The sequence below is a fragment of the Accipiter gentilis genome, chromosome 16, assembly GCF_929443795.1.
Source record: "Accipiter gentilis chromosome 16, bAccGen1.1, whole genome shotgun sequence".
Taxonomy (NCBI): Eukaryota; Metazoa; Chordata; class Aves; order Accipitriformes; family Accipitridae; genus Astur; species Astur gentilis.
Window position 1 is genome coordinate 27,552,277 of NC_064895.1, and position 71,557 is coordinate 27,623,833.

Genomic DNA, 71,557 nt, shown 5'->3' on the forward strand with positions numbered 1-71,557 from the left:
TCTAATGTACGCTATTCAAATACCCAAATAAATCATTGAACAGTAATGATGAAGAAAAACTTATGCAAGTTTCTAATGAAAGCAAAAGAATCCAAAAATCCTACTCCATATTTGTCTTATCATAAAAATTGCCTGAGCAAGGAAAAACAAAGCACAAATTTCATTTCCAACTTGTTCCCTCCAGTAGAATAAATGCATCTCTTTTTACAGCAGAAGCACAACAGCCAAGCTCCACTTGACTCAAGTAGTTATTCTGATCAACAAAGTGGCAAAGCAACAGTGAAAAAATGACAAGAAAAATATTTAGCAAAAGGGAATAATACACAGAAGAAATCAATGTCTTGGCAAGATTTCAAAGCAGGAAGGCATTATCCAGAAGTTTCAAACTGCAACTTGTGCAGTTTAATACACTTATCTTTTACATTTTGGTAATTAGTCTATCAACATCGGAGGTAAAGTCAAGATTTTTTTTCCATATGCTTCCCCAGTCACTTACCACTATAAAAAACATTATCCGCAGGCTTTCTGATGTCAGACAAGATCACATTGTTCTTTCCAAAGCGTTTCCTGTGTAAAAATACCCACATGGTACAGTGAGTCCACAGTCTTTGAGATAATTCATAAGTTGCTATGCTGCTATTTTGTTTTACAGGAGCAATATCAGAAGAAGAAGAATTTCCGCAATGCAACCAGTTATTGCACTAACCCCCTCCCCCAATCCTTTACATGTCAACATAGCATCTTAGCAAATTAGTAAATGACTTCCAGTAGCAGTGAAAGACTGCATAAAGATAGAGAAATCTTTCAGAAAATAAAAATATGTCAAGAAGAAAAACCTTCCTACCCTCTTCTTGCTGAAAATTTTACCCCAAGATAATCTACTCCCCTGCAGACAACAAAAATCCACTAGGCATGCTGTAACTGCAGCTACCTTTATATCAACAAAGTAAACACAACTGAGTATTCTCTGCCTTGCACTTTTCTAATCAGCAGAAGGCGATCGCAGAGAGCAAGTCTGATGGCATTGGAATACAATCCAGCCTCCCATTATTTGGATGATTTTTAAATATATCATGGAAATGGTAGAAAACATTCAAACTGCAACACAGCGTTGAATGCAGTAAGTTTGCTCAGTTTTGGTCATAATCCACATCACCTACAACAAACACTGTCTCTACATGCAAACGATAGTCTGCAGCTGAGCAGGCGTGGATATGGACAATGATATGGGCCAGGGAGAGTTCTCAGAGCATTTTACATTTCTTGAATAGATACCATGGAAAAAATAAGATAACTGTGTATGTGAGGCAGGGGAACAGAAAGAGCCAGAAGAAATAAAAAAAAAAATTTTTTTTTTACTCCTTTTGCTACATCAGTTCATCTTTCACCAAATCATAAAAACTTCAATATCTTGTATCCTGATCTTTATTTTTGTTTGTACTTTACCAAAGAGGGCACTTTACTCCTGAAGTTACTTAACTGAAATTCTCAGAGAGATAAAAGTCAGCAGTTGCAAAGCCCAACAGCTGGGTAGTTAGCAAAGGACCATGTATGTTTTCAAGTGGATGTTTGTACTTTTTTTCACTCCTGTAGTACCTGCATAAAATCACAGCCTTTGTCTCTCTATTGAGCAATCAAATCCAGCCTTATTTGGCTAGACCAAAAAAGAAAAGGAAAACTGACCATCCTCTGGGGATTCAGGCTCTGAATACTTCCATTTAACTGGAAGCAAACTGAACTCAGCAGCCAGTCTCTTAGACAAAATTATGTTATTCTGGGAATCGTGACCAATGCACACGCAGAAAGTACGTCAGTGAACCTAAACCAAGCACAGGATTAAAAAATAAAAAGATGATGAAAATTTAAAGTTATTTACAAAACTCAGAGCCAAAAAAGAATCTGAAATTGTCACTAGGATTCTTTTATAAACTTTCCAGAAAATTATTGCTTCTAGAAATGATATCTAAAGCTTGAATTCCTCACTAATGCCAAGTCAGAGATTCACGACATACCTCAGAAGCTTAGCAAGTCCCACTCCAAGCTGGCCAAGACCACCTAAAAGGCAATGCACAAGAGACAAAAATCAGGGAAAAAGTGAAATCAAAATACAGAGTTCTATTATTATATGTATCACATCAGGAATGAGTACTATTTTTCTCAGTAAGTCAGAAAGCTTTTGTATTTTTCTCAAGGAAAACCCAATGAACTGGTTTTAGTAGATTTCTGGCACAAAAGTTCACATGGGACTCCAATCTTATCACCATAGGGGAAAGATCATCACAATTCCGGAATATTTTGTGTATTTTTTGCTTCCAGTATTCTGCTCACCAGGGAGGGAGGAAGGGAGTGGGGGACTCGACTGAGAAGCTGGAGCAGGAATACAGTTATGACAGGAATGCTGACCTGTAATTAGCACCCGAGGATGATCTGACTCGGAAAAAGAAACCGAGTGAAAGCTAGCATCAGAGGCCACCTGGCGAGGTGAGACTCCAATGCATCGAACAGGCACAATGGAAATCCCACATCCACAACCAGAGCTTTGTAGCAGCTGGCTGACAGCTCTGCTCACGTTTTTGACAATTGGCATCTTCCTTCTTCAAATATGCTGTGAGAACAAGAGAAAAGATTAGTCATGAACGACTCAACCATATTAAACATTTTAAACTCTCCCTTAAAAAACTGTGAAGGGTTTCAGAGAAGTTTGATGTAATCCAAGTCCTAGCTGACATGCCAACCGAAAGCCACGTCTACTAGAAGCAGCCTGTGAAGTAACATGAATAGAGGTAATGTATTCACCAGAGTGAGCTCAATAAAATATCCACAGCCCCAGCACAGAGTCCAGTATAATCAACAGTGAGAATATCATTCAAATTTAAGCCTTTTTAAAACAGTCACTAGAAACCACGATTTCAAGCACAAAAGACAACAAATACAGAACTCAATAAGTTAAGCTGCTATGATTACACAGCTTCACCGTAAGTATTTTTGAGTGAAAGTTTTGTAGACTGCCATGAAGCAAGCCCTCTTAGTATTGCATCAGCAAGATTCAGCTAAGCCAGAGGCAGCAGTAAATCTCTTTAAAGAGCACTGCTTTGCTCAAACTTAATACACATGATGGACAGTACCCAGGAAGCAAACAAAGGAAAAGCCTTATTTACCCAAGACTCATGAAAATGTCCTAATTATTCCACACAACCCCCCCCCCAAAAAAAACCCAAACAAAAAAAACCCAAAAAACGCCAAAGACACAATTCCTTCATAACAACACATTGCAAAAATATACCTGAGATACCCTGAACTACATTCAGGTTAGGTTTTCTTTCTCTCCAAATCTTTCATATTGGGGAAGGAAATGGAGAAGCATGTACCCCAAATAAATCGCACATGCATCCACAACTCATCTGAGTTTACTTTTTTGAAGACAATTCTTAAAGCACAAGCACTTAAGTTCTTCCTTATCCCCCTTCAAACAACTTCTAACTCTCTTTCCCAAAGTGCTAGAATAAGTAAATTCGCAGATGAAAACATATTTCAAACTAGCTTGCTTGAGATTGCCCTGTTAATTCCTTTCTCATACGTGTTCTTGTGGCATGTATTACAAAAAGGAGAGTTGGGGAGAAGGAAGGCCACAACAAAAAATTACAGCAGCTAATTGCTGCAGATGAATGCCAGCAATACCAATTCTAATATGCATAGAAAAGCAAACAAGTAATTAAAATGGGTGTTCCTTTCACTTACGGAAACACACAAGACCGAGAATTTTCTGATACTTTAGGGAGTCCTGCTACTTAAATACGGAAGACTTGATAAACTACCTATCAGATGCTTAATAAAATACCCCCCCCCCCCCCCAAAGTCCATTATTAAAAAGCGCATCTGCATATTTAAACTGATCAAAGAGACTTATTCTGAGAGGCATCTTTCCCCCCCCTTAGACTTGTTTGCTCACTTGTTCATTACCTTGAGAAGCATGGTCAATTAGTATTCTGATGAATTAGCCAAGCCTCTGCTGCACCTCACAGCCACAAATCCATTAGAGGGATCAGTCTCCCTGATTATAGGCTTGATCTATTAAAGCTGTACCTCTCCTGTCACAGTGCTACAGAAGCAATTGCTCTATTGTCTCTAGGCTTTGCAAAAGTCTCTTGCAATTCCTTGTTATGCAACAACCCTATATACCTACATCTCACTAAAAACTAGAGCAAACAAGCTATTCCTTGAGCACTGAAAGTGAAGCAGCCCCATTTCCTGAGAACTCAATCTCAGAGGTAACTAATTGCTATCTAAGAGGTTATGACATCTTTCTCCTATCTTGATTCTCTAGCGTTGAATAGTACAATTCAGCTTATATTGCTGATAGGCCATGAAGATGATGAAGGGACTGGAGCATCTCTCCTATGAGGAAAGGCTGGGAGTGCTGGGACTGTTTTGCCTGGAGAAGAGAAGGCTCTGAGGGGGATATCAATGTACATAAATACCTGACGGGAGGGTGCAAAGAGGACAGAGCCAGGTTCTTTTCAGCGGTCCTGGTGGACCAGAGGCCATGGGCACGCACTGAAATGCAGGAGGTTCCCTCTGAAGATCAGGAAACACTTTTTTACTGTGAAGGCAACTGAGTGCTGGCACAGGTTGCCCTGGGAAATTGTGGAGTCTCCATCCTTGTAGATCTTCAACAGCCATCTGGACACAGTCCTGGGCAACTGGCTCTGGGTGGCTCTACTTGAGCAGGGGGTTGGACCAGATGACCTCCAGGTCCCCTCCAACCACAACCATTCTCTGATGCTCAGCCAAGGCATGAATGACATTTCCCTCCCCTGCAAGCCCACCTTCACAAAACAGACATGTTCTTGCCAGTTTCGAGACTCAGCCCCTGTCCAGCTTACTTGAAATTAGCCAATAGGTGCAAAAATAGTTAGGTGTGCAGGGGAGGAAGGCATCAGGCAGACATATCCAGACAATTCAATCTCATAAGACACGTTTCTCCCTAGGAAACCAATGTAAGAGTGTTAAAGGGCAGTGTTACCCTTTAAAGAGCCGTGATAATCCCTTCTTGTTTCAGTGGGATAATAAACAATCATAGCACTGAGACTCGCTGCTCTCTGTTGCAGAAAATTTCTCCTTAAAGTACCTGAAAAGGCATTTTGCACTCTGCACACAAAGTACAAACTAAAGTTAGTTGCTACTAAAAATGCCACACTGGGATCAAATTGGTTTCCCACCTACTGGACTGGTTTCTCCGAACGCACCTGGAGTGAAACCACACAGGCTTAAGCTGAGAATTTACTTGCAAGTCTAGGCTCACTCGAAAGAACAGTAAACATATTTTATACCACACACTAAAAAAACCCCTGGCTCACCAAGCAGCACAGCCACATGCAAAAATCCCACCTATGACATGCATTTATTTCTATTTCAAATACAAAGGGGGGGGGGGGGGGAATGGTGTAACTAGCTATTAAATTCTAAAGTTGCCAACAAATGCACAGATGTACAAAGAAATTAATAGTACGCCTTAAAAACACTTCCCCAAACCAAGCATAAGATAAAGAAAGCCTCAACATGGTGATTAACTCGCAAAAGCAACTTGGACAGAAAAGCCCATTCTGCTAGATCAGAGTTTCTCATTTTAAATAACTTCAAAGAGTTATTAACAGCTCTGAACACAAAAAGTATTCATTTAACTGATGTAAAAACCCTTAAGTTTTTTGATAGGTTTCTCTTTCTTACTATCCCAAAGAGGAACACGCCTGTACTTTTAAGAACTGGAGAAAAAAAAAAATAAAATTTCAACACACCCTCCCCGTATTACCTTCTGACTGGTTTCTCAGTCACTGGTTTTACTCATTGACCCAAACCGGTATTAGAAACTAGCTCTTTTGTTTTCTAAATCAAGTAAAATGAGGAAGTTTTATCGTAAAACATGGAAGCTGAAAGTTTCCCCCACCCCACTAATTTAAATTAATAACCAACACTAATTTCAAGTATTAAGCAATACATGCTGGAATTTTTCCTCTTCTGTACTCACCTGTCCCTCAGCTGGTAATAGTGCAGAAGCAAAGTGGAGATGGCAATTTATAGGACACTGCCTCTTTTGAAAGCCAATCAAAACTTGACAGAAAGTAGGAGTTGTCCCACACCTTCCAAAAAAAAGGCAAGTGAAAAAAAAAAAGCGTGCGCGTGAGCAGCAGCAGCCAGGCATATCACTTCGTTCACATTGGCTTGATTTTGAAATGTCTGTAACTTTGTGATAGGCAGAGGACTCTGAAGCTACGTAACCATCTCCTTTAACTAACAGAACCATACAACCTAGGGTCATCTCTGAAGGACAGGTTTTAAACTAACTGGTTGCAATGCAAAGGATTAGTATAAGGCAAACACATGTTCAAAGGTAAAGCAATAATCTCCCTTGGATAGCAGGAAATTTCTGAGTTTTGTAAGAAGATTAAAGCACAGGGAGGGGGAAAAGAGGGAAAAAAAGAAACGGGTTCATAAAATGACATTTAGCAGGTTAACTGCCAGCTACTGTTTCTTTGCAAGATTTCCAAAGTGTTACATAAGCAGCAAGCACCTGTTGCTCATATAAAAGACAAAAACATGTTTATAGAAACTAGTAGTTTCTTATGTATTAGTTATTAATAGAACATTATGGTGATAAGAAAGATAAGAAACTCATGGGTTTGGTCTGGAAAATCCCACAACAGTAAGCTTCAAAGAAAATGGGAAAGAGGGAGGAGAGAGAGGTAGGTAAAGAACCAAACCCCAAATCTCCCACAGCATTTCCTGGGGCTGCGCAGCTGCTGAGATGCCACGGGATGCTGCTCCACAGAGTTAACCAAAGAAGTCCAAAACTCGCTTCTTTCAAAGAAAGTTAAGTTACTCCCTAGGGCACAGGAACTCGCAGATTCCCAGCCACCAGTACTTTCAAAACGGCCAACATCCTCAGGCATACGGTCCACACCAACGCACTAAACTCCAACCTACTGTTCTCAAATCATGTTTGTCTCCAAAACCACACGGTTTCTGCTTCAGACCTGAGAAAGGGCTTATGCACTGGCAAGCTCCTCTACTTTTTCCAACTGTACCAAGAAGAGCTCGAGTGGAAAGATACTGCCCGCATTGGGCATCCAGAAGATGAAGCACACGCCTCCTTGCCTGTCCCGTGGGAAAGCCTTACTCCCTGGTGCCCAAGTGCTGCCAGCTGGAAAGCCCATCGGATCACCGCATTTTGGAGCGCTCAACCTGCAACAACTAAGGGATCCTCTCAGCTCAACCAACAACTAATGCAGCCTGGATAGCTGGAAAGACCAAAAGCCATCACACGTCCCCTGTTGGCATTTCCTCCAGTTTGGAGGGACCCTGCATCCCTCCCTGCGTCCCCTGGCATGGTGGATGTACTAGGGCAGGGCAGGAGGGTGGCCGGGCTTGTGCTGTTCTCTCTGGCAGGCAGCCGTTGGCTAACCTCGGTGAAAATAACCTTGACGCACACGCAGAACCTCGCCGTCTCGCTTTACAGAGGTGACGCACGACGGCGGGATGACGCCGTACCCCTCGCAAAGCCCGCCAAGTAAACGTAGTCAGCCCGAAACGCCGCTAGAAATCTGACCTCAGCAACCCAAAGGAAAAAAAAAAAAAATAAAAAAAATCAGATTGTACCAGCTGCCGAGCAGCGTGATAAGGCAAGCTCTGCGTTACAGCGGTCTGCCACAGATGAAGCGAGGAGGCTGGTGCCATCGTGTCAGCCCACGCCAGGTCTCTGGCGGGAAGCAAAACGCCTTGAAGACCAACCAGCCGCCCCCACACACCCCCCGAGCCCCGGCCCCTGGGGAGAAGCCGTCTCCCCGGCCGGGCAGAGCCCGGTCCCGGCTCCTCACCGGCGGAGACGAAGGCGCCGAAGGGCGGGAAGCGGCGCCCGCCCGCCGCCCCTCAGGCGAGCGGCCCCTCAGGGAGCAGCGGCCCCTCAGGGAGCAGCGCCCGCCCTTCCCTCCCTCCCTCGCCTCAGTCGCTCGGTCACCGGCCGCGGAGCTCACCTCACCCGCGGTCCCCGCCGAGCTTCCTCCTTCTCCTCCTCCTCCTCCTCCTCCTCCGTTCGCCGGCTCCGGCTGCCGCTCCCCCAGAGGCCCCGAGGTGGAAGGGGGGGGGGAAGGCGGGGCTGAAAGCACGTCACCGCCTGCCGGGGAGGAGATTGGGGATGTGACGTCACATCGATGCCAGGCGGGCGTGATGTCACGGCCCGTGAGGACAGTCGGTGTCCGGCCCTCCCGCCGGCCCCGGGCCCAGCGGGGTCCAACGGACGGAGGGGACGGTGCCGCCGAGGGGACGGCGGGGAAGGGCAGCCCCTTCGCAAAATCCACCAAAAAAACCCCGATCGTTTCTGACCGCGGAGCGTCTGGGCTGCAAGGTGAGAACGTCGCGAAGCCTGTCTGGCTGTGAAAGGAGCAGGGCTAACTGAAGGTACGGCGGAGAAACTTCTCTCGGGGACTGGGTGGGCCGTTGCTCAACTCCTTCGGCAGGACGAGCGCTGGCGGTGATCCCGCCGGGTGAGAAGAAGGACCAGCAACCGGCCCGTTTTGCCAAAGACGAGCTTTGGATGAAACAGCTGTTGAAGACGGCGTGGCAAAATGGTGAGCTCTGCAGGATTACCTGGGAGTGAGACTGTTGAATGGTCAGCATACGGACGGAAAATTCTTCTACCTCCAAGAAGGCATTCATACAGAGGTTCAAGAGCAGGTTGATTTATCACAGTTAAAATGCCGGAAGGGCTTTTGACTATTCCCCAAAAACTAAAAATCAGGAGCTGCATCACGAAGAAGATAGAAGAGGAAAGTCCTCTAAGCCCATGGTAGCTCTCTTCTGTGATAGTTAATGGCAAGACTTCAGGAGTAAAGTATTAGACATTCGCCTTTCTACATGGAGGGAGACGAAAAAGCAAAAGCTGGAAGGTGTTTTATCTCCCCTCTTCCCCACTGTGAACAGTTTAAGACCTGTTTATGGGCAGAAGTTAGGCAAGATGGAAAGACTATAATCTGCAAAACACTGTGAAACACAACAAACTTCAGAAAAGATAGGTAACATTTCAAAAAGAGATGTTTAAATGTGAAATCTAGGTCAAAGGAGGAGGAGGTTGGTTTGCCTTCAGGAGCACTTTCAAACAGAAAGTTAAGTACTACTCAGAGTGTTTGAGGGTAAAAATGACTCAAGCGCTAATAATTTTTAAAACAGAAACTGATAAGCTCAACACCACACAAGAACAACTCCATTGTATGAGTAACAATCAAATGGGCCCAACCAACAGGAAGGACCCATACAGATGTAATTACTGCACTTAGCTTCCTTACGCCTCAATGTTCTGCTTATAATAAATGGCCCTGAAAAACAGCATATTTATAAAGAGTGGTTAGCTTGAAAAGCTCTGTGAGGTCCTCATCTGCTCCTTGCTGTGGTTAGGCAGGTATTGCTCATCAGTCAGCAAACTGAACTAAGAATGTAAAAGCAACTACAGCAAATCAAGCAAAGATCATCCTAGTCCATTTCTGTTGTCTCTAACAGCAGGTCTTTCCCCACAATACTCTCACAGACCTCTGTGATCTACAGCTGAAGGACCATCTGAACCAGACATGGTATCTTCACATTCCCTATATTTACAGTCACTTGTCACTAATGTTTTTCTCTTCCACAAACTCACCCATACGCTTTTCAAACTCAGGTAAGCTTGTAGTATCCACACTGGATAATATGCCTGCTTCATATATAATTTTGTGCCCTCTAATTACATGTAGCTAAGCTGTTACATAACAATCCCCAACCTGCCTGCCAAGGGGTGAAATTCATAAGCAGGAGGGAAGGGGAAAAAAAAGTCTTATAAACATCTCCCGCGCAAGCTAATCTTATCTCAAAGCCTTTGTTCTTCAAGATTGCGTGGGGCGTTAATGTTGTTTACAGTTGTGAAAGACAGTGTTTGGAATAAGGGGGGGGGGGGGGAAGTAGTAACATTGTTTGCTAGAAGTAGTTTAGCAGAAGAAAAAAGGAGAAGGGTCTGGAGCTGTGGAAGCTCTTTATACAAATGCTGCTGGCAATGAAAAGACTTGTGAGGATCGGCTCAGGGAAAGGAGGATTCAATCAACTTCTGCCTGAAAGTGGGCATTGCTGACTGCATCCCCTGTTTAGGACTTGCCGTGGTCCATCAAATCAATGATCCATCAAACACAGTGTCATGTTTGCCAGCAGCTTGCTTCCTTTTCCTTCAGAGGACATCCTACTGATACACATACTCACGATGTTCCCCTTCTCAGGAGAACAACGCACAAGCTTCCCCTGCTGGCAGCACCTTAAGCTGTCAGAAGTCACCTAATCCCTCAGCCAGAAACAGCAGGAGAACCTTGGTTTAGGAGTAGGATTCCCATATCGAGCAGCGCAAAAACCTACCACATCAGGAGGCTGCTAAGAGTTTTAGAAAGTGCAACACAGGATCAGATTTAAGTCCAAATACTTTGCACAAACAGCTCCAGGCTCTCTAATCCCTCCTGGTTGCTCATTAAGAACTTCCCGCTACATACAGCTTTACCAGTTGTCTAGGAAGTTGGGAGTGCCTGGACTGCATCGACCCATGTCATGTTAATGGGTTTTGTCACTTTTGGCCAAGTAAGGCACCTTTCTAGAAGGATGTTTGGCCGGTACCCCCCAAGAAATGTGCAACATTGTCCTTGCTGCCTCCATACAGCGTTACGGCATTATCACATCCCTATCAGCCCCAACAGACGGGATTGCCCTTCAGTGGGCTCTCTGCAAACAAGAACTGACAGTTCAGGACATTTGCTCTAAGTAAACCAGGCAGAGGCAGGCTGGGGAGGAGAAGTGCAACAGATGGGGGCAATAAATAGCATGTGATGGGCTGAGAAACAGAAGAGAAGGAGACTCATAGCTCTGAGGCAGGCAAAGGAGTGCAGAGAAGCTATGAAGAGACTAAGTGAAGGAGAGCATTGGAGAAAACGGGCAGAACTAGTGTACGGAGGTCCCAGATGGCTGTGTGAGCTGGCTGCTGTGTGCAGTCACTTCTCACTGGTGACTTAGCAGCCTTTCCAAGAGAGTTCACCGCAGGTTTCACTTCACGGCTTTCCTGTTAGGCTACCAGTCGAAGAGGCACCAGCAAGGATCCTGGTATCTCAGGTAATACACCTCCCTTGTGCAATCCCAGGCCAGCAGAAACTCACAGGAGGGCCTTCTGGGCCCTCCTTTTACCCCTAAGGGAGCCCTTTGCTCCAGCTACCTGTGCACCTCCCAGGCATGTGGAAAGAAGAAACACCAGTGCAAGAGTGCAAAGGAGATCAGCATTGCGTGATGCTGTAACCTGAAGATGAGGGAGACAGTCCAGAGGCCTCGCACACAGATGGCTATCTATGCAGGATCGACTTGGAAGGCATCTGACACCCCAGAGCCCACTTTACAGTGATGTATTTGGGGGTAAGAAAAGGATTTGTAGAAGTTGCTTTCTCTGTTGTTGATGTGAAAGACCTAGGCACGTGCTTCAAGTGAAGATCATTTCCCCAGAAAGGAAAATGAAGAGGCAGAATTTGTAAGCAAAAAGCACAGCTCCAAAACCTCAGCGTGAAGAGTGGAGGACATGCGAAGGGAAGACATAGGACTGCATTTTCTTCAGAAGGCTTGTCAGCTCACAGGACATATTCCTGTGGTGGAGATCCAAAAATGTTGAACCTAGGTTAATAACCCATGAAGCATTCAGTCTTGCAGTCTTGTCCTGCATAGAAATTTACCAGTCGTTCTCCAAAACAGCATAAAAAGAAAAGTCTCCAATGGAAAGTGCCATCCTATCCCAGCTCAATATACCTGACATCAAGTGAATTCCCTTTCTAAGACCATTTTAGTTTTTACTTTCAGGGTCTAATAGTATATGAGTGTTAGCCTTACCCCAGAGCCTAACACTCAGTGGGATCTTTGCTGTGGACTTGCAGCTCCACTAACTTTATTCTCTACCTGGCCTCCTACTTAGAAGAGTTAAGTATGTTGATAGGATGAGTTTTCTTCTTGGAATAGCTACGCCCATCTCCTGCACAGAATCAGCCAGCAGACTGTCTCATTATATGCTAGAAGCTGCACAGCAGTTTGCTGAACAGCTGTCAGCTGGGGCTGTAAATGTGTGTACTGATAAGGAGTGAGGCATGATGTCATAACTGTCTGGCTGTGCAGATAGCAAAAACGTGACTCCTATATGCCCTGTTCCAGTGAAGATCCTCTTAACTGAATAAAGTCCCCCCTACATTGGTTTCTGCACCGACAACCAACCAGGTGACTCATTCTGCTGCACCAAAACCTCAGTTAGCGAAGCCAGTTAGGACTTTGCATATACATGAGACGCTGGCCTTGACGGGGAAGGGGGAGCCGTCTCCTTATATTGCTCTTTTAGAAAGCACAACCTTGTTCAGAAACACTGTAGAAGCTAACGGGTCCTACCCTGGCACTGGGCTGGTGACCTTAGTAAGGGTGGGAACACCAGAAACTGCAGTCTAATGAAGGGAGAATAACTCTTAGCAGCTGTTCATGCAGAAGCACCACTGGAAGGATGCAAAGTCAGGAAAGGCAGCAGAGGAAGTCTGAAATGCAAAGTCTGAATTAATGACGATTAACAACTGAATGATCAGTTCGGTACTACAGCCCTCCACTGTCTGGGCAGTCAAGGACTTGGTGATATAGCCCAGGAGAGCCAATCGCATCTGTAATGAGCTGCAGTCCTGACCAGGAGTGTGGATGGTGCAGTTTGGCCCTTAAGCACATGGACTGAACCAGGCAAGGCTCCTGAGAAGTAGAGAGAACAAGCTATAGCTTTTCAGCAAGAACCTGGATCAAGGTCACACAACTAAGATGCTAGAAGATCCTTCCAGGACCAGATGACTCACTTGGGTAAACCAATAGAGCCATGCTGATCTACACTCAATGAGAACGGCAGGTGCTCCACCATATTTATTGATGAATATTGATTTGGACCCCATTTCTGCCAAGACAAGTATTTTTAATTCCCATAAGAGGCAGTGTATGCAGCAGTTTAGGACTATAACATGTATCTTTGGAAGACAAAAACCAGCTCAGATGTCAGGAGAGGGAAGTTATACTGTTTCCACACAAGGAAAAAGTGGTACAGCTTGATTATTTTATTTATCCTAAAAATTTTCTTTAAAAAATGTGTTTCGGGGGATATCACTGCATGGGACCATACGGATCTGAAAGTAGTGCTGGGAGGTTGGCTCAGAGGACCCACATGAACTGGAGGACATAGCATGACATGACATGATCACCAGAGGACGGAGGCATGTAGTACTGTAAGATCAAAGTGATACAGGTTGTATTCTTAAGTTTCTTTATACAAGCTTTTGCTACTGCCCACTCTCAAGAGACAGGTTAATAAGGAATTGGACTTTTGCCTTGATTTTATGTGGTCTTATTAGGCCAGCCAGCCCTAATGAGTAAATTGTAGGTACAAGTTCCTGTTGTGTCCAAATGTGCCACAGTAGCCACAAAGAGTCACCAAGGAGGGAGACTGAACTTCACTTTGATGACAGCTCAGCCACACAGAACGTGAAAAGAAGAAACATCTTCTCCCTGTGGCACTGCACTGTTTAACCCTGATGTTCATCATCCCCAACCGCTCTGACACAGGCTGTGCTTGTGCACAAGAAGGTGTCACATTGTGTTGGCAGGCAAAGGAGAACCTCATACCGATCAAAGTCAGTTGTAATCTTCCCTCTGTGAGTGACTGGCATTGCTTTTGCACCCAAACATGTGTGTCACACTGGATTGCCATTTCCTTGGAGGAGAATAGATGGGGAAGATTTTATTAAAAGTCATCCTTTTTAATTAAAAGAATGAGGTTGATGCTTTTTGGTTCAATTAGATTTACCTTGTCTTTTTTTCTTTGTTTTAAATTAGAGGTGGAGGACTGTGTGAACCATGGACGCCTTGTTTTTAAGATCATTCATGTGGCATCATTCCAGTTCTTGTGAGCTCCTGCAAAGTGAAAACACAGGTGTTAGCCCTTCAGGTAGGCTGAGAAGGAGGCATGCATCTGCTGAGAGCATCTTTCAGCCTGGCTGTTCAACACTGTGTAAGATCAGTGCCTAAAAGATAACATTGTCTCCAGGCAGGCTGGTCAGAGAAAGCAGGAGTTTCTGCAGCAGGTTTTACTCCAGTGCTGGGTGCACACATCTTAGGGAGTGCAGTAGCTGCAGTCACATTTCTCTACATAAGGGGAGCATACAGCATCTTGTACTGTAATGTACCAGAATAAAGATAAAGCCTTCAGTGCTCCCCAGATGCTTTTGTGTTGCTGCCTTCTTATAATCAACATCTTTTTGTGAACACAGGATAGCAATCCTGCAATGGCAGCTCCCCTTCGAGACAGATGTTTCTCCACCACAATGTGAGACACATGAATACTGCTAATGCACTGATGGCAGATACTTTATCTAGTTTCTTTTATATCCACAATGCTAATTTCCACCCTCATGGTGATGGGTTTTACAACAATTAATGACAGTCCAGAGCAATCAGAATTATCAAAAAAACTGGGAAAAGGGAAAGGGAACAAAGATAGTTCTGTGAAGAACAGAAGTGGCTGGAGGAGACAAGGGGCCAATCTTATGGTGCACAGCACCATCACCACCACAACAACAACAAAAAACCCCAAATATATTGATTTTTGAAGCCACATACTCATATAGCAGCAAGATTATTCATTAGGACAAACTTTTAGCTGTAAAAGTCCTGCAAAAGATCACTTTGGGAGGGAGCAGAGTTTCTGTTGCTAAGAGATTTAAGACCAGGTTAGGTAAGCCCTATCAGCAAAGACGTACATTTAGTGGATCCTGTCACAGGGCAAAGAGAGGCTTAATGGCCTCCTCTTTTCAGATTTAGCATCTGAATCTCTTCCCCTTGCTTGCTACTTCTGCAGCTCTGAAGCCTTCGCAGTTTAGCTCTGTTTGCATATAGAGTGATCCTCCAGTTCTGGTGTCACCCATAAGAATTATCTGTGATTTATTTAATATTCAAGAAACATAAAATAATGAGGGAACAGTTGTTAATCCTGGGAATGTACCAAAAAAAGCCACCGATTCAAATTTTGAAGGTTATACAATCCTCAAGAAGCCCTAACCTGCACTGCAACCAGCTAGTAGGAATTCCTAGATCTTGGAAAGAGATGCGTTTGTTATTTCAGGAAAGGAAACTGCTTCATTTGTTCCCTGGAAACTTTCCTATACATGTCCATTTACTCACTATCTTGCAGCTTCACATCTAAGCAAACAAAATGGATGAAGGATACATCCCAAACAGAAGAACAATGATTTGAGATATTTGCATGTATAGGTAACAAGCCAGGCAGGGAAAAATCAGGCCCTAAGTCATACACTTCATGAACACTTGCCTGTGCAGAGGCCATGATGTTGCTAAGAAATCCACAGCAAGTGGATGCTTGCCCTTAAGCAGGGTTTTTACACCTCAGAGTGGATACACATTGCTCACATGGGGCAGGCAGGTGCTTTAATTCAAAGAGACTCTCGCTTTTGCTGACTTCCCCATTTTTTCCAGCAGAACTCCTGTAGCACACTGAAAACATCACATGGAAGGCTCAGAACAGAAACAGTAAGTCCCAACCAATCTCCCTGCCCGTCACAGCTTCTATAAAGGCCAAATACATTCATCCTGTAACAAGCATGAGTAACCACAGCCAAAACCAAAGGCAAAATGGAAGTGTTATATACCCTCAGCAGTTGTTTTTGCAGAGCTAGATCCGCTAACAGTGCCTGGGGTGCACACACCATCCATTTTTCTTCCTTCCTTACTGGCCTTGGCAGTGCAGGTTTCCACACAGGTGTTCATTTCAATTAGTCTATGGAAACAAGATGCATAATTAGTGCAGCTAATGACAAGTAGCAGTTTCCAGTCTAAGCAGGAGCAGTGTATAAAACAGCTCTCAGGCCAGCAGAAGAGATTTTGTTCATAGTTAAGTCTTCTCTGTCCAGTAAATCATGGCCTGCTTTCCTAAAGGTCTCTATCCATCTAAACAACACACAACCTGATATGAAAACAAGCTCATACAGGTCTTGGCCATGAGCAGATGTTGCAACACAGCGTTAAGGAATGTACCCTGCGAGATGTGAAAACCAGACTACCTTAAAAATTCAGACAAAGCCTCACAGCAGGTTTATCATACACCACAAAGAACAATGGTCATTAATGCAATGAATTTAGTTGCCCTCCTCTGTCAAGGTTCATCTGGATCTGGCCTTTCATGGCAATAGCTGGCTTGTTCAGTGCATACCTGAGCTAGCGCACACCTGAAGACACAGTGAGGTTTCAAGCCCCATGAGAAAGGGGAGACTTCAGTGGAACTTTCCAATCTGAACAGTGTCCGTCTGAGGCTGGCAGCATCTGCTGCACCACTCAGAGGCAACCACTACAGTTGTTGGGACACTCAGCTAAGTGGAAGCAGGCCACTCCAGCAACATTTGTGTATGGGTGGATCCCTTGATGCTGGGGAGAAGGTTTGGAAGCCACAGAATGCAAGCCAGAATGTTTTGGAAAAACATCTTTGTGCCACGGTTTTTGTAACTTGGGTTCACTGTCAATGCAATGATGCATCTTCCTAAGAAGCTCAGAAACCAAGAAAATGGGAAGTGACCATCTGATCCAAAAGGAGTGGTCTACTGTGATCTGCGTGGTGGTTTACTCTCCTTGGAGTACTGATGGATTAGAATTTCTTGATAAATGCATCAACATACACAGTCTTTTTACCCGGTAAACACACAGTTGTCAGTCAGATGAATAGGGCAACAAATACACTCTTTTATAATTACAATCTACATTTATTGAGTAGGAAAGGTTCTGCATCACCCCAGTCCCTTCCTCACAGACAGCTGGACAGGACCGACAAGGGCATCCACTACCTTACAGCAGCAGAGCTGATGATGCCATCTTTGTGCAAGGATGACATCATAGGGCTCCCCATAGACAAGGTCTCTCTGGACTATTTCACTAGTCAGTGCAAACCAGCCTCTGTAATCAACAGAAACAGTATTGCCACACAGAGAAGAACCCACCTCCTGCGCTCTTGTAGTAAGAAAAGGTTAAGTTCAGCAGCATGGCAGAAGCAAATATTGGACACCACAGGGGAAGAAATCACAGCACTGACCAAGCGGGGCACTCTGGGACAAGAAGGGCAGAAGATCACCTCCATTTGCCCAAGAGATGGAAACTCGTCAAACACCAAATAGCAGCCTCGAAACACTGAATACTCAGAAAACAGTTTACTGTGAAATATTCAGATGTTCATGAGTCCTGTGTCATTGTTTCTTCCTCCTCTCTTCCCACTGCTACAGCTGGCTAAGAAGAAGCCTCAGGTAGGGTTGGCTGAGGCCAGTTACAGCCTGTGAGGACGTGCCGTTCATCGGGGTCATTTTCTGCAAGGGAACAAAGCAGAGGAGGAAAATCCTGTAATCAAGTTAAAGCCACTTTCCCAACTTTATTTACTGAACACACTTGTTAAATAGACTTTGGAGAATAAATAGTGGGTTTATGAAAAGGACTCAGGTTTCATCTGATAATGTAATGTAAAGCTTCCCTGTCAAGGGCTCAAACCCTGTAAAATCTGTAACTTGCCAGATCTGGGATTAGATGCGCAATTGCTCAGTGTAGCTCATTACAGTCCAGGGAACCACTGGGTTTCACCGATCTTGAAGAGTGCAACCTCCATGAATTGACCTGAGAAAAGCCTGCTAAAAATGTATCAGTGCATTTTATGAAATTTGCAAGGTCTCATGGACTTAACCCCTCATCTCCGAAATGCCCTGTTCAATTAACCTCAAAACTTTCACTCTAAAATAAAGCTGACTTTTGGCAGAAGACCTTGGAGGGAAACTTCAGGACAGAAAAGTTAAAGTGCATTTAAAATGAAATACAAAATGGCCATCTCTGCAAAGCAGAGCTGTTACCACAGCTGCAAAATCATTTATCAAGTGCTAGGAGCATGCTTGATGCGTCCAAGAACAGGCAGACACCTTTCCCACAGACTCAGCAGCCTCTCACAGCTGTTAAGATTGAGCAGAGCAGCCAGCAGTAGCATGCAGAGTGTCAGTGAAAAATCGGCTTAAGAATTTCTTGCCTTTGCTTGAGGTAATAAGGCATTGCATTATGAGCTAGGGAGAGGCAAAAGCATTTAAGAATTCCATTTTCCATATAAAATTATTAGATAATCTTTATAATCTAGGATGATGAGTTTAAAAACTTTGCTTTTGAAGTTTAATAGTGCTTTTATTGAAATAAAGGCAGTTTATTCCTTATTTGATGTGTCTCAGGCACTGGGTGCTGTAGATGAACTTTTCAGGATCTTTCTGCATTTACAGTGAAGTTCCCTGTAGGACAGGTAGTAGAGTTGGAATTCTATATTTCTTTTTTTAATTAGTATCATTTTGCTGTCATTCCTGCAGACTGAACTGTAATTGACATTTTTCCATCACCCCCACTGGCAGAATGAGGACTGTCAGAATGGGGAAGGGAACTGCAGGCTGCCTTCAGCTCTTTATTTTTCCACAGCTTTTTGTTGGAGCAAGATACAAACATATATCAGCATATGCTTTAGCTAAAAACAAGAGCTTGCCAGCTCAAGCAGGTTGGGAATTTTCTATCCACAGAAAGAGCAATTTCAGAAAAAAAAAAAAAGTCCTTGGGGCAATAAGGGGGTTTTTGCCTAAATCATTCAATTTTCTTTTCATTCCCCTTAATCAAAAGTCAGCATTTTCTTGAACTAAATCCAGTGTTTCAAGTCACACCAGCATTAAGTTGCATGACTTCAGGCCACTGTTTGCCTGCTGGGACTGCAGCTTTGGGTGCCATACATTTGTAGCCTTTCCAAAATAAATAGGAGAACCAAGTGCTTGATCACCAAGTCCCAAAGGGAACATGGATTCAAGAGACAATTTGCAGAAGATAGCTCCATAGTGAGCGTTAAACATGACAGTCTAGATATAACTTCTGTCTCAAGAAGTCATTGAACCGCTTATGAGTGCAGTCTGGGAAATATCCCATTCCCTATATTCTCTCCTTAAATATCCACTGATGATGGTTGCTGGAGATCAAGCATGGAGATGCTTATACTTTGTCTGACCAGCATGGTCATTCTTACATGCTTGCATTAACCCAGCTCAGCTCTGTTTCTCATGGCAGTGTCCTGCTCTTGGGAGACATTGTCTGGGCAGGAATCCAGAGCATGAAAATACAACATATAAAGTATCCCAGGCCCCTCTGAGCATACAGCTCAGTGAGCTGGAACCTTTAGCTCAGCAGCCCAAAAAGGAATCCTGAAATATTAAAATGCTTTCGTTAAAGGTACCTAAAAGAAATACTCTGGCAAGCTTAGCTAAATCAAGAAAAAAGTTTCATAGAAAAATATGCATGTATACTTTTTTTTTTTAGGTCTTCACTTTCAGTCAGGACAAAGATCAACATTAAAGTATCAGAAACAATTTCCTGGGAGGGAAACCTTTCACAGAGCTCTGCTAGCAAAATAAAACCCTCCACTGCACACACAGATCTCCCCAGCCTGGAGATCAGAGGCAGAGTCAACCACATGTGACAGCTGTTAATCACATCACTTAATGCCTGGCTGGGCACTACGTGGGCACAGCTACAGGGCATGAGCAGCAGACCCTACACAAAACACTGCGCCCTGATATGCACTTATACAAAAGGTAAAAGCACTTTAGTTTCACTGTCCAGCCATTTCAAATGCAAGAATGGTTTGTCGTCAAGCCTGCCAAAAAAATCCCTGGCATTTGTTGTAGACATAAGATTCAAGTCAGTTCAGGGTTGGGACAGAGCCTGAATTTTTTTCTTTCCCCTCGATTAAAAGGGAAGTGATGAATTAAATTGTTTCAGAGCATTTCAAAGTTAGGAGAGCAAAGAAAGCAGGACTGGCCACTATTTCCAAGGCTTTCAGACACTAATAAATGGCCGGTTTTTAAAACCTCAGCTCACAGAGTGTGGACATCTTGGAAAATGATGGTATAACAGAAGCTGCAGGGGGGAAAATCCTTTGCTCGCTATAGAAGCCGAGTGCTTGCAACTCCTGGCTCCCAAGTGCCTAATTGAGTTTGAAAGAACTGTTAAGTACCATTCACAAAAACAGCTGTCTCTCTTTAAAAAAGGGAAAGCTACAGTAGGAAAATAAACACAAAGAACTCTCTTGTTCAACTGCAGAGCCTCGAAAAATGCATTTAAAGCCCCTGGGGAAGCAAAGCTATGGAAGTATCAGCAGTATCCCTCCATCTGCTATAGACTCTGCAGTAGCTTCAGCCAACTGAGTCAAACTAAAGGGTCATCTGAATCCTGCATGCTGTCTCAAAGGCCACCAGCAGCCAGCGAGGGCACAGTACGTGGAAGAAAATCTAACAGCTATACTTCCCTGGCATTCTGATACCTTATTGCTCAGGGACCTTGAATCACAGCTGATGTCTTTGTGATAAATAACCCTCGATGGATTTTTCTTTTCCATGTTTAGCTGCTTTTTGAGCCCATACCATGTTTGCCATCTATGATGTCCCACAGCCATAAGCTCCCCAGCTGAACCATACAACCTGCCAAACAGCACATTCTTTTGTTTCAAGTGCCACCTGATAATTTCATCTGGTGCACCTTAATTCTTGTATGAGGCAGAGCAAATTGTTGTTCCTTACCTTCTCCATGCCATATACCTTAGACCTCCATCATATCATCACCTCAGCAATCACACTTCCAAGCTGAGGAGTCTGCCAACAAATGAAGGAAAAGGGAAGAGCAGAGCCTCTAGCGTACCTCTCAGGAAGGACACTATGGATCCAGCCTTGCAGTGAGGGCAAACAGACCTCCGCTGGTGTGCTGCAGAGGTAGAAAGAAAAGATCCCGTTGTCTCCAGGGCCCTGATATACACATGCAGTTGTGCAAAAGGGCTTTTTCTGCTTGAGAAGGATGAAGCATGGAGCACCTGAAATTGCTCACCAGTGGTTTTAACTGTACCTGCCCGTCTGACTCAGTGTAAAGTTCTCTTCTACACCAGTGTTGTGCCAGTATGGCAGAACCCCCAGACTGACAAAGAAGCAGAAGTGATTTAATAACCCAGTTGCCTCCTCCAGCACCGAGGCAACAATTCAGAGTTAAACTGGCACAAACACAGGGTAGACAGAGCTTGCAGCAAGCTGGCCCTGAAACTGCCCCATCCTCCAGGTTCAGCTGTGATCCAAGGCCTCCCTGATACAGCCCAGCTGGATAACCCTGCCTCCGAGAGCAGAGGAGATTGCCAAATTGTGAGAACACAGAGCCCTGCAAGATAAGAAAGGTAAAACCGAGGACAGAGGTAGGCTTGTCGAGATGTGATAGGTAGCTGCTTAAACATGCAAGAGGAAAAACCTCAACGTGGGAAGGCAGAAAATCCTAGAGGGGAGAAAACCCAACCCCAGATCAGTGATGGCATCTCAGCAGCATAGATGTTCCATTCCAGCTAGCAGCCGAGGCCAAGCCTCCCACCCGATGAGTGCCTGTCTGGGCAGCAAAGACACTTCGGGTGTCTTTCTCAGTGGTCAGCACAGTCTTGTAGCTCACTAGTCCTCACTTGTGTGTATCCTGCTCACACAGTCTCTGTCCATAACAAAAGGTGCCCCAAAAAGTGCTCCAGGGAGAGAGGAAGGGTTAGAATACTGAGAAGCTTATATGTTTTATATTTATCATGGTATCTGGATTTTAAGGTTTTGTGGGCTTGGGGTTTTTTGTTTGTTTTTTAAATCCATGTCCTAGAGACTGCAAACAAGAAAAGCCAGTCTGAAGTTCAGAAACACACTAACAGAGGAATATTGGAAATGCAAGTAAGAAGAGCCAAGGGGAAAAGAGTAGGACTTGTTCCAACAAGCTGCTCTGCCTCTCAAGGCCGTCACGACAGGGAAGGGAAAGTCAGATCTAGGCCAGGTGTTGAGGCAACATTCTCATCAGAAATAAAACCAGGGAGCTAAAGAAAGGGGGAAGGGACAGCAAAAGGTTGATTTTAACTCAGGAAGGGGGACAGCTTGACCCTTATAGCACAACACTCTGTCTTCCTCACTCATACAGGAGGTGCTATCTTCTAACAGCAGCTGAATTACAGATTTAAGGGTGGTCCTAATTTGGAGAGCAATGTATGCAGACAGCCCCTGCAGACAGATTAACTCTTCAGTAGTTAAACATATTTCTTTTCTCCCCCCCCCCCCCCAGTTCCAAACCAGCAACAATTTTAACATGGTGTCACTCGGGTACAATGCAAGCCCAAGCAATGGCAGTGTACAGACCATTCCCTACTTCTAGGAGGGGCAAATTATTAAAACACAGTAAACTGGCAAACTCCAGAGCATCTTTTGCACAGCATGTGGTGAGGCACTCTTCCGAGCTGGGACTTGTGTGTAGCACTGCCAAGAGGGCCAGGGCAGGGACCAGGGTTACTTGGAATGACTTCTGCTGTTGGGAGTCTCCAGCAGCAGATGAGAATCATCCATCCTCTCATAGACAGCACAGTGCCATGGAGCTGACGGCTCCAAGAGTGCTCATGTCACTCTCTCCACTCTGCTTCATGCAGCCACCTTCTTCCTCTCCTTTTCCATGTAGCATCCAGAAGTGCTCCTCTGGTTCAAAGCTTTCTGCAACAGCTTCTCTCCCAGAGCCTCAGGCTTCATCTCCCTCCCACCTCCTTCTACTTACAGGGTTTTCATGATCTCACCCCTGCTCCCCCTCTGCCCACTTGCTGAATTTGCACACCTTCCTCGCAACCTGCTGTGCTTGGATAGCTGAGCAAAACCAGCTCTTCCTGGCCTTCCACAACACCTGGAGACACAACAGAGCTCTTGCCATAGAGACGTGCTGTCCCTTTGGTTTGCTGCTCTGCACGGTACAAGGCTCATGCCCACAGCGTGTGGTATTTCTGTAGACCACGTATTTTTAGTGCTGTTGACGATCACGCAGATGCTAAGTGCATGGCTTTCTGTAACATTAGTAGTGGGCAAGGATTGAGGTATACCCTCTCTTCACCCCTTTATGCAAAGACAGAAAGCTACAGTAGAAAATGCTACGTTTGATAGCTCAGAGCCAGGTTAGTACCTAGAGCTTTGATCTAAGCTGTACAATAGCCAAGCAATCTCTGTCCCAAACAGTAAACACACAAGAGGCACATGAGAACAGAGAATTTTGCCTGGGCTTACTCACAAAATGCACTTCTTCGGTCAAGACTGATGCAGATGAAGTAACTCACTTGAGATGACACCAGCAACCCATGGCAGTGGCAGGACCAGGACTTCAGTCTCCCAAACCCCAGTCCAGTGCCTAAAAAATTAAAAAAAAAAATTTAAAAAATCAATTGTCCTTCCAGTTTGCATGAGGCTCCAGTTGCCATGACAGAGGCATAGACGACAGCTCATTAAGCCACATTGGTTTTCACCTTACACATCTTCCCTGTGACTTAATTATTAAAAGCACAATTGCAATGTTTAACACTACAGATGCCGACTCAGGCTGCAGGGCTTTTCCCTTTTGGCTGGGTTACTTATCCTTACCAGTTTTTCTAATCCAATGTGCCACATGGAATCACAAATAGCTGGACCAGCACAAGTGAGGAGGAAAAAAGAGGTGGAGAACACCAGCATTTTAATTCAGCATTGCCAAAGCTTTCCCCATTGTGAAATGACAGCCTTGCCAACTGCTGGCAACACAGCCAAAATACTTTATGTATTTTATGTTGTGCAAGTGTCCCTTAAGGATCTGTGGAAGAAAGCCTTTTTCCCAGCAAGGCATAGCTTTTTCTACACCCCCCACCCCAAACCTATGGAAATATAGAAACCAGAGTCCTGTACTTACCCCATTGTAGTCCAAATGTCTTTTTTCTCCCTGAAACAGCTGATTAAATAAGAAATGGAGAGAATTCTCTTCAGTCTAGCAGAGTGTCATTAGGACTTCAGGGAGAAGAGGTTCAGGTCAAGTGTAGGTCTCAGTCTAGTGCACCAAGCACTGCACTTACTCAAAGCTGTTCCTACACCACATCTAACCCACTGGTGAACACAGGCTTCAAGACTCCACAACCACAGGATATGGCCATGGTAGCTTAGATGCTTTAAGCACCACAAAAAAATGCCAGCTCATGAGATGAAGCACAGTACACAGAAGGCAAGCAGTTCTCTGCTCAAGAAAACCCCCTTAACTCTGAAACAACCCTTATAACTGCCAGAAAGTTTTTGACAAGGAAGTTCCTATTTCATAGCATCAAGGAATTACAAGTGAAAAGGAAATGGCTAAACCAGAAAAAACCCTGTAGAAATGTTGCGCTTACCTTACTGCAGCATCTCAACAAGTTAATTCACATCAGGAAAGAGACACCAGGGAGCAAATTTTCTGTATCTCTTGTACTTTTGAATTATCTGCTTGCCAAAAGGCTGACAACCTTTTTTTCTCCACGGAGCGATCCCAGGCTACACCCTTCAACCCTGAAACTATTACCCTGTATGGTACCACTACTGATTGGGATGCACCTAGTGCAAACCCTGGATCAGCATCTTCCCAAGACACTTCCCACTAGACACTTGACTATCCACATCCTCGCAGAAGGCTCTCCTCCTCCCACACATGTTCCTTGTGTGAAGATTTACATCCTAGATGCACATGTCAAGCTCAGACCATCAGAACAATTTCAAAAAAGGCCATCCCAGGTACATGAAGCGCTGCCTGACAAAGTAGGTGCTAGAAACTCCTGGAGCTGGACATGGCTGGGGAGACAGCCTCTGGCAAGCTCTAAGACTAGGGGCTGTAATTATGCCCGTCTCTTTAAATCAGCATGAATGATCCAGTCCACTAGCTTCGGCTTGAGACTTTAGCAAGTAATGAATCAGGTTTTAGCTACTGAGATTAAGTACTCAAAATTACACAGAGCTAGGGTGCAGCAATCAGCCCCCTGAACAAATAAGCAATGTGTTCTATATTTTTCATCCTATAGTTCAAAGGGAATATTGCTGTTGGCACTGTCGTACAGCTATGAAACAAACTGATCCTCTATATGCAATAACAGTTCCCGTAAACTGTTACGGCCTAACCATACAAGCTGTAATAAAGCTGATTTTAATAACTACGCCCAGTGTCTTTAAGACTGATATAACACGCATTTTACCACAGTAAGTCAAACAGTCCATTTAATGGACATTTTGTTCTTATGGTATCCCTCATTTGGCGAGCTACAGCCTTCCCGCACACTGCACAGCAACATAAAAGCCTTCAGCATTTACGGTAGAGCGCCCTGCCTGCACGGCCATGACCCACGATGCTTAGGACTGGCTAAAAGGTAAATGGCAGTAAAAAGAAGAGTGAGCTTCAACTCGTTTTGTGTAAACAAGCACAGAAGTACATTCTCCCTAAAAAGCAGCAGGAGCAAACACTGAATTTATGTGACCAACTCGGTGAATTCTCATAGAAATTCAACAGCAACTTTGTGTCTTTTATCCCAAGCAAAAGTTTTGCTCACTAGATCAACAACCAAAAATTGTCCAACACCGCCCCCCCGCCCCCCCACACACACACACTTATATGAGAAACAGGTTTTCTCCTCTTCTGTGCAATGGCTGGGTTGTCTGCCAGTACTTTAAGGAGGCAGAGGAGGGAGCAGATTCTGAGCATTAAGAGTAAACCCTCCATTAGGGAGACCTGCAGCATCAGATAAGGTAATCTAAAGCCATCAGCAACACTCTTGCAACAGAACATCAAAGGATCATCGTCTCCAGCTCTGAAAGACAAATACCACAGGCTTGTCTTGACATTTACACAGCAGGATAAACTGTGAGAAACCCAACACAGTCCAGCATCCTTGAGTTACATTCAATGCACAATAGTAGTTCCTCCTCATTGTTTTCTTTCACTGCTTGGGGGCAAAAATTGACAGCATGGAAGAGAACCCTACAATGGCACTAAACAAAAACACTTGGGTTTTCAAAAAAAGAAATGTCAATGGTCTCAGTCTGCTGAGTTTTAGCTTCCTCAAGATCTATTTGTGCCACAGCATGTACAAGATACTGGGATTTGAATGCTGCACAGTCACCACCAGCCAGAGGAACCCAATATTTAATGAAGGGAGCTTGTGGACATCCCATCTGCAGGGGTTAAGGGGGTTCCCTGCCAGGCTGTCACTTCTCAGGATACCTGTAGGAACATAATCGCCTTCGTACTCCCGACCCTGCAAAGCCTCAAAGTTGGTCAACAGGTTAGAGAGGGGTGAGACAGGACAGATCTGATGCCAGATGACTTAAGAAAGGGAGGCTTGAAAAGCCAGGCTAGAGTTCAAGCGAGACACAGACCAGGCACCAAGCAGAGTCTGCCTCTGTCTTCTCCACCCCCTCCCATCAAGTGTTTCTACACATTGAATCAAAACACGTTTTACACCAGATATGGGCTAAAGAAATCCATCACAGCTGCCCTGAACAGCCAGTTTGCACATTACAAGCTCTTTAAAGGCATCATGTTTTCATGAGTGGCATCTCAATTTTAGTTTGAATCCAACAAACGGCTTTACATCCTTTCAAGTATTCCACAGCCTTTATGTATTTGGTTTTAAACTGTTGGACTAATGATACCCTCTTACCCCTGCTCAAATAAAACCATAAGAAAAGTTAAATAAAAAGAAGTTTCAACACTTGATCAGATAGTTATTTTCTTCCCTCTCCTCCAAAAAGCAAGCTTAAACCAAATCAGGCTGCCTGATTATAGCTAAAAATATTTTAAAATAAACCCACTCTGTTTCACCTGGGACTTTTGCAAACATTTTGCACAAATAGGGACTGAGTATCAATCTTTTCACATCAAAACCTTCAGTACCCTTCACAGCACAAATGCAGGGCAGCACACACACTCCGAGTCTCCATCTGCTGAAATGTCAAAAGCCACAGAAATTCTTCACCTTCTAGAGAAGTTGCAGACACCACAAATGATGCCGCAGGGAAACACAGCCCAGCGGTTCACAGCCTACTGACCCACCAGCCAGGAGAGATCCAGGAGTTTCCATGGCTCACAGCCTCCGTTTCCCAAGAGTTCTTTCTCCTTTTTTTGCTCCTTCCCCTGGCAAGTACACCAAAGTACCCCACCTCCCTTAAAAAGGAATAGGTAACCGTGACCCCAGGTCTACTGATGGACTTCTTGCAAGGTTTTTCTTCAGTCTCAGCCACTCTCCCTTTGAAGGCATCTGCCTTCCTTTAGAGAGTTCAATACAAGCATAAAGTCTTAGCTAATTGAATTGTTTATCCATCATGTGCAGAGCTGGTGTCAAAGGACCAAAATCATGGGAGCAGAGCTCTGCAAGCCATGCACAGACTCAGGGTCTCAACCTTCTCCTTTCCACGCAGCCCTGCAGCACAAAACCCTCTTCTACCATCACAGCATGTGTTCAGCTGTAAAAGAAAACAGTTTCAGGCAAGAGCTTACATCCAAGTCACACACACACATCCCTCCAATGAAAAGTGAAGGCAGTACTAAAAAAGAAGATTCAGCACTGTAATTAAAGAACTTTTTAGAGTCTTCAAGGTTTTAATTTGAACAGACGTTTCTACTATGTTCTCAACATATCTACAGCAAAGTTTACAGCCACTTTGTATCTGTTTTTCTCCCCCAAATGGCTAAGCAATTTGAGCCATGATAGTTTCTCCTCACTTTTTTTGCAATATATTCAACACCACAGTGGCTGGGATTCTGTACACATACAGCATACATCTAACAATAGCACACAACTCCCAGCCCTGTTACTTATTTTGTTTAAAAAACATTAAAAAAAAAAAATCAAGATTGATGCAGCAGCCAAGTCCAATTAGCAATTCCAGATGTTTGGACAGAAGTGCACTCATCACTTAAATTTGTACTAGTTAACAGATACATAGCACAAATCACACAGTGCTACTCAGTGTCACACAGTTACAAAAAAGGGAGTGCTAGTGTAGACATTTTCCCCTCATACAGGAACCTGTACACGATAGCACTTTCCAAGGCTTTAGCAAAGCATACATTAGACGCCAATATGCTGTACAGTGCAATTTAAGTTATATCATATGCAACATGGACAATAGTGCACTTAAACCGGTCGCCACATTCAAGAGTTAGATCAATACAATCAAAATATTGAAGGTACATATTCCCTTACGAAAACTGTGCAAGTTAGTTCCCTTTCCCTTTTTTTTTTTTTTTTTTTGGTAAATGGCAGAGTGTCCACATTGATTGACCCCAGAGTTTGGGGGAGGCAGCCCTCAGTATCCAGCTTATTACACAAATAGCTATGTGCAAAAGAGCAGAAGCAGGGGTGTCAGCGAGAGCATAAGGCAGTGTCAGACTGAAGAGCCAGAGCTGGGCACTGCCACAGTGCTTACAGCTCAGGAAGACACAAGTAACCTGCAAACAGGGCGTCAGTGACTTCTTGTGGCAGAGTCCAGCAGACATCCCCCCAACTAAGAGCAAGCAAGTTGATCATCAATATTAAATATGTGAATAAATATGATGGACATGCAGGTAAGCGAAGACCTGGAGTGCTCTGGTGTGTATTACCAGTAGCCACCTGACTGGAGCCTGGGAAGCACTGGGAATGAAAAGGTTAAAAGAGAATGTACAAGTAGCCTGACATAAGAGGTCTGTGAACTGTCTGCTCCCAGGAGGACCTGCAAGGGTCCACACATCTCATCTCAACTCCAACACGTGCAATACCTTGCAGGACCACTCCAGGTAACGTCTCATGAAGGTGATTATTTGCAGGTTAACGTAAGCCTCCAGCTCCTGCTGTTTGCTGTGAATACAAGGTGATGCATGGCAGAGGAACTGGGGAAGAAACTGCTGTGGCTGCTCAGAACGACACTAGCATTTTCACATGAAGGCTGTGATCCACACTACCACTAAGCCAAGGCAAGCACACAGCACTTGGGTGTGGATTCAGTCCTGAAACACAAGTCGAGGATGAAATGCCAGCTCAGAGAGAATTTTCTGCCTTTTGTTAGCTGTCACAGCTGGTTGCCCAATTTCCTCAGATGCCTGCAGTTTGCACAAGAGACTAGAGCAACCAGGCAATTAGATTGAAAAAACCCCACCCCTTTGCTTCTCTATTATTTAGCTCAATATATAATTACTATGTTAGGAAATTACATAACCTTTAAGTGTGTTTTATGTATAGTCTATTATGGGGAAAATAGTGCCTTCTGAATCCTTCCCATCTGGCTAGTGATAATGTATTTCAGATGTACAGGAGCAGTAGAAATTCTGAACTGGATAGGGATACAACACCCAGGCAGATGCAGATCCCACAGACATAATCTTAAAGGGTGAGCAATAATTTTAAAGGCTTACATTTGCAATATATCCAGAAGGTAGCTCCAGAAGCCAGTGTTTGGAGGTGGAAGGCATGGCCAACTTGTGCCTCCCCTGTTACGTGGTACCAATCACCAGCCACCCTGAGAAGCATTCTTTATGTCAGATTTGATTTGGTGAATGAGACTGTCGCTCTCCAAACCGAAAAAGAAACTGGTATTACAAGTAGGGGGAATTAATTCTTCTGCCTTAAGTGAACAATAGTTTAAAAGGGATCTTTTATTTTTTAAGCCAGATGACTTTAGGACTAAGTTTAGGTTAGTCGAGAAGAACATAATTAAGGAAATAAGGACTGAATCAAAAGGCATTAAGGTAGCACTTAATCACTATCACATAATTTTATATAGCCTCCTTGATTATAGAACTTTTCTTCGAATATATTTAGTGGTTACATGATTTTTGCAGATTGCTGTCCAGATACATCTATGACGACTAAAGATCCTGCATTTTCACATACATCTATCTTTGCGAAGTGGCTTTTAAATAAAGGCAGCTTCATTCCAAAACAGCATAAAGTGTCACGGAAGCTCAACAGTTTCCAAAGAGATCGACACTGGCCTAACGCAGCTCCATTCATTTCAGTAGAAACAGGCTAACAGCAAGCACCTTTTGAGATAATCCCAGCCACATGCGCTGTTGTTAATTCAAGTCTTCTCAGTCATGTACAGCTACTAATGGAATCAAGCTGAACGAATGCCTGAGTTAATATTTCAGACCCACTCTTATGTGTCTTTTTAAAGGAGAAAAAAAATCTCTAGCAAAAACTCCAATTTTATAAAAGCAGACTGCATTCACAGAAACACAAAGATCAGCTACAAAATACAAAGTTACTTGGAAAAAAGCTTATCCCTAAAGTCTTTAAGCAGCTTTAGCAGCTACAAATGACCTAAACTATTAGCATTTTTTGTAGTGTGGTGGCCTCTTAATCTGCAGCAGCTACCTGATACTTTAGATCACCTCAACTCCTAACTTCTGCTTTTGATGTCTCACAAAACGTGTAGTAAGAGCATGAGAGGAAAAAGCACACCAGGTGGAGCAAAAGTGTTTTGTTGAGTTGTACACTAAGTGCTGCTCTTGCACCCTAGCAATGCTGTGAACCTGTTCAAGTGTACAGAAACAGCCAGTACAGTCTGAAGTTTCAAGAGGGCAGCTTGGCTCTAGTTAAAAGGACAGCTCTGAGCCACTGTTCTGCAAGTGAACACCACCACCAACTACTTAACCTTTTTGTTTTCCAGGTAGAATAAAAAAAAAGCTTGTTGTTCCTTAGGAGATATTTGTCCACGAGGGACAATTCCACCTGAAGGTCATGGCTTAAACATTAGCAGCAGAATCCCTACTTCAGTTCTATATTGCACTGAAATTTCTTGCTCTGGTTTGGTGTTCAACTTACTGCTCCCAAGCCAATGCTTAACACAGAAAAACAAGTGTTAGATGTGAAGGCTACTGAGAGTATCATATAGACTGGTAGAACCTGTAGTTAGATTATACCATTTTCTAGTTTTTCCAGGAAACTAAAGAACTAAGCTGCCTTACTTACTCTTGGAGAGAAAAGGTGCTTTCAGACAAAAAGCCTTTACCTATCTGTACATAACTTTGTATTTTAATCCTGCCAAGTGTTTAGAGTTCAACAAAACCAGAAAAAGTCCAAAATAAATCTGAAACATCCAGTCTCTTGGCCCATCCTGGTCATCCACACAGTTGGGTGGAGGTTAAAGTTCCAGCTTCTGCTAACACTTTTTGCAATTTCGAGACAGAAGAGCTGCCAAGAGAGGACACTATGCCCAGTTGTGTATGTCTTCTGTAAACAAAACAGAAATCCCTCCCAAAAAGCAGGGAGGTACATAGCATGAAGTGAAGGTTTCAGTAGTGGGAGGACTGAGGGTCAACTGTACCCAGAGGGCTCTGCAATACATGCACTTTCCATGTATAGTCTTTAACGTAAAGGGGACTGGAAAGGAAAGACCTGAGGTGAAGCCCTGCCAACTCACAGGTTCTCCTGCATCCTATCAACTGTTTGCAACTGTGCTAGCTGCCTCCTCAATGCATTAACCTTTGCCTGAAGTTCCTTGTTGTATTTTATAATGTTGATCATTTCTTCATGGGCTTCGTCTAGGAACTTGGAAGGCCTGTTCCACCGAAGAAAGACACCTGAAAGCCCAGAGACAGCACAAGTGAGAAGGGTTTCTTGTTACAAGGAGGAAACATTATTTATATTCCATCAGCTCTCAAGTAATGTGCATACAGTTTATGCATTTTTTCCTTACCCTCCCCGCTAAGTAGCATTTAGAAATACTGACCCTCCTCTCTTAAGTTCACCATTCTATTAAACAAGGTTAATAAAGAAAAAGTGAGCGGTTTTCATTCCTTTTTTCTCATATACTGATCAGACCAATCCATAGTCAGCCTCTACCCTGCCATCAGAACCTGCTTGCTTCACTGTAATTAACTCTTCAGCATACATGGGATGGAGAAGTTTTCTGCAGCAGGGAAGCTACTGCACACAGACTACCCTGGCCAACATGGTCAGTAACAGAGAACTTGGCTGATACAGCAAAAAAGCCTGAGGTCTGCAGAACATCTATAGGTTAGCACAGTATTTCTGCAGTGATATAGCCTAAGAAGTTAAACAGTACTAGTAAGGCTCCCTGGCAAAGAGCGGCATGTCACCAAACCTTAGAAGGAGAAAGCATTTATGCCTCTGGGGATGGCACATGCCAAAAATATTCTGGAAGAGATTTCAAAGGGAGTGAGATCACCATCAGCTGAGATAGACTAAACACAGAGCAGAGAACAGCAGTGAACACTTAAGAAGCTTTACAAGTAGCCACAAAATATATATTGCCTGTAATAAAAAAAGCAAGCCTGGCTTACCTTCCCAGAGCTGCAGGCTCTGTGGGGCAACAGAAGGCCAGATGACAAGGCTGTTGGCCTCAAAAAGAGGATTCTGGAATTTGCTCAGCTCTTCAGACCTGTTCACCCAGGACCACAGGGACATGGTCTTTTGCGGCAGCTTCAGTTTAGACCTAACAAACCCAGGGGAACAAGTTAGCTTTCACTTTTATACTGTAAAGACTCATTTTGTCAGAACCCTGCAGACTAGAAGGCCACAAGCTTTTCCACATGCTGCAAGCTCAGACAATTCAGGCTCATCCCTTCAATACCTCTCACCAAGACAGCACAGGCTGTAAACCTAACGCAGTTTACTCAACCTGGCCAATTACAGTTAGTTTCAAAGAAAAGACAGGAAAATAACATTTATAAGTTGGGTGGAAGCTAGCTGCCTTCTGTCCAGATGAAGAATCAGTCACCTCCCCAAAGTGGTTCGACTGCCAAGTTTTGAAAGGGATTAAACTCCTGTGTTAAGATAGAGCTGCAAGGTGTGGTAGGTCTGCATCAAGAAAAGATTGTAGTGCAATTCTCAGAGTACATTAAAGCAGTGTTATTGCTGGAATTGTGCGATGGGCACGTCTGATTAGGTCCCTCCAGTGGCAGGAAGCATCCAAACACAGAGAAATCACTGCTGTTTTCCTGGGTCCAACCCAACTCAGGAGTTACGCAGGGGTCTCTCCATTCCTTAGATTCTGGCAAACCTCATTCCGTATGCACTAGCAAATTGCACTGCCACCCAGGCAGGAGATTCACCATCCCTGTGAATGCTTCTGACAGCACAAGCTTAACATCAGACTTCAAACATTTTCTGTGCTCACAGGCTGACATGTTCAGATGTGACAAGCAGGTTATTACATGTAACATGGAATGCTCTTTCAAATTTCATCTTATTGGTTTCAAGTCTAACTTGGTTTTGCAGATGACCAGTTCAGCAGCCCTGCAGAAGACAGAAGAGTCTCTTCTAAGCAAGGATTACTTTAAGGGCAGAGAGGTTTACAGGAAGCTTTAAATTGCTTTCCTTATCTGTAATATCAGTTCTATTTTTGCCTTCTACTCATTCAGTGGTCTTCAGTTAAGCAGGAGACCATCATACATGGTCTTACTGGAGTCAGGAGTCCCGAGAGGAGAACTGCCAATTTCAAAACAGGAATCCAAGCCTCTCTGGCAGCCGCCATCTGCTGTGGGAGGCTCCAGTCCTCCAGGGATCCACCCTGTTTGCTACTCCTAGCAGCCCTACTCAGGGCATGCCTAGAGCTGCCTCACCAGTACAGCACAGCATCTAACCCAGGTTAGGATTCAGAAGCTAGGTGCTGGTCTGCTCAAGTGCCTTAAACTCCACAAGCTTGTAAGCAAGCTCAGCACAGGCCTATCATTACCAGACAAGGTACGCTCCAGCAGAATGAAGTCCTGGATGCTTTCTTTCAAAGTTGCACAAGCATCCGAGAGCTCATAGCATTCGCTCAGAACCTCAGCCAGTGCAGATTGCCAATTCACATTTCTCCAAGTCACAGGTTACAGCTGGAGGGATTTTTGGTCCTTCTGGTGAAGATGTACTACTGCACGGCCAAAAAGACCTCAAACCTAATTGTGATGCTCAGAGCCAAACAAGTAAAGCTTTTGCCAAGGTGTAACTGTGAGGCAGATTCTTCTGACAGAGCATCTTCCACGGTTTCCACTTTCAACAGTTAATGGATGATGCACAAACCAAAGCTTTCCTTTCCTGGGGGTGTCAGGACCACCAGGCTACAGTCATGTTCCTCCCTGACAAGGTAAGAACCAGATTTTCCAGCTTTGGCCTGTGACTGCCTTGACCTTCTCCTCCAGGCCTGCATGGACAATTTTGCTTCCCACAGCTATGACTCACATCATTGTTGAACGCTGTTTATTTTTTCTTTTATGGAAAGAGTTTCTGTGTAAGAGACTATATAAACTGGTGACGGGTAGAGATTTTTCAAGGCCACACAGGGAAACAGAAAAGACAATCTAAGGCATTTGCTTGGACTTGGAGAAGACTAATTCAACTCCCTAACCATGCCACAAATTTCTTTAGTCACACAGTCCCACCTGTAAGAGGGACAAACTCCCTAACATTGCATCAGCCTACGTAACTGCAACAAGAGAGGCTCACCTGTGCTAAGGGAGACCACACAAGAGACTTTTTTTTGGTCAGATACAGATATTTAAAGGGTTCAAAGCAAGCATCCTCACCAACCTTTCATTTTCGTTGTTTCCCAGGAAAGTCCCAAACTGTGAAGCGTAAGCATGTTCAAAGAGCATAATGAGGAACTGTTCGTTGAATTCAAAAGAGCAAGGGAACTGACGAAGGATTTGCCACACACAGTCCAAAAAGAGGAGAAACACTGGGGCCTCCCATTTCTGCTTGCTATTTGAATAGGCTGATTGGGCACAGCGCTGCTGAAAAGGGTGACCAGCCTATACATAAGGATCAGAGAAAGCATTACACACAAAGTAATGGGATGTGAGTACATGTAGCAAACAGACTTTAGAGCTAGTTCTGTCCATGCAACTATGCTATTACTGCTTTTTTCTACAACCGTAATTTCATCAAGCATCCAGTAACACACTGCTAGTGACCATGACCAACTTTGCTGCCTCTTTCAGGTTATGTAAATAGCCCTGTATTTGATCAGAGAATTTTACTAAGAACTGGTGTAGGTGCACCAAAGGACCAGGCTGAGGGCATTAGCTGCAGAAGTACGAAGAGTAGAACTAAAGTTTTGTGATTTAGTCTGAATAGTGGTCTCTAAAGAGATGTTCACTCTGAGCACACATAACAGGCAGTTCCCCCAAACCAAAAAACTGCCGTAAGAGGCAGAGGACCCACAAAGTGTCAGATACACAAATGACTCAGTTAATGATGTTGCTCTTAAGACAAAGGCCATTCACACTAAGCAGGGCTGCAACAAGGCCCAACCTGTTTGCTGCCTCTCAGGCTATTTCTCAATACAACTGTCACTGGAATAGATTGCCATTTTGTCCAATAGGCATTTCTTACCTGCAGCCACTCCCTCACAACAAGAGATTCAAAGCCACGTATGGTCCTGCACCTTGGATCCAAGATAATCTGTGCCAGAGAAGTCACCTGGAGTGTTGAATCAGTTCCTTCAGTCCCATGGACTAACACTGATGCACCTTCCCTGTCAAAGAAAAAGGCAGAAAGGAATAAGAATATGAATGAGCAGAACACATCCCAAGGATGCACGCATCCCAATGGATGCCATGATATCCATGGACACCAGTGTCGCCACCCTGACAATGCTGAGGTTTTGCTGGCTCTCTACCCCTTCTTCCCTCCCCACCCCACACAGAAGCATATCACCTTCTCCACCTGGATCCTCACCAACACTAACCAGAGCTCTGCATCACTTAAGGCTTAGGTCCTTGCTAAGCATTCTGGAAATCCCGACCCTTTGCCACGTTGACGGAAGATGCACAGTGAGATCTCCTTTGTGGTTCTCACTATTTTGAATTGGTAACTCTTTGAGTTACAGCATGGAAATGCACCTCAAAATTTGCTTGTGTCATTTATTGTTTTGGTAAGCACTCTGAAATCTTCCCATAAGCACTGCAATGAAGACATATCATCCCCTCAGATGCTCTGCAAAACAATACTATGAGATTCATGCTCAAACCTGGACTTAATTGCATTTGCGCCTTAATTGAGGTTTACTGCAAGAAAAGTAAGCCAATAAGCCAGTTCAGGAGAAAGAAACAGCAGAGCTTGGCTTCCACAAAGTCTGCAGAGTTGGTGTGCTGAGCAGAGAAGCTTGTCAAAGAGCCAAGCAAAAAGGCTCCTCACTCACCAGCCAGCACAAGTGAATCAGCAGAACAATGTGAGGAGCAGAGGGAGCTCAGAGAGTTTGGGGCAGGAAGGTTTTGCACCTTGCTAGGTGCCCATGTGGTATCACTCCCCATACTTCAGTGGGGACTGTCCAGGACAGCTGATTCCCTCCCATCTTCCTCCATCCTAGGCTGTGTTTGGATACAGTATCACAATCTCATCCATGTGCTCCTGAAGGAAGGACTGGATGGTATTAAATGGTGTTTATTCCCCTTACTTTTCCCAAACCTTGACTCAATGTCTCACTTCTGCCACATCCTTACACTCAAAAAGGAAATTAACTGCAGGTTGTATTTCTTTCTGTGCAGAGACCCAACCTAAGCAGCAAAGCATGGATAAGAAAGATCTACCAAGCAAGTAACCCTGCACACATTACTTGCTTTTGGATGTGAAAAGAATAAAAATCTCTACCTTGAATATTGCAACATCTTTGTCTATAGTCCTATGTCTAAAACAAACCCAGTCCCTCTACAGTACAGATAATCTTCAGATACTCTCTCCCTCTCCCCAGGCAGTAGCAGATAAAGAGGCTGCTTAACAGCCAAGCACAATTGCAAAGGCTAACTGCAAGCCTATGCACTCCTCAGTGGGGACACCAGGATAACACTCATTTCCCCTTTCACCTTTCAGGCCCCAGACCTTTAAGATGCTGCAAGATCTGGCCCAGCCATTCCCTCCCCACGGCCAATATAACTGAACCACCCTTGTCAGCTCAGCTACGACCTCCAGGCTCTGAATGAGGTGGGCCAGGCACCAATGCTGAACTGGCCTGCCACAGTGCCAGGTAAACAGAAAAAGCAAAGCTGAGGTTAAAAATGATGAAATTGTCCACTGTCCCAACAAGCCAGAAGAGTTTCATCACTGATCTTGCTCATTATACACATGCAGAAAAGAATTACAGATAAAACTATTGATCAAGAGCAATCCTTTTCTGGCACAGTCAATAACTAAGCAGGCACTGTCAGTGCTTTTAAAAAGCACAGAAGCTCATATTTTAATGCAGTAATTCTGTTTTACCAGTGAGACTGCATTTCAGCCTATTTGTGTATCTGTATAAGACATTGCCTGGCTGGTATGATAAGCAAGGTTTTCCCTGAGTTTTGAGAAGGGCTTTCACTGCCCAAGAGCCACAAAGAAAACACATTTAGACCCCTGCATTTGGTCTTACAAACCCTCCTGGCACCTGACAGCTAGCTTTTGCTCTCCAGGCTGAGGTCTGAAGACATTTTGAGGACAAGTTAGCCAAGTCAGCAGTATTTATTAAAGAAATGTCAGGTTAAAAGAGGTCACAAGCACTTATAAATGATGAACAGGATTGCTTAGATAGGACTATGGGGATAAAAATTTCAAGAGGAAAAAGCACGGGATGATTTCTTGTGGGAAACAAGGAAATGCTGCTGTTTTAATCACTAGAAGCGAGGCAGGATATTGTAAACTTTCAGCTGAAAAAAAGGACTTTTTTTTAAAAGACTCTGTGTTCTCACTTTACTAGTGCTACCAAACAGCATTTCAGATGGGCACAAATACAGGCTGGGTGGAGAATGGATTGAGAGCAGCCCTGAAAGAAGGATTTGGGGATGTTGGTTGATGAGAAGCTCAACGTGACCCAGCAACATGCCCTTGCAGCCCAGAAAGCCAACCGTGTCCTGGGCTGCATCCCAAGCAGCGTGGCCAGCAGGTCGAGGGAGGGGATTCTGCCCCTCTGCTCCCATCGGGTGAGACCCCACCTGGAGTCCTGCGTCCAGCTCTGGGGTCCTCAGCACAGGACAGACATGGACCTGTTGGAGCGGGTCCAGAGGAGGGACACAAAGATGATCAGAGGGCTGGAATGCCCTCTTCTATGAGGACAGGCTGAGAGAGTTGGGGTGGTTCAGCCTAGAGAAGAGAAGGCTCCAGGCAGACCTTACAGCAACCTGCCAGAACCTAAAGGGAGCCGACAAGAAAGCTGGAAAGGGACTTTTTACAAGGGCATGTAGTGACAGGACAAGGGGTAATGGCTTTAAACTGAAAGAGAGTAGATTTAGATTAGGTATTAGGAAGAAATTACTTACAATAAGGGTGCTGAGGCACTGGAACAGGTTGCCCAGTGAAGTTGTGGATGCCCCATCCCTGGCAGTGTCCAAGGTCAGGTTGGATGGGGCTTTGAGCAACCTGATCTAGTTGAAGGTGTCCCTGCCCATGGCAGGGGAGTTAGAACTAGGTGATCTTGAAGGTCCCTTCCAACCCAAACCATTCTATGATGATTCTAACATAAACCTTCAATAAAAATAACTAAATTGTATTGGTTGCATCAGGCATAGGATTATACCTTAACTAGATGATCTAATACCTATTCTTAGTCAAGACTTCCTCCCTCAGGCTTGTACTTCTGAAAATGCAAGCATGATTTACTGGAGGAACATTCCTTAACCATGATGAAACAGTATCTTGCATGGTACAAGCAAGCCAGTTCAGGGTGGCCGGTTATAATACTTAAAGTGGAAATAGCGGTATTTCACAAGCAATCCGTGAGTGAATTAGAAATTCAAGCCTTTCTGAAAAAGATTTACCTGTCAATGCACTGAGCAGCTAGACAAGCTGCAGTTAGTATCTCTTTGACATGAGTCAGCCAGTTGGAAGCTTCCAGTTTACTGAGCCAGCGGTCCATATTGTGCGACTGGTCATTACAAGCTTCCACAAGTTTGATGAGGCTTTCCTGCAGAATATTAAACCTTTGGGAAAAGCAAAATATTACTGAAAACATAAGCAGTAATATAGCAACCAGGACAACATCCTCACAGAAATACACTGATCTCAAAATAAAGCACTACAAGTTACATGCAGTTATTTCAAAAAGTACGACCCTATAGAAGTCATGTGTCCTCATTCAGCAAACCTGCTTTCACTGGTAATGCCAAGCCATGGCTAACTGCCAGCAAAATACCACTCTCTAGACATAAGAAGTCTCTTACCTTTCAAAACAAGTTGCTTCATAAGGCATTACAACAGTAGGGCCTTTTCATCATCTTACTTGAACTCTGTGTGTGTTCAGCCATATCTTACACTTTCCATATAAAATGTGTTTCAGTAGTCTCACTCCTATTACCAAATAGAAGTGTGACTGCAACCTGGCATGGACAGTAGCAAGTGTCAGCCAAGCTTCAAGTGCTCCACCTTCATTCTCTGTACTACACCAGAAGTTCGGGGGGGAGTTTTAACCTGTAGAGCTGCAACAGTAATCTGAAAGCCATCCATCACAAGGACACAACTCCACTGTAACACTGGAAATTTTAAACTAGACTCAACTTCTCAATGTAGAACCACACTAAGATTAGTTTGGCTGATTTCTTAGGAATGTAAGAAAAACTGGGGGGGGGGGGGGGGGGAGGGAACACATTTTGTATCACTTCTGCATTTGTTGCATTATTTCCTCAAGCCCTGGAAAGCTGGTATTGAGCAAGCAGCTGATAAAACCAGATGCTTCTCTGGTCTTGTTTCACACCGTGCCTTCCAGGGGCGCCAAACTACTGACACAAATTCCAGCATGTGCTCAGGTCTAATAGAGGATGCAGCTAGCAGACTATATCTCAGAAAAGCTGGCGAAGCCAAGTAATAATAGCATGAGATATTTAGTCTTCATATATTGAGGTTTATTCATTCCTCTCTATCTGATACTTTGTCCACCTGTAGAGTAATCAACATCAAATTTAAGTCCACATAAAATTTTTAGAAGTAAACCCAAATACTTCAAAGCAACAGCCAGGAAATTCCTTCTATTAGCTCTTCAGGAGCTGGCCTATACAGTGATGCGGGGAGTCACTGCTTTCCAATAGCTCCAGTAACATTACTGCATGCCCATGTAGAAGGATTCCCTAAAACTAAGGCTTAAGAGCAGCTGAACAAAGCCAGACTAAAAGCCTATTTAACTTAGTAACTTGTCTCCAAATGACCAAACAATATTAGATGTCCAGAGAAAAGTACTGGGTAAGAGGAGCCTGACTGCCGCAGAACAAATCTTCACCTGCAGAAATTTTCTGGCAAGGGACTTGATCATTCCTGTGCACTACTGCAAAGGGGAACACAGGAAGGCTGGAGCGCAGCTATAGATGGTCAGAGAAAGATAGCACAGGGAGATGGCCTGATGTCTGAAACCTACAGCAGGTTGTTCAGAACAAGGAACCAAACACAGCTTTCCAAAGCCAAATACCTTTATCATCTACATACCCAATTTTGCCAAAAAAGGAATGTGACCCTGTTGACAGGAACCAGGATACACAGCCACTTCTTACAGAAGCAAACACGTTATGGAGCTAGCATGGCTCTGCCAATGCAACCCTACAAAGCCAAGCACAGAGGAGAGCCTGTGTGATTTCACCCACCTCTCAATACATTTGTGAATCCTCCTCCACTGGGGATAGTGCACTTCTTGTTCAAAGCCCCCTCCTTTGGCCCTGGCCTGCTGGGCAACATTCAAGGACCTCGTATCAATGATGTAGCCACGCTTGCCAGGCCGTAGCGTGGCATTAATAAGCTTCTCGTCTTCTTTACACCGCCTCCCATTCGTACCTGTAAGAGGCTGGCTACTTCGCATCATGACCTATGGGTACAAATAACCATGAATTAGGCACTGGAAATGTAGAGACTTAAGACTGAAAGTCACCCATCACTTGAGCTCCAATACAAGAATTGGAAGTTTAAACTCACTATGCAAGGGACACCCCTCCACTGAAGGATTCCTTAGGAATCTGTAAATACAGACTACAAACTCATGCATTAGGTCCCAACTGGGTCCCAACACCAGGTATGGAGAATGGCTCTCTAGAGCAGCGTGCCGCTGAAATTCACACAGGATACTCCTATTTTCCGTAAAAACTCAGGTCACTGTAAGAATGCCTACGGGAGTGAGATAGCTCAACTTTAAAAAGCTTCCTCCATCAGTTCAGGGGGAAAATTGAAGTGGGGCTCTCCTGGCTCTCCAGCTCATCTCTGTGGAGTTGCACCAGCAAGTGCAGCTCTCACCCCACCACACTTCCTACTTCCATCTGCTTCAAGTTCAATCCACCACACCTGGACTCAGACAAGCAAATGCCCTGATCTGCACTGCCTGATGCACAGAAACGTCTCTCTAATTCTTCCTACAGCTGCTGTTCTCCCTTGCCCTGAATCCTTCAGTTCTTTTAAGTACAGTCCCTTGTAGTGACTTAATGTATTTAAAAAACAAACTAGAAATCCTTGAATTGAGGCCATTTGGCAGGCCACTTTCTAAATTGCAGACATCATCTTCGAAGCTTTATCCCTTTAGTTATTCCTGTAGTACCACCTTTGTGAGCCACTGAACTGGCTCTCCTGCTGATGGCTCCTTTATAAACCAACATTTCCAGGATTGTCATCTTTAACATCTCTTCCCAACTCTGTTTTTAAAACACTCAAGTCAGTCATGTGTTAAAGAAGCCTCTTAGGTACAGTTTTACCCAGTGGCTAGACTAATAAACCTTAGGTGCACAGATTTATGAGCTGAGGTTTCTCTTTAGTAAATGCCTTTCAATTCAGAAAGCATCCCAGCAGTTCAAATGATAACTAAAATGTGAGGGCAGCCAGTCAGCAACCCCAACTGAGCTCGAGAACTCAGAGTCAGGAGAGCAACGTGACAGACAGCGTTACTGTCACAAGTTCAAGCACTCTGAGCCAAATGCTATTATATTCCTCACACTTGAAACATGCACAATTCAGAGACATAATTGAACAAATATTCCTTCAACAGTTTTCAGTCAAGCTGAGAAAAAGCAGAAAGCACGACTGTTATGAAGTTGATGGATGGCTGATTTTAAAGCAAAGCAAAAAACCCCAAAGGTACTACTAAGTCAGACTAGACATCCTCTAATTCAGGGCTTACAAATCTTGGCAACAGGAGCGAGAACACGTTAGAGCATTTGACCGAGACGCCTGGATTAAGTTTACAAGCCACAGGTTGGACATCCCAACATCCTCAGAACTGGTTATATCAGCAAGAGATAGGAAGAATTACTCAACAATTTCACAAAGTGCATTTCTTAATTATAGCGTATCACTCGGATTTTGGCTTGTCAAAAGGTGGTAAAGTCTGCGCAACACCAAGAATTTGCTACTCCTGAAACATGTTATACCGACAGGCTCAGAGAACAGATTGTTCTGATCACTCCTTCGACAGTTACACAGCAGAAGCAGTGCTGGCTCTGGGCACGCTTGCTGTCATCATGACTCCATTACGAAGGAGACAGCCCACCACCCAGAGACAGGACAATGTGGTTTCTGCCATCCTTTCAGCATGAAGCCTCTTGGCAGACAAAGCAAGTAAGGGTGCCAGCAGTGGCTTTACAAGTCTCATCTTGATCCTACTGCTGTGAGCAAGCTCATGCCACATACACTCCCAAACAAGCGGATTAATAGTTATTTCTAGGATGGAGATTACTCATTCCATCACCCAGAACCAGTTTCGTTGCATACACTTAGTAAGCTGGAAAATAAAACAAGCAGACATCTCATGAACTGTATTAAGTCTAGAGCACAAGTTGGTTTCTTTCATTAAACAGATTCACACACTTCCTTCAGGTCCAACCATTACTCAAATGCATCTTACCATCCCATTCTTCTTATGGTAATAGCTGAGGACTGGGAAGCGACTGCCATGGCGAAACATGGCAACTTTCCGAAGCGCTTCATCATCGATGGATTTGGGGACAATGACAACCGGAGGGTAGGAGGGACAGACAGAGAATTCCTTATTGATGCAGCTTAGACGCCATTCATCTGTCTGAAAAAGATCAGAACATACAGGCTTTGGGTCAGAAAAGAGATTACTACTGTTACAACGTAACATACTACGGGAGAGAAAACTTCCATATTCAGGATACAGCATGCAGAGAGTAATACTGGTGATCTATTCCATTCACAGCACAGATGAAAGCTCAGTTGTCACTATTGGCATTGTCACTTTTGTTCTTCCAGGAGCCCAGACCCCCTGCAACAGCATAACTACACTAATTGGTCAGATCAAACCTAGCACCATATTTTGTCTCCAACAAAAATGTGGCAAAAGAGATGCCATTCAGGAACAAACAAGCCTGGCCACTCTGCGCTGCACTCCTCATCCCCTCCCTCTCAGATGTTGCATTACAGACATTAGAAGGTATATCCTTTCCTAGTCCTTTTAGTATCCATTTATAGGTCTGTTGACTGATTATTTTTTTCCCCACACCTCTTGATGCTGCCTGCAATCATAATATCTTGTTGCAGCAGCTCCCAGAAGCTCACTACCCAGTGTGCAGATAATTTCTTCCATTGCTTACGAGCTTTATCAGATGACTCTAGTTCTTGAGGTGCAGGACTTGTTGAACAACAGTTCCCCATCTGGTTTATCCACATCCTCAAAGAGCACAAAATAAGCCCATGTGGTCAGAAATGGGCGGCTGTGGCTTTTAATTGTATCACAGACACAGCAGACAGCATGTCTGCAGTACACCCTACAACAGAACTTTGCATTTGCAGATAGCTTCAATCTCACAGGACGTAAGAGCACGGTATGCCTCTCAAGGAGACCCCAGAACAAAAATGTATTCCTACATCAGCAGATTTAAAGGAAAAAAAGTTGATTTAGATGCAGGTAACACAGGCTCAAACCTCTATCTGTGCTGAGAGCAGCATTAGTAACACTGTCCACAAGACAAAGGTGGCCAAGAAAGGCAAGAATGTCCACCAAGTCCAGACAATGAAGCTGCTTTGAGGTTAAAATTGCAATTTAAAATTTCCAGCTTGGTTCTTTTCTATGGGCTCTGCTTTATGTAAAGCACGACAGCTTTTCCTCCAAAAGCACCTCCTGGAATGAGCATGGCATCTAAACACCAAGGTCTCATCATGAACTCCTGTAATATAATTTTTCAGCTTCTAACAGCCAAACACTTGTGAAAAGTGCTGAATATTGGCACCCTGCACCCTCACAGGCACTTGGCATGAGAACTCAGGCTACCCGATATCCAGGGTCAGACACAGGACTTGGCTCCATCTCAGGCTAAACCAAAGGTCAACAAGCAGCATCACTTAAGTCAAGGTTGGAAGAGCTGACACTGCCCTAACTGCAGCCTTGGACAAGCCCCGTCTTCACGGAGGGCTTGCTGCTTCTGGGCTGATACCATACCACTGCCTCCTGCATTAAGGATACTATCCAGGTACATCAAATGGCCATGAGGCATATGCTTTCCCCGGAGGGACATAGCACACAGCAGAACCTTGCCTAAAGTTTGGCAGGGAACTGTGCTCATAGTCCTTGATAGCAGGATGGTGGCTTAGCTGGGCTGCATCTTCAGTGCCTTCTTATCCTGTATCCCCTATGGCCAACAAAACCTGAAGCCTTCGTGGGGAAAATGACCAAGAAGCCCCTATAACATGTTTTGGTTTTAACAGCAGCATTAAATTCTTAAAAGTAGATGCAGAATAGCTGTAAAAAGCTCCAAAGAAGTTAAAATGAAATATAAAAACCTTTTGAAGAGGAACAGGCAACTGCTTTCAAGGTTCTTTTTTTTTTTTCTTTTTAGTTCCTATGCACTGACATGACACAAGTGTGAGAAAGCAAACAAGACCTTAAGTAACTCCTCAGCTGAGGTGTTTTTGGTAGACTGGGAAAGATTTGCGTGTCACGCAGGCAGGCAGTGACCTTATACAGATGCCATAAAAAACTCTGCTCATTTGTGTTCAAAGAAAGTTTCAGCTAGACAAAAAGGTAGGGGGATAAAGCAGGTATCACAGAAAGTAAGAGAAGAGCATGACAGTTAAATTATGCAGTAACAGAACACACAAAAACCCATGCCAATTCAGGAAGGTTGGTTTAGCATGCATTAATTACACAGCTCTGATCAGAAGTAGGTCTCTCTTCCTCTCTCCTTTCTTCCAGAGGAAGAACTACCTCTTGCTTTACACCGCCTGACTGGTACCTGGTTATATAAATCAATCTGACTAGCTCACTGGTCCAATGGAGAACTAGGATCGATTTAGAAAGGTTTTCTGGCAATGAAGTCTTTCCATCAGATGAACAAGCTGAACGGATTCACAACACTATTTCACCATCACTAGATCCAAGGCATGGGTTGTATGGAGTAGGAGACACGAAAAAATGTCCCTTTTGGTGGCAGCCTAAGTAAAAGACGCTGAGAATGGTACACATTGTGTGCATTATCATCAAGAACAGCAATTGCTACCTGCATTCAGTAGCCTACCCGGACAGTTTTGTGCTGTCCCTGTTGTAAGCTTATTTTATTATTCATTAGCCTCAAAACAGCTTCTCTGAACATCTACTTTTTATAAAAAGCAGAGGTTCTCCCAGATGCAAAGTTAAATTGCCTCTGGCAATCACATCATAGGCAGAGATGAAAGAAGTTCTGGATCACATAAGGGAGGCTGGCTGGTCACAGCTCATGCTTTTAATGTGCCAACAATGATATTTTTTATAGCTTTTTGGGATGTCTATGTTAAATTATGGCAGATTTCATATGATGGTGTGTAATTTGTCTGCAGTGAAAAAATATGCATGAATTTAGAACTGACAAATACCTTACTGCCACACAGGATTGTAGGGAAGGCAAAAATCAAGACTCCATGGTATGCTTTCTGAGAGACAGGCTGTCACCGATACCACCAGTAGGAAAAGGAATGGAAGAGTATTGACCTGATTTGTCTCCCACTTTGGTAATTTAACTCTGCCCATAACCTCCTCTCCTGACCGTTTATAACACAAGACAGATGATACTATTATGTCATCCAGTTATAATTTCCTGTGACATGGGAAGGAGGAAGAGAGTGGCAGCAATTAGCACCATGTGTCTTCTGTAGCATAGCTGCTTCTGCAGATATCCAGTTAACCTCTGCAATGCCAGGTTCAGACTGCTAAAATACACGCCAACGTGAACCAGATGATAGTGAAACCCAACAGTGCAAGACTCTTCTTGGCTTTTGCTTGGGATGTCTGCAATTTGGAAGAAAAAATTGCCATTACTGACTGGAAGAGTGAGGTAACATCAGTTCAACTATGGGCAGCTACAGGAAGCAGTGAAAGAGAAGAGGTGGACCTCATCTTCAGACATCACCAGATAAATATGCTGCATGAAAGTCAGAGAAAGTACAAAGTTAACATTTACTTCTCCCAGCATGAGATCTGTACTTTAGGGAATCAGAAAAAAGTTAATTCCAGTTAAGGCTAGAAGCAGCAAAGAATTGGGGGATGAGCAGAAAGGGGAGGAGAGGAGTCCAAATTAAGAAAGTAAAAGTATTTTCTTAAACAGAGCGCAGCAGGATTAACTCTTGCATTTCTACTTTCTTAACCTAGTACTTTTTTAGAGATACTTATTTTCAAATGTTAGTGAAAGGCTAAAACAACAGTTATCCTTCCTCCCCAAACTTATAATTGCTAGGAGAGGTCATTTTCTACAAAACAGTGTGAAACAATTCAAGCTCTACTAATAAGCCATAAAAGAAAAGTCAAGAAACCAGCAGGGACCTTAAAGGATCCTGCAAGCAGCAATGACAGAGGCCATTTCTAAGGAAGAGGCAGAAGGCAACAAGCCATGTTAGTAACAGAATGTGCATGGACAAGAAGCGTAACAGACGCAAGCAAATATCGATGCTTGTCCCACACCATTGCAAAACAAACCCCAAACCAGAAAATTCATGTTTTTAAGCAGCTCCTGGACAGTGGATAAAGCACAGTTAGCTGAACTGTCCAGAACCCTGAGCTCTTTCCTACAACAAAATGGAAAGGAGAAAAAAGAGAACGAATAAAGTGAATTTGGTGGCAATTAAATACCTACACGTTAATTATACTGTTATTGTATGAACTTCACTTACCTTTAAGAAGCTGATCTTCCAAAGTTGCAGTTTGCAGTATCCTACAGTTGTAAGAGCTGGCAGAAGAAAAACCACTCCACCCTGACCTATTAGCTCTTCTCTGCCTCAGAAAAATGTGAAAACCCTTGCCTATGTTCTAATTCCATTCAACCACTCACTACTTATGCAGTAGTACAGTGAAGAATACAAACTTCTTACACACATTTCACCTGACATTCCTACAACCAATCCAGATCTCATGTACTACCCAGCGCTTCAAGCAAAAACACAACACACAACCAGAAGTTGGATGAGCAAACGTTAACTATCCTGTGCCTCTTTTATTCCATTCATATATTTGTCTATAGTATCTTTAAAGTCTCATCTTGCAGTACAATAACTTGGACCCTGCAGGCACTGTATGGAGTTTTTGCCGTGACATTTAGTGAAGCGTTGAGCCGATTTCTTCATATGACTTAATTCCCAGCTGAACTACTCTGTTAGTATGTTGGACTTATCACAACAGCAGTTCATGAAATAGATGTTTGACAAAAGCCCTACTGACCTGTCCCAAGAAAATAAACAGGTAGCACACACAGCAACAGCCATCAGCAAATGACAGCCCACTGAAACTTGTTAACTGCTCCATTTTCATTAGATCAAATGAAATCATTTGCCTTAACAGTTCTTCTCTTAACACCTTCATGGACTAAATGCAAGAATGTAGTATAACAGCCTCCCTAATCCTGGAATTGAGCTGCAGGGACAAAGTGCTTAAGTGCTTGCTATCAAATTCTAGGGGCAATGCTAGATGACACTCTGTCAGATCAATGCAATGGAGTGAAATCACATAGGGGCTATGCGTGTTGGGAGAAAAACACATTTGACACAACATATGCCAAGATAAACAGATAAACTATTATTATACGGTATAATACCATACCATATTATCTAAATTTGGAATGTATTACCTAATTTTTTTTTTAATCTTAACTTTTATAGTTTTACTTAGCCATTATAGAATGTGTCAGTTTTAAAACAACTGTCCTGTAGCAGACAAATGCGGAATTAATACATTACTAGAGCTTCAGTGTGGGTGAAATGCAGTTTTTGACAAGTTGTTACCATATTGGGGAAGGTAAAGCATAACAGATCCAGATGGATGATTTAATGGAGAGGGAGGTAACTTTCTGAATTCTACTCATTTGACTTATGGGAGGAAAAAATTAAATCAGCCATTTACTTGTTCTAGCCTGTCACATAAGACAGTTTAATTACAGAACAAGAAATATTTGGTCAACAATGTATTTATCTGTTGTTCAGGAAATGTAAATCATTTGAACATGGCTTTTGTTACCATTTCATTAAAAAGGAGTTACATCTGAAGTTTTGGGTTAAAAGCCAAGAATTAATCAACAGCTGTTAGACATGTATATTTTAAAGAAATTAATTATTGCCCTTGAAATGTAGCACTATAAAGGAATCAGGTTTTTAAACGTAAGCCTTCCAAGGAGCATACATTCAGAAAGCCAAGAAATCCACAAGTAAGCTATCAATGCATTTTTAAACCTCTGAAACAAAAAGGAAAAAAAAAAGAAGCATATCAACAGATCCATGTTAGCTCCTGTATCATGCTGGTAAATACAACCATCAGCAGTGATTTGATCCCTGAAATCTAAAGAGGATTTCAGCTACACACAGAAAGCAAAACATGAACAGAAGCAGAACCATCTCCTGCAATCTTTCACTGAGCTCCAAACAATTTCTTTCTGCTGCCTTCAACCCTGCTCTCACACTCCTCCCTTCTCACCAAATAGCACTTCAGTTTCTGGCTTTTTGATTCTTACTGAAATGCCTGCAAGCTTCCTCTGCTGAGCTGGGAAAACGTCTGCTGCTTTGCCTTCAAAGAGCAGAACACTCTGATCACATGTCTGACTTTCCCAGCTGAAATTAAAACCAAAACTGTGGTGCTAGTTATTAGAACAGGTCAGTTTGTACGTCTTTTGACAGCAGATGAAGATAGGGCATGTGAGAGTACTCTAATTATAAAACAAAGCCAGAAAGATCTCTGAACTTCTTTAATTTTCTAGTGATTTCATCATACAAATCTGGTCAAGCTAATCATATTATTCAGTTATTAGTCATAAACAGGAAGTGATAAGTGCTGCAGATAAGCTGGGTTGCAGATGAAAGAAACAAATCAATGTTCTCTGATGCTGTACTAATGGATGTGGTCTCAAACCTACAATGATGCAGCAAGTGCACATATTAAATGTGAAACCAAGACTTAGAACACAGAGATGCTAACCCAAGGCACTATTAAAACAGGTAAGCTCCTGCAACCAAGCCAGTTCCCACTTATCAAATTCAGCATCCTAAAATGAAGCTTGAATAACAGATAAAATAGGCAATGCCACAAGAACAATTCCTACCCTACAGGTATCAACATAATATCAACATGTGCTCATAGCACCTGGAAGAATAGGACCGGAAATTTCCCGCTCTCTAAACCCTCCCAATATTTCCCCAGCATAAACTAGAGTGAAGTGTTTCAAATTGGGCATCTTTACCTATTGTCATCTTCCTAGAGAGCTAAGAAATCCTTAGCATTTTTTTAAAACCAGCCTTGTTTCAATTAAGAGGTTGACAAAGATTCATCCCACTCCACTTCAGATGCAAAGTTAAGTATAACAAACCCAGGCCAAAGGTCTTAAATTTGTTCTTACAGTGAGGAGGACCATCCCCAAAGGACAAAAACATTTCCTACCTTCATGTCCTCCCAGGCAACTTTTAAATAGGCCTCAAAACTCCATTTGTACAATGTGAAACAAGTGCTAAATAGGAATATTTAGCACAAACAGAAATGCCTGATGTTTACAGAGTGAATATTTGAACACCACTCACTCTTTACCCAAGCACCAGACAGCTGTTTTTACCAGCCAGCAACTAAGCGCCACACAGCTACTCACTACCTGCCCCCCCCCCCCCCCGCCCCAGTGGGATGGGGGAGAGAATTGGGGGAAAAAAAGTAAAACTCATGGGTTGAGATAAGAACAGTTTAATAGAACAGAAAGGAAGAAAATAATAATGATAACATTAATAAAATGACAATACTAATAAAAGGATTGGAACATACAAAACAAGTGAAGCACAATGCAATTGCTCACCACTTGTTGACCAACGCCCAGTTCATTCCTGAGCAGCAATCCCCACCCCCAGGCCAGCTCCCCCCAGTTCATATACTGGGCATGACATCACATGGTATGGAATACCCCTTTGGCCAGTTTGGGTCAGCTGTCCTGGCTGTGTCCCCTCCCAACTCCTTGTGCCCCTCCAGCCTTCTTGCTGGCTGGGCATGAGAAGCTGAAAAATCCTGGACTTAGTATGAACACAACTTAGCAACAACTGAAAACATCAGTGTGCTATCAACATTCTTCTCATACTGAACCCAAAACATAACACTATACCAGCTGCTAGGAAGACAATGAAATCTATCCCAGCTGAAACCAGGACAATGACATACTTCACAAACTACATGCACAAGTATGTCTGAATGCCTGTGCAAATCTTTGAGATCCAACTCACCACTGAACTGAGGAGCTCAAATTCTTCATCAGGCAGAAAGCAGCGCCAGCCATCTTCAACAATTTCAAACATGGGCCGGTAGAAGAATGGATACATGAGAGTGACAGAATCCAGAGTGGAAAGTGCCTGTGTGGGTGAGAGAAATAAACAGCTACTTAATTCATTCAAACTTCTATTTTATTCCAAAAAACATACAGCAAATAGTGTTTTCCTCTCATATTGGTAATGCAAACTTAAGCCACCCAAAAGTATATAGCCATTAAGCTTGAAATACTAAGTTACCTGCCAGGTAGTTAAATATACATAAAAAAGAGTAGGACAAACAAAAGCAGATGATGAGAGACAATCTAACTGCAACTTGGGGTTTGTACACAGAGTATCATTTCTGCAGGATACACTATGTAACAGCGCACCAAAGGATGAGAAAGATGCACACTGAAGAGGTATAACTAACAGGACATATACTACATGTCATTTACACGATTACTAACAACAGATCTTAAACTCAAGAAGTCACTTAATGTTGTTTGAGACACATGAAACAAAACCAGTCTGATTTGGTTTTGCCTCCTCATGCTCCAGCACAATGAAGCTGAGCTTCATTTTCCCAAATGCTATGGCAGGATATTTGATCAAGAACAGTATGGTGGTTTGTTTTTTTGTTTTGTTTTTTTTAAAAAACCCACCTACAAGCAAAAAACAATATTTTAACAATTGAAATGAAACATCCCACAATTCTCATTTGCTTTACAGAACATCAATGAAAACCTTCCCAACTGGAAAAAAGCTGTTACAGTTGAGGACAGATCGAGATCTGCGAATGTAGGTGTTATTTATTGTTATGAATTCTTACCTCAATAGAGCTAGCAATGTTCAAACACTCCTCCATTCCAGGTATATCAAGCTGAATAATTCGCAGATCTTTGCATTTTATAACGATGGTACCCAATGAGCCCACAAACCTACAGCAAGACATGAAGAAAGAGTCTCTTAAGAACAGGATCTTCTAAGGTATGATGAAGTATTACAGCTCTTCCCACAACATATGCCTACAAGACAAAATTCCATTAGTAGTAATTTGTCCACAATATCACCTTTCAAAAAAATAAACAAACAAAAACACCTCTTTATTTGGTATTAGCTTTTTTAAAATTCCATCTTTGTGATACAGCAGTGAGTGGAAGTATAAGTGTTACAAGAAAAAGAGAAGGTTTTCCTCCCAGCTTTTCTTTAAAACGTGAAAGAGAAAAGGACTGTTCAGGTATTTCCTGATAGTACTGGAAGCTTCAGCTGTAAGTTTCCAGTTTTATTAAAGTAATGCAGTGGAACTTTGAGGGTTGCTAAAAACATTTGAGTTTAATTAAATTTTTAAAATAACATTTCAGTCTGGCTCCATTGCACTCCCTTGTCTTTAACAAGAAAGTTTGGTTTCTGATACCTGCAGCACCACGGAGCTATTTGCTCTGCAGACCTCAGAGAAGCTGAAGTCTCACCACTGCTGGTTACAACGCGAGTCAACCCAGAAAAAGCTCCACGTTACAAAAACCAAACTCAGCTCACAGACGCCCTCTCCAGTCTTCCTCACGTACCTCAAAGAAGGATGATGCCCAAACAGCAACCGAGTGTTTTGTTTACCTTAACTAGCCACCAGTATTCACAGGATGATGTAGAATTTAATTCTCAAAGCAGTGAACTAAGGAAAAGCAGCTGAGTCTCCTCATACAGCGCAGGAGCACTTGCAGCAGCCAAGGACGATGCAAGAAGCAGAAGCAGGCAAGACCCAAAGGACCAAGTTTCAGTCCCTCGTGGCCAAACACACAGTTAGGCCATGCGCACACAAGGAAGGGCAGAGCTGTATGGGCTCCAAGAGGAGACCTGTTGCTAAGCTTTGCGTTGCTCCACCTGTGCTACAAAAGGTGCCTGCAATTTATTTCAGAATTATTATTACAGCTGAAAGGTCATTATCTATTTCTTCTGTGCAAAGGTTAACATGCAGAACCAATTATAATTTGGGTAGTGCTGAAGGAAGAACTACAGGCGTTTTGACAGAAAAGTTCTGCAACTCCAGCAGAGCCAGTCTGTGCATTGTTTGCCCTCGTTGCAGCGTTATTTCACAGCTCTCCAAGGTAATAACACGGGGCAGCTACAACGCATCACCAGGGCTGTGTTCTCTTTAAGCAAAAACACCACAGGAGATCACTAGAGACTGTTCCACTTCTCAACAAACCCTACAGGTCATATTTAACTTGCTTAAAAAGCTACCAAAATTTAAGAAGCAATTTGATGACCATCTTTAATTAGGGAAAACACTGTTTTGTACAAAAGACATTCATGTCACGAAAGCAGAGCAGATTTTATCAACCTGTCACAAGGTCACAGTTGTCATGCACAAATAACCTGAAGTAGTGCTAAACTGGAGCCTTCTACAACCTTCACTGGTTTAAGAGCCCTGTTATTCCATTCTCTCTAGCCCTGAGAAGAATATATTCTTATGCTTTCATATGGCAGAGTTTCATTGCAGTTACATTCACACAGAGCTACTCTCAGGGAGGGAGATGTCTACTCCAGAGACCTTCTAGAAACGCGGGCTGGCAATAAGGGCTGTATCTGCAGACATAGCTAACTCTGTTATAAACCACGTATTGAGCTAGCAACACACTACTCCCTCACCATAACTTAATATGTTCCTTGCTTACTCGGTATTAACTTCAATTGTAACTGCAACTAAGCTCATAAAAATAAAAAAGAAAGAAAAGCTTGTCCACAGTAGTTTTCAAAACAGAGCTACAGCTGGTTTAGTACAAGCAGTAAGGAGGATGAGGCCAAACTGCCCTGATGACTGAGCAATACTAGATGGGAACAGATTCCCTGAGGTTTCCACCACTGTGTTCCTCTCCACCTTCAGACCAACACGCAGCATTTCTCAGAAACGCTCAGAGAAATCGGGAACAAACTTCATCAGTGCCCAGTACTTCACCCATTTTCAGATTCTGAGGCAACCTGAATATTTTTAATTGCTGCTGCTTGATTTTTTTCTAGCCTTGCTGGCAGGAGGGAAATCTATTCTTCCAGATTTCCTTAAAAGGCAAGGAAAACAGGGGACTAACTTTGTTATTAACAACAAAATAAAATATTTTGAGCAAACTGAAAAAAGGGCCAAGGTGAGGAAGCAGAAGACAATGACCAGGTGAGATGGTACTGCCACTCAGGAAGGGAATTGTGATGGGGCAACAGCACACGTAAAGCAGAGAGAAGTAATGGTAAGAAGATTAATCTCTGAAGTCCCTGCAACAAAAGCGGATGGGCAAGAATAAAATGGAGTGCTACAGCTACAACTCAGCTTTACCATGCTGTTCCCGCAAGGAGCATACTGTTAAAGTGTTATTGATTTCCATAAGCAGTTGGAGGAGCAAAGAGATGATAGTGTCGAGCAAAAGGAGACAGATTTGAGGCTGAGAAAGTCCAGAGTCCACTTCTGCCATTGGTTTTGCCAGGCGACCCAAGGCAAATCACTTCGTCAGTGCCTCGGCTTCCACCTCTGTTAGATGGTGGTAGAGATGCATCCTTTTTAAGGTGTGTCAAGAGCTACTGATAAAATCCACCAAACAATTAACACAGAGCACTGTTGACAAAGGTGTTCAAACACAGAGCACTGCTGACAAAGGTCTTTAAACATAAACATTCCAACTCTATGTGAGACAAAGAAAAAAATATCTTTAAGATGCAACAGCCAAATATCAATATCCAAACAGAATGAGAATCAACCTGCCCATGCCGATATTCTGCCCCATGCTCTAACTGTCCTTTCTCCTCTCCAGGCCTGGATTTGAGATAGCTGAGGTGCAAGCCAAGCCTTGACAACCACTTTTCAACCCACGAGACACAACCAATTAGGTATGGGAAAGCAGGGAAGTTAGGAGGCATACCTTTTTTCAATAGAATCAATGTTGGAGTGCAGCAGCCACAGCTCCTCAGCATTATCTTGACGCCGCGATGAAAAAATGAGATGATGGCCTGTCAAGCAGAGAGTCCCCTCCACCGCCAGGTAGAACGGGCGGTGCAGGACGACGTTGTCCGCTCGAGGGGTCTTGATCAGCTCCGCGAACTCCATGCTCGCTAGCGAAGGCGACTGGGCCTGGGGAGGCCTTTACCACAAAAACTTGCCGGGGAAGCAGGGTTAACCTCAGCAACACCAACAGGGGCGGGATGGAGAACCCGGGGACGGTTTACGACAACCTGGCAGCCCTGCGAGACACCCCTGGAAGGCAAGGAAGGGACAGAACCCTGGGGCTGATCCTGTCTCCTGGCCGGTTGAGGAAAGCCAGCCCGACCCCAGCGGGTATGGAAGGATGCTGAGGGGAGAAGGAGCGGGGCGGGATACCACGGTCCCTGCTCAGAGACGGCCGGTGCCCTCACAGGGCCGCCCTTCCTCGGGGGGGACACACGGACACGCAGGGCCTGACCGAGGGGGTCCCGGGAATTATGGGCGGGGGGGCTCGGCGGCTGACAGAAGGGAGCCGGCGGCGCGGGGAGCCCCTCGGTGCTTGACAAAGGGAGAGGCAGAGCAGCGCGGGGACCCGGCGGAGCGGGCCGGCCCGCCCCCCGCTCCCGGGGCCCTGCCGCTCCCAGAAGGCGCCCGGCGGAGCGGTACCGGCCGGAAGCTGACGGGCCCTTCCCCGGATGTGGCGGCCCTCACGTGATGCCGCCAGGCCCAATCCCCCTCCGGCGCTCACCCACCGGGGGCGGAATACCTGCCCTTACCGGAAACGGTGCTGCCGTAAAGCGCCCGACGCGCCTTACGGGCTCACGACAGACCGTTCCGCGGCCGGACGGAGGAGGATATAAGGGAAAGGGGGCGGGCTCGGAGGAAGGGGGAGGCGGGGCCGAAAGGGGGCGGGGCCTCGTCGGCGGGGAGCCAACGGGGAAGGGAAACGCAGGGGCGGGGAGGGGCGGAGCTTAGAGGGAAGGGGCGGGGCCATAGGGGCATTTCCCCCCTGCCCAGGGAGGGCAGCGGGGCAGAGGCCTAAGCCGGAGCGGGGCAGAGGCCTAGGCCGGAGCAGGGTGCGGGTGGGAGCTGAGGCGTTTCGGTGGCCCGGAGCGCTTTGGGAAGCATCGGCGAAGGCAGCCGGCAGCCGTAGTTTGGGTGTGGAACCCTCCTGGGGTTGAACGCCGACTTCGCAGGGGGTCCCTATGGCTCCTCAGCCTGGCACGGCTCCGGTGGTCTCACCTGTAGGAAAAAATCCCCAAATGCCAACCTGCCACCCCACGCTTGGCGTTTTTATGAAATACCCCGCCGGTGCACGGGCAGCTCTGTTCCCAGACCAGCCGGCCGTGGCAGAGGTACGGCCTGGCAGCGCGGTCGTGTGTCCCCCCCCCGCCCCCCCGCTGAGGCCTCCTCCACGCTGGGTCACCGCCCCGAATTTTTGGTTTTGGGGAGCGCAGCGGGTGGAGGGAGGCAGCTCCGCTCGCCGGCAGAGGCTCAGCAGCACACCAAGGATCCGAGTTACCGTTCCTCTTTCTCCCCACCCAAGCAGCTCCAAGGTCCAGTCTTGAGGTCAGCATCTTCCCCACACCCCTCTCAGAAACACTTCAGCCCCTTTCTCCCCACATGCTCAAATGCCCCCCGTCTCTAGTGGCATCAATGTTTGGTTACATTACACACCGTTATGTGCTGGGTTTGGACGTTTCCAAGCCTGAACGTCCCTGTTACCAGTGTGGGAAGGAGCTTTCGCAGCCCCCTCCGGCCCTTTGACAGCCCCCGCACAGATAACTCGTCTTTCATCTGCTGCTTTATTATTCCTGCTCTCAGGTTCCCCAGTGCTTTGGCTGAACCTCTGTGATAATTAGGGCTCCTGATTTCCAAGCTCTGCTGCCTGCAGAGAGGACGGGGCAGAAGCAAACATGCCAATGCAACCCCCTGTTTTGGGCTATGTCCGTTTTTTCTTCCAAGCATGAGTCCCAGTGTGTGCTGCAATCTGAGCTTCCCCTAGAAGCATAGAATCACAGTATGGTTTGGGTGGGAAGGGACTTTTCAAGGTCATCTAGTCCAACCCCCTGCCATGAGCAGGGACATCTTCAACCAGATCAGGTTGCTCAGAGCCCCGTCCAACCTGACCCTGAATGTTTTCGGGGTTGGGGCATCGACCACCTCTCTGGGCAACCTAGGCCAGTGTCTCACCACCCTCACAGTGAAGAACTTCATCTTTACATCTCACCTAAATCTACCCTCTTTCAGTTTAAAGCCATTACCCCTTGTCCTGTGTCATGGTTTAACCCCAGCCAGCAACTATGCACCACGCAGCCGCTCACTCACTCCCCCCCTCCCCGTGGGATGGGGGAGAAAATCGGGAAAAGAAGTAAAACTCATGGGTTGAGATAAGAACGGTTTAATAGAACAGAAAAGAAGAAACTAATAATGATAATGATAACACTAATAAAATGACAACAGTAGTAATAAAAGGATTGGAATGTACAAATGATGCGCAGGGCAATTGCTCACCACCCACCAACCAACACCCAGCCAGTCCCCGAATGGTGATTCCCTGGTCCCCCTCCCCAGTTCCTATACTAGATGTGACGTCCCATGGTATGGAATACACCGTTGGCCAGTTTGGGTCAGGTGCCCTGGCTGTGTCCTGTGCCAACTTCTTGTGCCCCTCCAGCCTTCTCGCTGGCTGGGCATGAGAAGCTGAAAAATCATTGACTTTAGTCTAAGCACTACTTGGCAACAACTGAAAACATCAGTGTGTTATCGACATTCTTCGCATACTGAACTCAAAACATAGCACCGTACCAGCTACTAGGAAGACAGTTAACTCTATCCCAGCTGAAACCAGGACATCCTGTCACTACATGGCCTTGTAGAAAGTCCCTCGCCAGCTTTCCTGTAGGCCCACTATTAGGTACTGGCGGGCTGCTATAGGGTCTCCCCGGAGCCTTCTCTTCTCCAGGCTGAACAACCCCAACTCTCTCAGCCTGTCCTCATAGCAGAGGTGTTCCAACCCTCAGACCATCTTTGTGTCCCTCCTCTGGACCCGCTCCAACAGGTCCATGTCTGTCCTGTGCTGAGGACCCCAGAGCTGGACGCAGGACTCCAGGTGGGGTCTCACCCGATGGGAGCAGAGGGGCACAATCCCCTCTCTCGACCTGCTGGCCACGCTGCTTGGGACGCAGCCCAGGACACAGCTGGCTTTCTGGGCTGCGAGCGCACATTGCCAGGCCATGTCCTTATGCCTACGCATTTTGGAGAGGGCAGACCCCTCCAATTATACCATCCTGTGCATCATCCCGAAACTTTTCCCTTACCAAAGGGGACAGCTGTGGACTGTAGCTGCTCCTTTACAGCATGGTACATACACCCCATGACACTGCCAACATCCTGCAGCTGGTGGTGAGGATGCAGAGTCAAGTGTGCATAAGCTCGAGTGCTTTTCCCTGGGTTATTACTGTAAAGTGCAGCCCTGTTAGGGAAGTCAGAGAGCTTGGGCACAGCTGAAACTCAAATGTCTGCACTGAATTTGTTGGCAGAGGTGCGGGCAGGGATGTGGTCTGCAGTAGCTAGCGCTGACCCAGGCAATGCCAGGGAGAAGCTCGGGGTTGAGCAAACTCTGTTCTGGGGGCCAGGAAAGTCTTAACGTTGACATGGCTAGACTAAGCCTGAGGTCCAGAGGACAGGTCCTGGCATGGGGAGGTTCACTAGCGGGGGGGGGGGTCCCCCAAATCAGTAAGTTAGCAAGATCAAAAAACAAATTCAAGGTGGGCAGTGCTGATATTTACCCGGAGAGTGTTTGTGAGACTGAGAAGGGCTGTCTACGAATCCCTGTGCTTCCAGGCAAAAGCGAACTTCTAAGCAGTGGTAAGGAGATAAAGGACTCCTCATGCTGACAGCAAATACCAGACATCTCCTGAAGAGGGGCTCTGCCGGCTGTGTTGGCCACGGCCGCTCCCCAAAAGGGGACGCTGGACTGGGCAGGTGGATGCGGGCTCTGATGCAGAACCACAGGTCTTGCTCACCTGGAGAAACTCCGATTCCTTAGCCTTTCTCTGCTTTATCTCTGAAGAAGAACAAAGCGTGAAAATCAGGTCATCAGACATATCTAGGGCTTCCTTTGGAGAGGATGAATAGCTGTTTGGTACCATCCTGCCCCATGACTACTTCAGTGGTGCAAGTTCAAGGTGGTTCAGTCCCTGCATGATGGAAACAGCCTGGAACTATCTGTGCAGATGCAAACAGGCAGCTTTTGATGACAGCCTGTTCTAGGCAATTGCACATGAGAAGGATTGCAGAGGTGTTTAGATACAGTGACCTGAATTTTTATACTCACCTCTGGTGGGGACTTCATTCTGAGTTTGTCCAGGCTGTTACTTGCACGTCTTATTAATGCTGGCAGTTTAGGTGATTTCAATATCTGAGAATTATTTGAAAGTCTAATTAATGACATTTGCTTCTCATAGATGTATGCAAAGCTATTAAGGAAGATTAATTCTCCCGTTAGAGCGGTTTGCACTGATCCACATCATCAACCCCTCCAAAAGAGAAGAGGGGTCTCTCCTAGGTTTGGAGCTACCAGGGCATGGGATTCCCATGTGTAACTTAAAATAAAAACATGTCAACTCTGCTGCTTTCAGTCCAATGCTGAGATGACCTGGAAGCAGCATAGGACTAATCCTCTCTGCATTTTACTGTACAGACTGGGAAGCCTTCGGTATGAATCCAGAGCTAAACACAAACTCCTGTCTTCAGGGCATGAGCAGGACTGTTAAAATGCTGCTGACCTGTGCAGTTTATCCTGGCTCAAGACGAAAAGCTGCTTTACTGCCCTTCACCATGCACAGTGGTGCTGGAGTTCCCTCTGGGATTGCATAGGGAGGGCTGGTGCTTGGGGATATCTGCGGCTTCAGGAGAGGAGCCTGGGATCTCCATACATCTCCCTCTGCCTTGCAATCAATTTATGGGTATTAACCATCCTGAACGTCCTCAGAGACACTGCCTGGACTCTCACGTGTTCACCCCCTCCGTCCCCATGGCCCCAGCAGCCCCGTCCTCATCCTCACGAAGCACCACCAGCCCCCACGGACCGAATGACAGCTGCCTTCTCGGTGGGGTGGCCTCCATCGCGCTGAAAGCACTGTGGGGAGTTCTATTTATTAAGAGCATCCTCAACAGAATCCTAGAATCCTAGAATGGTTTGGGTGCGAAGGGATGTTTAAAGGTCATCTAGTCCAACCCCCCCTGCCATGAGCAGGGACATCTTCAACTAGATCAGGTTGCTCAGAGCCCCGTCCAACCTGCCCTTGAATGTTTTTGGGGATGGGGCATGCTCAGCTGAAGAATGGATGCAAAGGAAAGCAAAGACTTCAGCCCCATGGGCAGTCCAGAAACAGCACTGTCGCCCCAGTGAAGGAAAAGGAAAATTTGGGAAGTGGCTGTGCACCCTGGGACTAATTATAAACCCAGCACTTCCCCCGCGTTAGTCCTGACGACTCTGCAATCCCCAGGCAATGCGTGGAAGTGGATCTTCTCTCTGCCAGCTCAGAGGAAAAAAAGCATTAAATATAGTCCCCAAATGAGGGCATATCAGATATTACACTGACAAAAAGGAGCAAGAGGTGCTTTAGAAATGTGCCTAAGAAGAGGAGTGACTGTCACTCAGATGGGTTTCATGGTCTGCCTTTTTCTGTCTTTTTGCCATGTGCTTTAGGAAAAATGAAGTGCTGTGTGGCAAAGCTGAAAGAATTGTACTCAAAAAAATTTGGCTCAAAACTCATCTCAACCAGAGGAACCTCTGAATACTGAAGTGAGAGTCATCCTGCTCTTTCGGACTCATTTTTCCTCCTGTAAAATAAGGATCGGTAATGTTTGGAGCAGGCTCCTTCCCTTCCTGTATTGCAACACTATCTGACACCAATACAGCCCTGTTACCAGTCAGTAAACATTACTACAATCTTCTGAAGAATGGAAGATGTACGGGACAACATGTCTCTTGTACAATAAAACCCCACCGGCCTGACAACTTTTTCTGTTGGTCCTGCACAAATTATCCTGTCCTGCATTCCCAAACGTACAGCTGCCGCTCCCCACGCGAGGAGAAGGAACCCAACCCACAGGCTGGGCTGTGCACACCAACATTTTTAATATAACCTCACGGCAAGGGGGTACAGGCTTCCCTGCACAAGGGAGAGAAGTTGTATTGGTATTTGTGAGGATGCATTTGGTTCATAATAACAGATAAGGGGTTAATGAGGGTCCGCCAGCTCCTGGAAGCAGGTAGCTCCATGCACCATATGCTTTTACTTGCTCTGTTAAAGTCTCCTAAGAGGCAACATCCCTATCAAGCAGGAGTAGCATGCACATCTAGAAAGTGTCCAAGCAGAAGGAAATGCAGCTAAATCAGTGCTCTTTGCCAAATGCCCAGAGATTCCTCCTGCCAGATCCCTAAATGCCTGGCCATCTGCTTCCCTCAGCCCCGTAATGTGTCCTGGAGAGGTTCGCCAAGAGGCTTGTCTGGCCTCGGCAGGAGAAGGGGCTCTTCCCACGTCTTCCTTTCCCGGCTGGAGAGCAGGATCAGGAACCGTCTGGGTCTCTGGCCGCGATTCCCGCATCTCCCTGAAGGACCCCAGGGCACAGGGCAGACCCCGGGGAGCAGAGGTTCCTCTCCCTGGTTGCACGGAGTTGGTCTGGATTCACCGGTGAGACCACATCTCCCAAATCACAAGCGATTATCGCGATTTTGGGCTTTTCAGCGACCGAGCTCTCCTCTGCTACGTGCGCTCACACCAGCAGGGTTTTGCCTGTGAAATCCAAGAAGTAATTGGCTGCAGAATAGCAGAGAATCACCCTCCATATGCTGCAGTCCCATGACCATTTGCCTCTTGGATGAGAAATAGTATTTTTAGGGCTCTCTCTCTGCTTGTTTTCATTCCTGAAATAGATTGTGATCTTATTATCCACATCCCCCAGCCTCTTTACTCTCTGATGTTTTCCTAGGAAGGGGAGTGAAATAGCAGCAAGCACAAGGTAAAGGGTGTTTGTGGCTGAAAATAATCTGTGATTGCAGTGACCACATGCATGGATAAGTTATTCTGATTGTACCAAATTTGCTACAACAGTGGGAGACTCAGCTGAAGCTGATTTATATGTTGTTTTCCACTTAATATCCATCAGTATGTCTGAGTACCCAGCGCTTCTAAGAGCTGCCGTCCACGCTTCCACACTAAACCCTATCTGAAGTATATGGTTTCCCACAAACTGGGTTCGTCCTCTTGACAGCTGGGAGGAGGGAGCCTGCAGGTGTGGGAGAGCTCCCCAGTTAGCGCTCCTGAAACCACAGCAACGTCAAACTGGGGATTTGGCAACCAGAGAGTGAGTGGGCAAGTCTGAAGTCAGACCGCAGGAAGAAGGAGGCTGGCAGGATGTGATAGAGCAGATATATGTACCCGACACCGCAGACACAAGTGTTCCTCGGGTCTAAGTTTCCATAATAAATTATTTTTAGCAGAATATATATTTTTTTTTATTTTTTTTCTCCCCAGGGAATAGCTAGTTTCTGGTGAAGCTTTTCCATTTTGTCATAAAGAATCACGGGACACTGCATAACATCCAGAAACTTAACATTTTTCGCAAAACTTTTTGTCTTTTCCATCTCAAGGTTTTTTTAGTTATCGTTTGTCAACCTGGGAAATGTTTGGGCAATGAAAAGAGAACTCTGGGTTTGTTTTCTCCTCACTTTGGGAAAATTCTTTCTTGTCGTGGAATTAGCCAGGCACTCTCCAAGGACAAACCTACAGGTCTCTGTGCCCTCAGAGTATCTTTGGGGCTGGCCATCCGAAACACACAGACAGCTTGATGGCCAAAGTTGCATGCAATTATTCTGAGTGAGTGAGAACAATTGCTTGGGTACAAATTGTCCCCAAAACTTTCCCCAGCACCCGTTACTACCCGTGTGGGAAGGGTAGGATATCTGATCTCATCTGCATTTGGCTTTTTCAGAAATTGTTAGGGGAAAACCAACGTTTTTCATAGACTCAAACAGTATTGAATTCTGAAGAAAACATCAACTTAAGCCACTGTATAGGGGTCTGATAAATTTTTCATGTGTCAATGTGCCATGACCTGATTTATTAGGTGGAAGCAGGGGTGGTTTTGAGAGTTTAGCTCTGGATGCGGTTTAACATTTGGGGGCTCTTAGATCTCTCAGTGTGGAGGGAGGAAAACAGAAAGAAGGAGAATTTAGTGGCAGAGAAGAGAAACCCCTGCAGTTACAAAGGTTTTCCATCAGACAGCAGCGTGAATAAAGGGGCATTAATGAAATCATGTTGACCTTTACGTGGTTTTAAGTGGAAAGATAATTAAACAGGCATTTATGCAGCGACTAGTTTGCAGTAGAGACAACTATGGTTTCTCTGGAGCCCACAAGAAAGCGTGATGTCATTCAAATGAACAGGGCTCTTCTTCCACCTGTTTCTGAAAGGGCAAATGGGGATAACGTGACATGATGAAATGAATTGTTTATGATCTGATTTTTTATTATTACTATTTAAAAGCTGTGGTGCTTTGAAAACGTAGTTCTGTGTGCTTTTCCATAGGATATGGGTTGGTTCTCTGTGTCCTAGGTGGTGCATATGTTGGGGTAATTCTTCATGATTTTAGAGCTGGGTTCTTGGGGTCTGACCAAATTTAGAAAATTACCAGGTCATTTCTGAGAAAACTGCATCATGAATTGCCTCTTGAAGAGTATAAATTACTATATTTTCAAAACCAAACCCTCCTGGACTTGATGGAGACTTGATGAGGGCTTCTGCTTAAAAAACCCAACGGGTTTTATGCTGGAAGATCAGAATTGGTGGAAACTGGCACGTTGCCCCATAAGAAATTGCATCCTGTTTTACTGTTAGTTCATCCCTACAAAGTGAACAGGCTTGTCACGGTTATGTTAAGGGACTTAAGAATTTATTTCTTCCCCCTTCATATTCTCTGTGTATCCAAACACTGTGGTTATGCCACAAATACATGTGATATAGCTGTGGACCTTCATCACAGCCCTGACGGGCAGGGAGGAAAGTCTCCAACTGAAGTATTTTCTGAAGACCACATTTCACAGTGGGTTAAACAGGCGACACCAATAAGACCCACGGAACCATTTCATCACCTCCAGGATGCCCTTTTGATGCTCAAACCCACCAGCATGGACGCCTGACTCAAAGGCTTAGAAAGTTTTTCTTGAGTAGGCAGGGGGACTTGAGGAACTATGGGTTTCATAGAGCCAGTCTGAGCCTCCCCAAAGAGAGGGGACAGAGACAGCACAGCCAGCTCATGTCTAATTCAGAAAGAGCAGAAACCTGTTTTGGAAAACCGGAGAGGAGCAGCAGCAGCAGCCGACCACCTTCTTCCTCCTTGGCCACCAAGTCAGCCCGAGGCAACATCCCTATACATCAGCCATACTTCCCACAGCTGCATTTTCCTACAAATACCTATAGATTTGCGCACATTGGGTTATAGTAGGCATCTCTGCTCATTTCACTCTGTGTCTACAGGTCCCGTGAACTTTACAACCAGGGAAAATGTTTTTAAAAGTCAGGAGCTGGAACCACACACTGGTGGTGTTAGTTCAGCAGTGACTGCTTAGGTTGTGCTGAGTATTTAAGATCAAATATGAATAGGCTGAATTAGGGTTTGCTAGGCTGAGTGTCTAGAGTAGCTTGAGGCTGTATCTGAAGCGTGGCTTGTCAGGGAAAAAAGGGTGCTCAGCGTGGGAGTAAATGTTCTCTCTGTTGGGTGTTCAGAAGTGAAAATCTTTTCCTTCGGAATCCAATTAATGGTTCCAGTTAATAAAGAACAAATGGCCAGAGTACCTATGCTTATATGTGACAAAGAGATTAGAGATGGGGTAGCCCAGTAGGGTCAGACATGTTCCTACAAGCTGAAATGCCTTTAGTTCCACTCCCTGTTGTAGGGAGTGGGATAAATTTAGAGCAATGACTTGTCGTTTCGGAAATCAAAAAGGACACAGAGAAAGTCAGCACTGGGAAAAAATCAAGCTGTGCTATAACTCACCAACAGTGCTGAAGCAGAGTAAAAGTCTCTTAAGCTGCAAGATCAGAGACAAAGCGGAGCTGCTATTGTAGTTCGATAGCTTTGTGGAGAGCATCGGCACAGCCAATGGATGAATATTTTGCTGTGGTGTTCAGAAAGAAGCAGGGTCAGAAAATCGAAAAAAACTGGGAACGGCCTCAGTGGAAGTCAGTCCCACAGAAGGGAAGAGCCTTATTTGATACCATCCTTCCCCAAATTCAGAGAACGGGTGTGAAATAACAAGAACTTCTCAGGACTCTTTTCAGTCTGTGACTCCACTGTAAAATTTGAGAACAGCAAACACAATATTACAGTTCAGAGCGAGAAGAAAAAAAAAAGTCATCCAGGTGAGTATGATCTGATCTCAGTATTATGCAAGGCTTTGAGAACAAACAGGCAAGCAAGAATAGAAAAGAAAATGCATCATGAGTTCTCTGCTGAATAGATTTCAACAGACTGACCTGATGAAATAGTGTTTCTTAGTAAAGAGAAGGCATCAGACCTCATCAAATGGACTTTAGTGAAGAACATTAGTAAAATGTTCACAAAAAACTACTTTAGATGAAGTGGAGGGGATTAACAAAGACACTGTAAATTGGCTAAGTATAACCTTGAAAGGGAAAGTGTCAGGCAGGAGGGAGGTTGCTGAGAAATGTTCTCAAGGGTCATTCTTAGAATAAAAATTCAAGTGTGAAAAAGTAAGATACTGGACCCAAAACCAGCACGTGCCATTGATACAGGAAAAGAGTAAGGTAACACACAGAAAGAACTGTGTCGTCATAAGGACTGGAGTTATAGCAATGAAATTTGCAGCATAAAAAATCATGAGATTCATAGTGTAAAGTTGTTCACAGTGTGAAGTTGTTGCTCATGTGCCAGAAGACTAACACCAAGACTCTGCTCTTGCAAATACCTTGCCACAAGTAAAAAGAAGAGCTGTTTTAGTCTGATCACAGCAGAGCTCTGGGCCAATCATTTGATGTAGCTGTGGAGAAGGCAAATGCAACAGAGGCACCAAACTCTGGATAGAAACAGAACAGAACTCATGCCTTCACTGATATATTTCTTGTACTGAGGGGCCCAAAACTGGACACAGGACTCCAGATGCAGTCCCGTAAGTGCCAAGTAGAGGGAAATAATCACTTCCCTTGACATGCTGTCCATGCTTTTGCTGATATCTCCAGTATAGAGTTGGCCTCCACTGCTGCAAATATACCTGGCTGACTCACATTGAACTGAATGTTTGTGGTTGATGATGCTACTTGAAAGAACACGTTTTGGAAAAAGGATGTGGATTTATATAGTGAAATGGAGGAAACGTTACCTTGAGGGAAGATGAGGAGAGAAGCAGTGTGGCTTATCAAAGGTTTGTGCTGGGGGGTGATTCAGTTCAGGGAACAAGTATCTTCCAAGGGAGAATATAAAAAAAAACCTAAATAGAGCTGTTTAACTGAACAGAGGAAAGCATAACCTCCTGATGCTGCTTCTTATTTAAACAGACTAAACTTAGAAAGAAAGCTTAGTTCTTAAGAGTGAGAGTAATTAATAATAGAAGTGGTAATGTCTTCATTTCCTGGAGATCTTCAACTCATGACTGGATACTCTTTGCCAGGGAAAATTTTCACCAAGAGTGCAACTCCATGGCTTGTAAAATCCAGAAGATCTGATTATATTTACTTCTCCTTCTTTCTTTAATACTTAGAGACATCGCGATATTGAGCTACCCTAGGGTGCACCCATACTCTAATTTAAAGAGTGCTTGTGCTGGGGACAGTGTGCTTGGGAGGGGACACAGCCGGGACAGCTGACCCCAACTGACCCAAGGGATATCCCAGACCATAGGACGTCATGCTCAGCATACAAAACTGGGGGAAGAAGAAGGAAGGGGGGCACATTCAGAGTGGTGGCATTTGTCTTCCCAAGTCACCATTACGAGTGCTGGAGCCCTGCTCTCCTCGGGATGGCTGAACACCTGCCTGCCCGTGGGAAGGAGTGAATGAATTCCTTGTTTTGCTTTGCCTGCATGCGTGGCTTTTGCTTTACCTATTAAACTGTCTTTATCTCAGCCTATGAGTTTTCTAACTTTTAGTCTTCTGATTCTCTCCCCCATCCCCCTCGGGGGGAGTAAGTGAGCAGCTATGTGGGGTTTAGTTGCCGGCTGAGGTTAAACCACGGCAGTGCAGTACTCCTAAATGGTTGGCCAAGTCCCAGGAGCTGATGTGTCCTAGGACAACTAGCCTCAGTTTCACCAAATCCTAAGTGCAAGTTCAGGAGTTACCATGGACCAAGGACCATGCCCAACAGGCATTTTGGATAGAATCACACTGTTTGGGAAGCTGTTAGAGTTTAATATCCTGGTGATGGCCAAACCAGGCCAGCTGGTCTATGGACGAGGACACGGGCTCTGATGCTGTTTAGTTCATAGCAAATGTTTGAGCAGCTCAGCAGAAAAACAGACGGCAAGGTGAACCAAGGCTGCAAATATCCTTGCCTCCACAGCTGGGCTAAGTTATCCTTTTGCCATCTCCTTGTTGCACAGCATAGGGTTCAGCTGACTTAGATGTGCAAAGGACTTGGCTTCAAATTTTCAACTGCAAAGAGCCAGAGGAGGGGAGTCAAGAGATCCCAGTTCCCTTTGCTGTCTCACTATCTGAGCCATTCATCCCCTTGTCTTTCCCTCTTCTGGATTAAATGAACCGAGAACAGTGGAAAAGGGAGGTCCTCTGTGCACCATGAGCCACAGAAAAAAGTCACATCTTTTTGGAAGAACTAGATGAGGACTTTTATCTGCTTGCATGAAAATTTACAATGGAAAGGTTTCACAGGTAGCTCATAGGTATCTGATACCCTTGAAAGGCAATAGGGTATGATAGGATGGGATGGGATGGGACAGGACAGGACAGGACAGTTTTCTCACTGGCCTCCTTCCCCCTTGAAAATGTGCCCAACATAATTTAATACAGATGAAAAACAAGGGGTCTAGCTTAAAACCAGCAAGGACCATCATTATTTAATTTGCTGGGTAATTTATCTCTAGTTTTAAAGAGCTGTCAAGATACCCACTTTCTACAACTGCATCCGTTGCATCTGCCTTTCCTGGAGCACCTCATCAGCAGTATCATATGAGTCTAATTAATCTGGCAACTACCAATGCTGCACAGTAGAAATACCCCGTGCCTAATACTCTGAAGTAGGCTAGACCAAGTCTATGTTCACTGCTAAGCATTTTGGGAAAGATCTGCAAAAACTGGTAATTGCAAGGTAACGAAGAAGGCAAAATAAGCCCAGATTTATATCATGATGATGGACTATACATTTCTTATTACCACTCTCAAAAATATTTAATTTACTCATACCGAGGCAGCCTGTGTCAACAATACAAGGATCGCAGAGGTCACTACGCTTACCAGGAAAAAGCTGGAAAGAAATAAGCCCCATGAAAACTTTTGTGCAAGGTGACAGATCTGCCTCAGGACAAATGGTTCTAGAATTTCTGGGGGAAAAAAAATTAATTACATCAAGGCTAGATTGTAGCCAATTCAAAAATACAGTGAATAATATGTTTTGTGAAGAAACATAAAAGATCCTTCCCCTCCTCTGCTGGCTTTTCTCCAGGTCTCCTGTTTCTCCTGTGGTGCAGAGTGCTTCAGCATCTCCCAGTAACAGTTCCTTTCGTGTATCTGTAGACTCATCCAGACTCATCCTTTCTGCTCCTTGTGACTTAACTGAAAGGAAGAAATTATAGCTGTTGGGTTTGCATCCAGAAAAGATGAAGCCACACAAACAGTGCAGCTCTTCGTGCTGAGCCAACATTAGCAATGAGTGGTGGTGTTTGTTTGAATTCAAATGTGAATAGCTTGAATGAGGGATTCCCTGTTGAACATTTATAGGAACATGCACATTCAAAATCTATAAAATAAACTCTCCAACTGAAAACCCCCCCCGCTGCTTGTCAAGAAAAGAAACTGCTTAGTATAAGAGTAATGATTTATTTTCCTTCAAAGTTCCAGTAAATGGAATTATTAATTTTAAAATGTTAGGAATGGTCAGTTGCAGAAATTAGCAGAGTTACTTCCCTGTAGTGATCATGGGGAAACAAGAAAAAGATAGAGTGAAGAACAAAGGGAAAAAGCAAAGAATGGAGGAGGGGCTAGGAGGGTATGAACATGTAGTGGCAAATAGTTGGGAGGAGGCACAAAAAAGAGAGAAGGAATAGAGAAATCTGGAAAGGGGTAAATGAGTGACAGACGAGAGACTAGGAAGAGTCTTTCTCCAGTTTACATTTCAGCAATCTGAACATACAAAATTAATGGCCATTGGAGATTGCATTAAAAATTGTCCCACTGCAGGTTGCCCAGACAAGAAGACTCTGAAGGTGGTAATTCCTAATTCTGACCTTCCAGCTCTTTCTGTCTTCTCTAGCTTCCTACCTGCTGTGTTACGTGGGTGAGCATGGAGAAAAACAAGAGAAAAGCTAAACAGTGTAGAAAATGCTCAAGCCTGAAGGCCAGAGGAGATCTTGGTGCGCCGGGAGCAAAGAACAATACCCATCAAAAACAAAGATAGAGACATTGGTGCTTAGAGATGGACTCCTGCCACGAGCGGCGCGACAGGAGGAGAAGCTTGAGCAAACCCATCTCCAGAGAGGCGTTGTTTGCTTGCCGGCGTCTGCAATGTCACCCCGACCCGCTGGTCCCACTCACAAAGGCACCTGGCAGCCAGGTCCATGCTCCAGCGGGCTTCTCCTCGCCGGTCGCCGGCCGCTTTCCCCAACCCGGACACGCCGAGGCAATTCCCCCTCCTCCAGATCCGGCTGCCAGGACTCTGCCGCCAGCACGCGCGGAGCCGCCGGGCACAGCTCTGCTCGAGCCGGTGCCAGCCGGGGCTGCCGACAGCAGAGCTGCTGCCGGAGGTGGTGGATGGAGTCTGGGCACCTTGCTGATAAGCTCTCGGCACTGTCTGCAGGGCACGGACACAATGGACAATCCCGGGGCATCAGGTCCATCATGGAGAATAGTTTTGAGGGTGCATCCGTCCCCGAGCAGTGCTTTGGCAGTGAGGTTCCCCAAGGGTCTTCCCCAGATGTGGTGCTCTGGAACATCTTCATCACGTTCATTTGGCTCAGTGTTTTGTCTCGGTGTTGGGGGTTTTTTTCAGTATTGATCATGGCCTAAAGGAAGTGAAGGAAAACTGGTTTATGAACAGGAGTTAATAAATTTCCAGTTACCATGGTGATGGTAGAAGGACATCTCAGAAGGCTCTTCTGAGCCCTGAACTATCCAGGGTCTTTATTAACAAATTGCATAATGGAATAAAGATTGTGCTTACTGAATTTGCAAATAACAAGCTGAAAGGGACTGCAGCATGTTGGAGGACACTGGAGATAGACTGACATTTTTTTGCAAAAGACAGGAACAGTTGGTGGAGAAGGTAGAATGAGCAATATCTGGCAATGCAGTGATTCTGCAGGAGAGGTGTGGGGCTGCAGTGGGTAACAAGGTGCACATAATAGTACAATGTCATCCGTTACGGAAACGGCAGAAATCACTCTTTCTAAAAAAAAAAAAAACCCAACAGGGTTATCACTTGTCAGGCACTTAAATTAATCCATTTATTACTCCAAACTGCTAGGCTTTCAGGTAGTATGCTGTTTACTGCTTAGGGCACCATACTTCAAGATGAGGTGGAATAGTTGGAGAGAGCCTAGAGCTGAGATGGTTAAGGGACCAAGAAAATACAATCTGTAACAAAAATCTGGAAGAATTGAGATAACGATGATGGGAAAAAAGAAAATATAGGAGCCATGGTGGCCCACAAATCTGGAATAAAGAGTACATAGGAAGGGACTAGAGTGGTCCAGGTGAGAAAGAGTAGGCTGAAACTGCAGCAATCACAATTCAGTGTTGTATATAGGAGAGCGTTTCTAGTGGGGTGGTGAATGGTGTCCTGAAGGAGGGGAAATGGTGTGGGAGAGGCCAGTTATTGGTGGTATTCCCAAAGATGCTTGACAGCTTTCTAAGAGGGATGATTTAGAGTTGTGAGGAACCCTGCAGGGGGGATGTGGAGCAGTGCCTCTAAGGACATCTATGGGTCTGTGCATTTTTGGTAACAACATACATGAAATCACTATGGTTGCATCTTTATTGGTAAACTGAACAGTACCAGGGCCCACTCTATGGTCCTGATGCCAGTGGCCATACCCTGCCCACATCCATCGTATTAAACTCAAGTCCACTCAAAGCAGGATGACCACATCCCAATCATGTTGGAAATCATACCTGTCCCATGCAGACTCCTGAATCATAGAATCATAGAATTATTTAGGTTGGAAAAGACCTTTAAGATCATCAAGTCCAACTGTGAAGTGTGGTGAGAAATGTGTTTGGAAAAGTCAGCCACAGAAGAGCAAAAGAGGTGATAGCAGGGACCCATCCAGCCAAGTGTCTTCAGTCTGACAGGGGTGAATAGCTGATGCTTAGAACAGTGGAAGAGCATGGCAAACATACAGCAGCATGTGTTTGGAAACCCCTCCGATTCCAGCAATCTGAGGTCTGGGGGGGTGCTGAATTGGGTGTGAATCCATATCATTGTGCTGAATGCCCCTCAATGGATTTTATGGATTTCATGGAAGAATAGAATAATGCACGGTGGAAGGGAGCTCTGGAGGTCATCTGGTCCGGCCAGCTGCTCAGAGCAGAGCAAACTTCAAAGTTAGTTTGACTGCCCTACTTGCTTTCTGAACGCATTTACAGTTTCTTTCTCCACAATATCCGTGGCAATGAGTTGCACCATCCCGCTGTGTGCAGCATGAAAGAAGATATTCTTTGTTTAGTGCATTGTATTTTTGTATGCCATCTCCTACTTATGTGGTTACGAGAGATGGAAAACTATAATTCTCTCTTTGT

General features: G+C 44.6%; 2 protein-coding genes across 11 annotated transcripts in view; both read right to left on the bottom strand.

The window, feature by feature from the left end:
- Window positions 1–2,605, bottom strand: part of LOC126046592 (L-threonine 3-dehydrogenase, mitochondrial) — an 8,402-nt gene extending 5,797 nt beyond the window's left edge. Inside the window, exons 1-3 of the mRNA XM_049819236.1 lie at window positions 2,404–2,605; window positions 2,013–2,055; window positions 497–567 (exon numbers count right to left, since the gene is read on the bottom strand). Coding sequence (XP_049675193.1) covers window positions 497–567; window positions 2,013–2,055; window positions 2,404–2,587 — 298 coding nt within the window. The 5' untranslated portion in view covers window positions 2,588–2,605. The remainder of the gene's footprint in view (window positions 1–496; window positions 568–2,012; window positions 2,056–2,403) is intronic.
- A 12,915-nt stretch (window positions 2,606–15,520) lies between these two features.
- MTMR9 (myotubularin related protein 9) lies at window positions 15,521–55,254 on the bottom strand. Of its 10 annotated transcripts, none has more exons than XR_007508367.1 (14): window positions 54,508–55,192; window positions 51,435–51,543; window positions 50,582–50,707; window positions 42,765–42,938; window positions 40,528–40,745; window positions 38,719–38,880; window positions 35,324–35,465; window positions 34,520–34,740; window positions 32,290–32,441; window positions 31,469–31,566; window positions 23,905–27,467; window positions 23,257–23,373; window positions 15,765–20,913; window positions 15,521–15,609 (listed from the first exon to the last, which is right to left on the bottom strand). XR_007508367.1 is itself a non-coding variant. In XM_049819218.1 (11 exons), exons 1-11 carry the CDS (start codon window positions 54,690–54,692, stop codon window positions 31,043–31,045), a joined length of 1,761 nt encoding a protein of 586 aa, XP_049675175.1. In that variant the 5' UTR covers window positions 54,693–55,252; the 3' UTR covers window positions 27,362–31,042. The 10 variants fall into 10 exon arrangements, 5 of the variants coding, with proteins under 5 accessions (XP_049675175.1, XP_049675174.1, XP_049675179.1 ...); XR_007508368.1 differs by having other exon boundaries at window positions 15,765–15,892; window positions 17,314–20,913; window positions 23,257–27,467; XR_007508366.1 differs by having other exon boundaries at window positions 15,765–15,892; window positions 17,103–20,913; window positions 23,257–27,467.
- Window positions 55,255–71,557: the final 16,303 nt, after the last annotated feature.

Coding starts and splice junctions, on each gene's coding strand:
- MTMR9 (XM_049819218.1), bottom strand. CDS start 54,692: ATGGAGTTCGCGGAGCTGATCAAGACCCCTCGAGCGGACAACGTCGTC. Junction 34,741..35,323: donor TTGTGAGGGAGTGGCTGCAG/GTAAGAAATGCC, acceptor CCTTATGTATAG/GCTGGTCACCCTTTTCAGCA. Junction 31,567..32,289: donor GAGCCTGCAGCTCTGGGAAG/GTAAGCCAGGCT, acceptor CTGGGCTTTCAG/GTGTCTTTCTTCGGTGGAAC.